We start from the raw sequence: 70,931 nt of genomic DNA, 5'->3' as shown, positions 1-70,931 counted from the left end.
AATTTTTTTTTACAACAGCCTCTTTGAGATGTAATTCACATGCATACCATTCACCCACCATCTGAAGTGTAAAGTTCACTAGTTGTAGTGTATACCACAACCAATGTGAGACTATTTCATCACCTCCCGGAGAAGCCCGAAAGCTTTCACCTCTCACCTTCCTGCCCCCACATTCCTCTGCCCTGAGCAACTGCTTATCCCTTTGGTCTCCAGATTCCCCTATTCTGGACTTTCACATAAAGAGAATCATACACTATGTGTTATTAGCAAATGTTTTTGAAGTCCCCCCACATTGTAGCCGGTGTCGGACTTCCTTCATTGCCGTTGCATGAAGAGACCACATTCTGTTCGTGCGGGTTTTTGCGGGGACGTCGTTTCTCACTCCTCCTGGCACACGCCTGGCCCCGGAATCGGGGGACCGTAAAGCGGCGCCAGGTTTAACTGTCCCAGGAGCTACCAGATGGCCTCCCGCGGTGGCCGCACCATTTCCCACCCCCATCAGCAGCGGTGTCACAGGCATCCGGTACTCATCCCACTGCCAGTATCTGCATCGAGGTCCTCCAGCCTCGTATTCGGACGGTTGCTGGAGCCACGTTGCTGTCCCGGACTCCACATCGTGTCCCCCAGGCCACATCACCTGCTTTGACTCCTACCTGGGGGGGTCCCACCCCTGGGACAAGGAAGTCCCAGCATCTGGGAAACTCCTTTGTTCCTTCCGCCTCTTTCAACACCTGCCCTGCCCCAAAGGAATCAATCCCCTTACCTCTAACACTGGCTGCTGTCGACTGCATGAAGTTCACGGTCTTTACACTGTGTCTTCTGCTGCCCTCTGTCCTTGGCCGCTAACCTGAGCTGATGGGTGCGTCACCCACTTCTCTGCCTGTCAAAGGCCGGTTCCCTCCCTGTTCCAGCTCACACCGCCCTCGTCCGTGAGACTTCGTCGTGACCCTGCTCTCCCTCTAAGTTTCTACTTCTCTTATTTCTACCCCACCGTTGCACTCTTATTCCATGCCTCTAATATCACTGCACAAAATCTTATGGTGCTAAACTAGTTTTCAGTCTCCTGTATACAATGGGGAGGGACCCCCTTGCAGGTAAATGCTGCATTTTACAGCTACTTTCCTCCTGTCATGGTGGCAAAAGTGGATATAGTAAGTCTGCAATGAATACGTACTGAGTTGAGTTTCACTGTAAGAAACTAAATGTCCTATGTCAGAGCCCTGGATAGAGCGCATCAGAAGCTAATACAATGGCTGGAAACTGATTTGGGAGAAACTCTAGCGTGGGTTGGTGTGGGAAAGGGGCTCAGATCTGAGTTTAACCTTCTTGTGTTTCAGGTGGGCTGAGCCCCAGCTTGGCGTTGGGCTTAGCCCAGGTTACCCAGCCGGGGATCACAGCCCCTCCCTGCCTTCTCCCTCAGGAACTCGGGACGCCGTGCAGCCCCTCGGCCTGGGAGCCTGGATACTCTGCATCCACGCATCCTGCTCACCTCTGTACCCACAGCCCCATCAGCACCTGCAGCGCACGGCGGGGTCAAGTACATGCTTGTGGGACAAATAAACGATTCCATGGAGAAAGTCAACCACAACACTGTAGCCAATACTGCGTGGATTTGACTGGTTGGCAGGAAGAGGAAGAAGCAGAAAGCGCAGAGAAGGGCCCTGAGGCTCCCCAGGGTCTCAGCTCACATTCGGCAGGTGCACACCATGTGCCAAGTACTGCGAGGCGCTTTCCCTGAATTAACTTCTTGAGCAGGCGCGGTAACCCCAGGCAGTGCTGACCTGGCGTCCTTTTACAAGTGAGGGCACCGAGTTACAGAGAAGTGTAGACACCTGCGCAGATCACACAGCAAACAGACGGCGAAGCCAGACCCCAAGCCAGGCAGTCCGCCATGGCATATGCCCTGCTCCCCGCTTTACCTCTGCCCCCCGCCTCCTTGTTTGCAGACCCCACTGCAGCGGAGGAAACAGAAGGGACTCACTAAGCAGCCGGAGTCTGCATTTCGGTCCCAGTCAGCATTAGGCAGTCGTACATCCAGAGCTCGGGTCGGTGTCCTGCCCTGCATTCACAATGCATTTTTGCAGAATCATTGGTTAGAGATAGACATTCTGCAGTTGGGTGAAGAGGAAGTCGAGGCTGGCAGACCCATCTCTTGTCTGACGCTCTTGCCTGGCCATCCTGGGGGTGGGGGTGGGGCGATGCTTTTGTATCTACTGGTTCCCTGTCATGGTGACTGAAGGCAATATGGCCCCAGGGGTGGCGCGTGAGATGTGAAACAGGCTGCTTTTCTAAATGCCCAGATCAGCGTCCGGGCTGTCTATCTGATGCTCTGTGCTGCTGAGATCCAGGAGGCTTTGGATCATTCGTGGCTCCTCTGAGTGGGGGTGGGGGGTTTGCAGAGGCTCCGTGGCCCGTGGGGACAAGATTTCAGTTGCCCTGATGCCTCTTAGGGCATGGTCACATGCTGTGAGCAGAGGCCACGGGGGTTAATGAGGAAGGAAGCTGGTGGGCCACTGCCCAGCGTGGTGGTTTCTGTACACTCCCCGTGTCCCCACAACAGCAGGAGGTACAAATTGTGGGGAGGAGCCCAGGACCAGGAGTCAGGACCAGAGACCCCAGTCCAGCCACTGGCTGGCAAGTCCTTGCCCTGCCTGAGCCCTGTTTTCTCCATCTGCACAATGGCCGGTGTTGGTGGCACATGTTGGAGCCCCTTTGGGAGCCCTTAAAACATACGTCACCCCAGAGAGCCTTCCTTGATGGGCCTGGACAATGTTTGGAAATAAAGGCTGCCCTGTGCAGCCGGGGTCGAGAACCACAGGCCAGATGAGTCCGAGGGCTTTTCCGACTCCACCACTAGACACTGTTTCATCTGGAAAGATAAACAGGCTCCCCAAAGAGCTGCTCTTGTCTGGCAAGGGAGACCCAGCAACACGCTTATTTATTCAACAAGTATTTGTCAGCCGTGTCCTGTGTGTGGAGCCCTGGGCTGGGTGCTGGTGGTGGGAAGCCAAAGGTGACAGCTCATGTTTACCCAGGGCTTTCTGAGTGCTGAGTCTTCCGCTAAGCCCATCAGGGTATCAGTTTATCTCTGCTCCGCGGCGCTGGCAGAGGAGCCCTAGTCTTCACACACACCCTCCCTAGGGAGCGTGTCCCGGCCGGAAAGTGGGAAATCGCAGAGTTATAGGACCGCTTCTGCGTGGGCACATGGGTGTAATGACTGTGTCAGCAGCCTCGGGCTACCTGAGCATCTATCTGCTCCTTCCCCACCAAGCATTTACTGTTTAGTATAAAGAAAAATGTCATTCCGTGATAGTTACCAAAAATCTGCAGGGAGTGGGGCTTTCATCTTCCTAAGGCCTGAACCCTCCAACTTCCTCTGTGATCCCGCAAGAAGGACAGTGTGGGGGGATTAAGCGCCTGGAGGGGGCCAGTGACCCTTCCCTCCTTCCACCTTTTGTTTTATTCAGGCCCTCAAAGAATGGGGTGATGCCCTTCCACTTTGGGAAAGGCAATCTACTTACTACAAATTCTACAGATTCAAATATTCTTCTCTTCCGGAAAGGCAGCAATAGGCACATCTAGAAATAATAGTCAAGCAGGTATCTGGGCATCCCATGATGTAGTTAAGTTGACCACAAAATTAACGGTCACACCAACCATCCAATTATCCATCTATCCATCCATCCATCCATCCATCCATCCCATCCCATCCCATCCCATCCCATCCCATCCAACAACTTTGCACTGAGCACCTGCAACGTGCCTGACATTATGCCACCTACTTGATAATAAGCAGTGGACATCACAGACCAGGGTACAACCTTCGTGACCCTTAGAGAAAATGTTAGAAACTAACAGAGGTGAAGGATTATTATTCTTACTCCTTCCTGTTCATGTGATGTGTACAACGAAGCCTAGAAAGGGGATGTGACCTTCAAGAAGTAGGAGATGGATGCAAGTATTCTGACTCCATGCTTGGTGCCCTCAGAGGTTACTGTGAACCCACTCTGCAGATCCTAACTAAGCCACATTTCTTCAGAAGCCATGAAACAAAGAAATTGCTGATGCTCCGTATTAGTCAGAGTTCTCCAGAGAAATAGATCCAGTTGGGTGTGGATGAATAGATAGATTGATGGATGGATTTATCATAAGTAATTGACTCACCTGATTACAGAGACAGGCAAGCCCAAGGTCTGCAGGGGGAGTCAGCCAGCTGGAGACTTAGAAGAACTAACATTTCCGTTTGAGTGATAGCCTATGTCCTAGTCCTCAGGCCCTCAAGCAGGAAAAATTCTCTCTTACTTGAGACGGTCATCTGTGCAGCCCTTATGTTCTAGTCAGGCCTTCAACTGATTGAACGAGGCCCACCACAACAGGGATGGCGATCTGCTTTACGCCGTGTACGGACTGAAATGTCAGTCCCACGCACATGCCCTCATAGACACAGCCAGGGTAATGTCTGACCAGATGGTTGAGCAGCCCACTGCCCACCCAAGTTGACAGTTAAAATTAGCCATCATCTGCTCTCAGGAGCTGCACACCTGTCCCACCAGAGCAAGTCCTAGGGGTTAAGAGACATTGTTGAAGATGGGACAGTACTGACAGCAGAGCTCGAGAGAAGAAGGTAAGCAGGTACCAGGAAAGCAGAGCACAGCCTCCTTCCCTTTCCGGCAGATGCTCCTGCAAGAGTCTGGGGAGGGGAGGAACCTGGTTTTCTTTTACATACAGAAGGGAGAAACGTTTCGGAGACCTGTCAAGTACGCGTGGGCTATTTTGTTTTGTTCATAAGCGAATTTCTGTGAGGACCCGTGTATTTCTCTCCAGAGGAAGATAAATGATACACATTAATGTCGGGGAAAGAGCAGCTCACATTCGCAAATTTCTTTTATTTATAAAATGTTTATTTATTTATTTTGAGAGAGAGAGAGCAAGCAAACATGTGAGAGTAGGGGAGGGGCAGAGAGACAGGGAGAGAGAGAGAATTCCAAACAGGCTCTGTGATGTCAGCACAAAGCCCGATGAGATGCTCCATCTCACGAACTGGGACATCATGACCTGAGCCGAAACCAAGAGCCAGATGCTTAACCGACTGAACCACCCGGGGTGCCCTCACATTCACAAATTTCTAACAAGTATCTGTTCTGCCCAGAGATTTGACCTGTTAGCATTGTTTTTTTTTGTTGTTGTTTGTTTTTTTTTTAAATAAAGGACAGGTGAAAACTTTGCCCCCGGTGAGCCCAGCCCTAGTTGGGAAGGCTGAAGATCACCGAAAAGAGTGGCATGCCCATGGACCAGGGACTGCCACCTGGTGATGCCAGCAGAGGCTTGCGACAGCTGGGGCCCTCGCTTCCCATTTGCACCCCCAGACTGAGAGGCAGAGCTGGACAGAGGCCCTGGGCAGCATGGGCCCTCTCTGCACTCTTGGGCACAGAGCCTGCTTGAGACTCTCTCTCTCTCTCTCTCTCTCTGCCCCTTCTCTGCTCACTCTCTCAAAATAAATACACTTCAAAAGAATAATAAAAATAATATATTTTATTTAAAACTTTTCCAATGTTTATTTAGTTTTGAGAGAGAGAGAGAGAGAGAGACAGAGACAGAGACAGAGACAGAGACATAGTTAAGCAGAAGAGGAACAGAGAGGAGGGAGACACAGAATCCAAAGCAGGTTCCAGGCCCTGAGCTGCCAGCACAGAGCCTGACGCGGGGCTCGAACTCACAAACTCTGAGATCATGACCTGCGCCAAAGTCAGACACTTAACCAACTTAGCCACCAGACACCTCTAATATATTTTATTTAATCAAATGTATCTAAAATACAGTTTCAACACATAATCAATATAAAATTATTAAAGAAATGTGTCACATTCCTCATGGCTTTCCATGCTCAGTCTTTGACATCTGGTGCATGTGATGGACTCTAACCACGTCTCAGTTTGGAAAGGCCACCCGTGACTGACGGCTACCATATTGGACCGTGCAGCTTAGACCAAGCTTGTGTGTGTTAATTGGGTCGGTGGTGGACGAGGTAGATGCAGGGGTTGCTTAGATCCTCAGAGCCCGACGGGATCCCTCCCTGGGAGAGGCCCCCTGGACTCCCTCCTAAGCCCTCCTGGTCTGGTCGCCCATACCCGTCCTGCGTCCTTGAACTCACATAGCAGGTGCTCCGATCTCTCCCTATTTCAGGCACCTGTTTCCTCGGAGTTTGGGTAACTAAGGTTTCCCCTATGCTTGGTGCAGGCTCCCCGTGTTTGTGCTACCAGCGTAGAAAGCGGATCTCTGTTGGTTCCTTATGCCCAAGGAGGACTGTGTGACTTCGGGACCCCAGACTGAGGGCCTGACTTTTGCTTGCAAGCTTGCTTGGATGCCCTGGTCCAAACCTTTCCAGAGAAGGTGTGATGTGGTCCTTACTCAAAACTCCGAGGCGGCATCAACGGAAGCACCGGGAAGCCGCGTGCCTACAACCAGCCTGTTCATCCATCTCTACCCCTCAGGGGCCAAGTTCACCTCTTCTGTCCATGCCGGGTCCCCGTCAGGCCACCCGGGCACATCAGTCCCGCCTGCTGCTGGTCGGCCCGGCCCCCGACCCTGCAGGGTAAGCCCTGGCCCCTTCCCTGATGCTCACTGTGGAGTTTGACAAGTGCGGCCCACAGTGTTTACTCCATCGCCCCCTCCTGGCAGGGGGCCCGTCCTGCAGGTCACAGGAGGTCCCGCAGCAAGGAACCTGTCTGCCGTTTTACTGGCCATCCGCGGGTGATGTGACTAGGGACTGGGACCTGGGGACAGCCCTCGGGCCCTGGCACCTGCCCAACCACCGCTGCGCCCCAAACCCTATCTTTGTCATGGCCACGTGCGTGCAGACCCCTCTTGCCACATTTAAGAGAAGGATGTATAACTGAGGCCCTGGGAGCACAAGATCCAAAAAAAACATCTTCTGGTCTGTGGAAATCACCCCCTCCGCCCCTGGGAGCGCTCTGGGACCTCACGCATTTTGAAGTCTCCAGAATGGGGTCCCCAGCATTGTTGGGTCAGGGCTTCTGGGGGAAGGAAATCTCTCTTCAACTCCAGATACGCTTGGTTGGTTGGATGGTTGTCATGATATAAAAATCATCTTTTTCTCCTTTTCCAGTTTCCTGTCATTGGGATGTGACCAGGATATGCGGTGAACTTGGCAGAGGGTACTGTTCCGTCTCTGAGTGTTTGAGTCCAAGTAAGCAGTTCAGTGGACCACCGCCTGCATCTCCCGGAGTGGCCCGGCTGCCGGCCCCAGCCCACGCCCCCCCCCGGGCCGTCCCCAGCTCGGCCCCTGCTCCCTCCCCCAGCACAGAGGCCGGGCTGGCGACAGAAATGGCAGCGCTGTTCGGGCGTGTTCTCTTCTTACAACCTCCGTCGCAGCGAGTCAGTGGGCCGCTGTCGTCATTGCTTAATACCACGCCTGAGCGGCAGCTGCAGAACAATGAAGACAGATCAGAACTTGTTAGTAGACGTGCATTTTAGTGGGGAAAAAGTCCCTTCCAATATTGCGAAAGGAAGATAAACAGGACGGGCACCAGCAGACACCCACACCGAGCGCCGTCTGCACCTGGCCGCTAAGCCGTACGGAGTCCTGGGTGAACCATGTTCCCGGCGGAAGTCAAGATGCTTCAGGTGGGGCGAGGGCTCTACCTGGTGGCCTCTGCCAGGAGCTGATGGGGCCTCAAGGCTCATTGCCCTCTGTGGTGCTTGAAGTCTCTGGCAAGGATGTGGGGTGCCGCGGAAAGCCTCCAGTCCACCCACCTACAGATGGGTGTCTGGCCAGGGTGTTCCGGAGAAACATAACCAGCAGGATGCAGGAGTTGATGTTGCAGTTCCGGGTGTGAGTCCCGCAGGGCAGCCAGCAGCAACGTCACGCGCGTGTTCTCCGGTGCGGTCTTGAGGCCGAATTGCTTCTCCTTTGGAAAACCTCAGTCTTTGTTCTTCAGGCCTTCAAGTGATGGGGCGAGGTCCCCCTGCATCATGCTTTCCTCAAAGTCAACTGATTTAAATGGTTATCACATCTGAAAAAACACCTTCAGAGCAACACCTAGCTTGATGTTTGGCCAAACAGCTGGGCACCGTGGCCTAGGCAAGTTGACCCCTAAAGGGAGAGCCTGTATCTCTGGACCATGGTCTGGTCGGCAGGGTTTGTGATTTCATGTCTTCTAGTAGGCCTTGGGCAAGTCTCTTGGCACGGCCACCCCCCACTTTCCCGTCCCAAATGGGGTAATAATTATACCTTGGGGGATTGTTCTCAGGGCTGGTGGGGGGAGGCTGGACAGCGCCGGCCTGTGGCTTCCTTACACGGTCACAGGGGAATCTTCCTTTCCGTGTTTGGGGGAAAGCTGAGGCCTAGGGTGCTCAGAGGAGTCAGCCTCGAAGACAGAGGGCCTGGGTGCAGGGACTTGGGGTCCCTGGGGACATGGCTGGGTAGAGGGGATGGCCCCAGGCCCTCGGGGCTCCTGGGGTCCCCATCCGGAGATAGCAAGGTGGTGGGAAAATCTGAAGGGCCCATGGCTGCGCGAGGACCCCCGGTGTCCATGGCCTTGTGTGCCCTGAATGGAGCCTCTGTCCTTACGAGGCTATGTGGCCCCAGGGTGGCTTCCTGGGAGAGCACCCCCCCCCATTAAGACCAAACCAAGTGAGGAGCCTCCCCATGGAGAGAGCTGGACTCCCCCCTGCTCAGGCCCAGCCGGCTGAGCGCCTGCAGCTGCATGTCCTGACGGGCAAGCCAAACAGGGACAGAGCTGTCACCTTTGGAGGAGGGATGGTGGACGCTGAGGGGGGAGGCTCCCCGCCTCCCTGCCTCCCGAGGCCCTGCTTGCCTGCGCTCTGCGGGGAGCCTGACCCGCCGCTCTGGCCTCCTGTCCCGCGTGTCTGAGTCCCAGGCTCCCCGCGTGAGCTCCCTCTCTCTCCCCCGCCAGCCGCTCCCTCTTGTTGCAGTGGCCGTGAAGCCGTGCTTGCCGTCTGCACCTGCTGTGGTGCTGAGTCCGAAGGCCTGTCTTGTGGCTGCTGGACGTGGAGGAGACAGGGGCCCCCGCATCCCTCCCACCTTCTCATTCAGAGACCTCTTTGACACCCTCCCTCCTTCATGGTCTTCCAGCCATTGAATACTCCCCACGACGGGGTGCTCACTACTTCCTGAGGGCGATTTCTTCCTGTGCATCCGACAGCTCCTTTCCTTAGAAAGTTCTTCCTCAGGTCGGCCTGGGGTTGCAGTTTGCCTCTGTTCTGACGCCCAAGGGGCCAACCCCTCACATAATGAAGACATTTGGGAGGAGGTCTCTGGGTGGTGGCCCGGCTGCTGACTCGTGCCCACTGCAGAGGGCAGGAGCCCCCAGCTGCGGGGTGAGGAGCGGGGTGTCCCAGGGCCAGAGCTTGCTGAGCCGTGTGCTGGTGGCTCAGTGGTTAGAGACCCCCTCGACTTCTGTCTCTGCCCAGGCACGTGACGGAGCGGGCAGAGAGCTACGTCTGGACACGCATTGCTGTCCGCAGGGCAAGGGCAGGGAGCCGGCCCGGGTGTGACCCCTTCGTGTGCTCCGCACGGAGAGGCAGAGGAACCAAACGTGGCCGTCCAGACAGTGGGACGCTGTTCGGCCTTAAGCAGGCAGGACGTGGGGACACGCATCCAGCATGGGTGGGTCTGGAGGTCCTTGTGCCAGTGAGCTGGGCCGGTCACCAAAGGACACACGCTGCACCTTCCACTCCCATGAGGTCCCTCGAGTGGTCAGGATCAGAGGCAGAGAGTAGCTGCTGGCTGCTGGGCGCCGGGGGACGGAGGTGGGATTTAATGGGGACAGACTTCCAGTCCAGGAAGAGGAAACGGTTCTGGAGACGGATGGGGGGTTGGCCCCCCCACAGCCTGGCTGTGCTCCGTGCTGTCAAACGGCTGACAGGTCAGCGTGTACATATTTCACTACAATCAAATTGAAATTGAATCGGACGTTAAGAGACAAAACAGAAGAAAACCCACCAGAAGGGCACTTCCAAAGCGGGGTAGGAATGCTTCGTGCGGGTCCCGCGGGAGGCGGGTGAAGGCGTGCGCCATGAGGTCCCGAGGACACACGGAATGGGCTTCCCCCGGGCAGTGCTGGGGCCCGGGCACCGGGGTAAGGGCGTGGGGGCGCCTGCCCCGCTGGCCAGCGTGAGGGTCAGAGCCTCACATGGGATACACACAGCACACCTTTGTTGCCCTGCCCTTCTGGGTTCAGCAATCCTGGAGTCAGATGGGGCACGACTGTTCCTTCTAGAGGCTCTAGGGGGAGCCCATTTCTTGCCTTTCTGGGTGCTGGAGGTCACCTGCCCTTCTCGGCCGTGGCCCCTTCCTGTGTCACTCCTGCGTCTGCCCCGTCATCACATCTCCTCTGACAGTGACGCTCCCGCCCGTGCTTATAAAACTACACTCTGATCACACCGCCGCACCCGGGTAAGCCGGGATGCTGTCTCTTTCTGCAGCTCCTTCACTTGCTCACACACGAAAACTCACAGGGTACCGGCTTGCGGGGCCCGGACGCCCACTAGCGCGCCTACGGGGCCGCGGGCCTGCAGACACACGCGCTCGGGCCTGGCTGCACGACTCCACCCCGGAGCCCCAGCACAGTCTGGAAGCCGTCTCCTGACTCGCTTCGTCGTCACTTAGGATGCTCTCCTGGGCCAGGTGACACACGGCTGCTCGTGTGGCCTCAGTCCCCGGCTGGCCGGGCCGTCTGGCTGTTAACGCCACACCTGTGCGAGGCAGGGGCTCTCCTGGATGAGCGGGGGTCTCCCATCCTCACTCCCCTCTATGCCTGGAAGAACCCCTGCGCCTTAACCACTGAGCGTCTTCCCTCCCACACCCCTCGCTCTTGGTGTCCTGACCACGTAGCTTCCTGTCTGTCTCCTCCCTCACCTTTTTTTCTTTTAGTGAAAAAATTACGGGAGTTAAATGGCTTTTCTCCCTACTGAAATGGAAAAAAAAAATAACCTAAAAAAGAACCCATATGAATAGAACATGAGGAAGTTCGGGGGGCACCTGGGGCCCGTCCCGTGGGCGCTGCAGGCCCGCACAGCCTCTCCCCTGCCAGGGCTCGTGTTCCGCCGGCCCCGCTGGGCCAGCGCGAGCTGGAGGCCGCAGCCGGTCACCCCCAGCAAGGACGGGAAGCTGTTTGCGGTGCTTCTCCTGCCCAACGTTCAGAATCCGGGGGAAGGAAAGGAAGCTTTTGAAAGAAAGAAAATCCAGTTCTCCGCACGAGAGAGCACGGAATTACAGGGCAGGCTCCAGACGGGTATTTCTGCCCAAGTTCTGCTTCTGTGGCTGGTTCGTGTCCAGTCTGTGGTCAGGAAATGCCGCTCTCCTGCGTCAGGCTTGGAATGGAAAGGCGGTGCCCTCCCATGGGCCGGTCTCACCAGCAGACGCCGCTGGGCCATGAGGCCTTTGGGCCAAGTGCAGGCCTCCCCTGGGGTCCCCCGAGGACCATCGCTCCAGGGGCTCCAACGTGGGAGGCGCTGTGTTCCCTCCTCGTCTGGGAGAGAGTGTGACCGGTCCACAGTCTGCTGTGTCACATGTTACTCAGTGTTTCATTGCGCCCCGGCCTGGATCAGCTTTGGGAAGACGAGTAATTAACATCGCCTAGAACCACCCACACGTTTGCACATGCCGTTCGGAAGCCGCCAGCCACAGGGGCGGTGTGTGTGTGTGTGTGTGCGCGCGTGTGTGTGTGCGCGCGCCCGCTGAGCCTCTCTCTTTGCCTGGTCCCTCTTCCTGACCTCCCTCTAATTATACAGTGTCCTCTCTCCCACCGCCGGAACCCTTCCCCAGGCCTCACACCTGGACCGTGCACAAGGCAGGCCCCGCGGGAGACGACGGACCACAGCTGTCAGGACAACGGACATGGGCTGTTTAGTGTCGGGACACATCCCGTGTGGGTTCATCCTGGGATAAGGCTGAGCTTTCTGCTGGTGGAGAGAAGCAAGTATGGAAGGTGACAGGGAGAGCGCGAGGTGGGGAGGGGGCTTTCTCTCCGGGTTTGAGGCAGTGCTGCCCGTTGGGGTCCCTGGGCCTTCAGGCCCAGGCGGCGGGTGGGCTTGCAATGAGTTCGAGGGGCTTTCGGGCAAATCGGCTTCTCCGAGCGCAGCAGCGCTTCCTAGCAGTTGTCGGTGGTGAATTTATAGAACCAGCGGTTTTTCTTCCTGGAGGAGATTTCCCTTTTTATAGCAAATTTAATCTCCTGTTTCTCTTTCTCCTGGAGCTGTAATGTCCCCGAGATGTTGTCTGTTCACAGCCAGGTGCGTGGTAAGCAGCGGGTCCGAGAAGCCGGGCTGGTGGAATGGGTGCTGTCGGCGGGTGATTCAGGAACACCTCCCTGCGGGTCTGCATGACTCAGAGCAGTTTGATTTGGTGGAGAAGCCAGTTGACGGACAGGCGCACTGGGACAGCTGGTGACTCACTCTCACTCTCCCAAAGGAGTCAGTGTGGGGTTTCCTAGTGACATGAGCTGACCTCGAATTGCCTTTGGCGGATGCTTAGACCACACGGAACCACGTCATCTTCCCTCCTTCTCTCTCCCCAAAGTCTCCATTGCAGGGGCTGTGGGTCCACATGTCCTTCCTGTGGCAGGGCTGTGGGTGGACTGGCATGCTAAACGGGGTAAGTCACGGTCAGGTCTGCACCCCAGCCCCCAGCAGCGCCCGGATGCCGTGAGCACGGACCCAAGCTTGAGCCTCCACGGCTGAGGTGTGATGCATCTGGGGACAAGGTGCAGATGGCACTCTCTGGGGAAGGCGATCTACAGACCACAGAGTGGGGAGGGCCTGTCCCCGGAGCCAAAGGCCAGGGTATCAGTGTGAGTGCAAATTTTCACGCTGACAGTGACATCTGGAGGGGGTTGAATGGTGCTCCCTCCCAAAGATATGTGCATGGCCTACCCCCTCAGACCTGGGAATGTGACCTTATTCAGAAGTGTAATTTGCAGGTGTAAGTAAGGATCTTGGGACGAGGACATTATCTCGGATTATCAAGGTGAGCCCTACATCCAATGCCAAGTGCACTTGTCAGAAAAGGCAGGGAAGGCTTGACACAGAGCGAGGCAGGGATTCAAGGCTGCAGCTATAAGCCGCGGCACGCCAGGAGCCCCTGGAAGCTGGAGGAGGCAGGAGAGACCTTCCCTAGGGCCCTCAGAGGGAGCCTGGCCCCGACAGCATCGTGACCTTGGGCTTGTGGCCTCGAGAACATGAAGGGTTAAACTTCCGCAGTTTCCGTCCACTGGTTTGTGGTGATCTGTTGGCACAGCTCCAGGAAACAAATGCAATGGCCAAGTGCCCCAAAGAACCCACAACTACGCATCTGGGCAAGGCCCACCCTCCTCTACCAGAACCTTCTCTTCACCACGGAGCTCCACGTCTCTGGGTGGGGCGGAGCCGCTGACTGGCATATTCGTTTTTTCTTGCCGTGTAACTTGCAGCAGCTGAAGCAAAGGCACACGTGCTGGCCCTCGATTCCCAGGCTCTGAGCCCTGGGTCCCCAGCTCAGGGTCTCACCAGTTTGCAATCAAGATGTCAGCTGTGCTGCCTTCCTTTCTGGAGCCGGGGGTCAGGAAGTTACTGGCAGAACCTAGTCCCTTGCACCTGTAGGCCTGGCCCCTGTTTCTTGTGGGGGTTGGCTGGGGGCCCCTCTCGGCCCCCAGAGACCCTATGTCAACCCACGTGGCCCCCATGACTTGGCAGCTTAGCTCTTTAAGACCAAAGGGAGAATCTCTCTTTTCAGGGAAGGTCTAGATTCATCTCTTCATTCTTGCCATATAACATGTCATAATCAGAGGCCATGGCCCATTATCGTTCCATATTCGATTGGCCTGCCCCATCATGGAAAGGGGATTGTACAAGAGTGTGACTCATTCAGGGGTCACTTCCAGGTGTGGCTCACTCCCCTGGGGCACCTTTATTCCTGGGGCTGCTCTCTGTAAGCCTCCCATTGTTTCCAGTTCTCTTCCTTCCGCTCCCGGAGCCCACTATGACACCATTGTGACCTTCGCTCCTTACTTAAGAAAGTATCAATGTCGGGCGCCTGAGTGGCTCAGTGGGTTAAGTGTCTGACTCTTGACCTCTGCCCAAGTCTTTATCTCAGGGTTGTGAGTTCAGGCCCCGTGTTGGGCTCTGTACTGGGTGTGAAGCCTACTTAAAAAAATAGGGGCACCTGGGTGGCTCAGTCGGTTATGTATCTGACTCTGTGAAGTCACGATCTCACAGCTTCGTGGGTTTCAATCCCTGCATTGGGCACTGCGGAGCCTACTTGGGATTCTCTCTCTCTTCCCTCTGCCCCTTCCCCACTCACACTGTGTCTCTCAAAATAAATAAATAAACTTAAAAAAAAGAAAGTGCCAATGTCGCTGAAATCTTGGTGTTTAAACATTTTTGGAGATTTAAAGAGAGAAGTTCAAAGGGATAGCGTGTGTTGGGGGGAAGTGGCCATCAAATAATCTGCCAACCCAGAAGTCCCAAGTCAGGCAAACTTCCTTCTGGAGGCTCTGAAGGGACAGTCCATCATATGCCTCCCTCCTCGGCTCTGGTGCTCCTCATCCAACCGTGGTGCTCCCTGGCACAGACTCATCCCTCCAGTCTCTGCCTCCCTATTCGCATCACCTTCACTGTATCTCTGCGTTTCAAATCTCCTTGTGCCTTTCTCCTGTAAGGACACCTGTCATTGGATTTGGGGCCCACGCTGACTCCAGAATCATCTCATCTTGGGATCCTGGCCTTAATGACATCTACAAAGACTTTGTTTTTCAAATAATGTCGAATTCACAGGTTCTGGGGTTTAGGACTTGGACAGACTTTTGGGGGACCACTATTCAACCCACTACCATACATGTCTTATTTTTTCCTTTACATTCTCAGATGGTCCTAGATATTGGATGCATTACTTGCTTGTGCAAATGCAGGTATATTTGACACTAAGACAACATGACTAGAAGTAAGAAGGCCCCCGTTTCTGGTCCCAGCTTTACAAGATATTGGATGACGGCCCTGGGGTCTGAATGTAACTTCCGGCACTTTAAAACACCTTCTGAAAAAGGCCTCTGGGTTATAACGAATCTTTTCACTATTAGAAGTCATCGGAATGGCCTCGTTTGAAACCCTCTGTATGCTGGGAAGTGTTTGAACAGGCTCCGAGCTGAGCACCCAGCCTGGGGCAGACGCAACCAAAGTAAATGACAGAGTTCTTTCCAGGGATCTCTGAGGCCCTTTCCAGTTCATGTATTAAATAAATCTTTGGCATGAACATTGGGAGTGGGGCCTTGGGTTTTATTGCCAGCACTTTCTTGAGTCAATTTAGCAAACTCCAAGCTTCGTTTCCTAAAAACAGCTTTGATTCCCACCATTTGAATTCGGTGGGAAGGTCTGACCCCGGATGCCGTGGAGTCCAGGGCTCTGGGGACAAGGGACTGAGGACACAAGGTTCCCAATAGGGAACAACAGGGACCCCCAAGGAGACTCTATTCACTGAAGAGAGAGGGAGGCGGCTTTGCCTGGAACTGTATCTTGTTTCGGTAGTTACTATGTTTTATGGAAAAGCAACACCATAAAATGCAGAAACCACAGTAAAGTGGAAAGCAAACCCTGCAGCAATGGGAATAAGATCGCATGAATCAGGCGTGTGTGTGTGTGTGTGTGTGCGCGCGCGCGCACGTGTGTGGGTGAATTCAGTCGAAATTAAGAAGGACTGTCTAGTTAAGAGTGATCTGTATTACTTAAAAGGGGTCAACTTTGGCAAGTTGCAGCTAGAACTAGTCCCTGGAGGTAGAGATTTAAAAGTTGTTTTAGGATTGACTTAATGTAACGTTTTAGTGACACAAGAAACTAATTGACCATGTTTAAGTGAAATCAGATTAGAAAAATCAATTACACTTTTCACGCCTGTTTCCTGTCTCTACGCCTGGCACAGAACTGCCTGTTAAGCCTGCCTCATAGTGCTGCCCATGGAGAGGATGTGAGAACATAGTTCTAAAAGGTCTTTGAGAAATTAAAAGCTTTGCAAATGAAATAGAAAAAAAAAAATGGTTTCCTACAGGGAAGTTTATTCTTGTTGTTTAGAATTATTTAATTGGATTTAAGTTTTAAAATTATTTATTAGGAAACCTTTCATGAACCTCCCCCAAATCTTTAAAAGTGTTCTGGGATAAATTGAAACAAACAAACAAAAAATTATACTGTATCTTGACCTGGTTGCCTCTGCTGGCCAAAGCCTTCATGGTTGTGCAGGATCCCTATACTTGTAAGCTGAGCAGCCTAAGCTCCATCGGTGTGGCAGACAGACTGTGTGTACATCTATCTCATTGGCTCAATCATTTCCCTGTGTCTAAGGATAAATAACTTGTTTCCATTAACGTGTTGTGTTTATTCTGGCAGAAGAGAGAGCTCTTTAAGACAAACACATAAGGGACAAACAAAGCAGAGGTCAATCACATGCATCTTGTGCATTTTGGCCAAGCCCCTACCTACTGACTCAGAGACCACACCTTAAATTCTTAGCGTCAGCGTCCAGGTGTGATCCTGTTGGGTCTTCTACTCATGCCTTAAGAAAACGATGTCCCGGAATGTAGACTACCCACTCTGTTGCAATCTAGTCTCCTACCCCCCTGGGGCTGAGTACGGTGCAGCGACAACATGCGATCTGTCCAACACTCATCTCCATTGCCCAGGAGATATTCAGAGCCATCGCCCTGTGGAGGGTGGATCGTCTGTGCCTTCGCCCAAAGGGATGAAACTAACAACCTAAAGTAGCTTCTAACCCTCAACTCAAACAGTGCCAGATCATCTCACTTTCTAAAATAACACACTGAGTATCAGTTCCAGGCCAGGCATGGGCTTCGCACTTCCCACGTCAGTGCCTGCCTTGTCACAGCCACCCTCAACAGCACATAGTAACGTCCTAAGTTTAGTTAACAAAGTGGAGACGGAGTGTCTGGGAGGCTAAGTTGCTTGTCTGCATGCGAGAAGAGGCAGAGGGTGGATTTAAGGCTCTGATTCCAGAGCCCTCACCTACTACCTCCTCAATACTAATATAGTAACATTTTCAGAGTTTAATAAAAAAATGTGCTCTTGATTGAAAAATGATTTCAAATATTGACGCAAACGCTAGGAAAGTCCTCTGATAAACAGCTGAAAACAAAAACTAAAAGCCAATTTGTGTACTATTGTGAAACATTAGCTATAGTACCTTTTAAATAGATTGAACTTAGAGTGTGTGAAAATTGTCACTTTCTAGAATTGCTACTCTCTAACAGTTTTCCACAGACACAGCTTAGCTTAGTCTACAGTGTTGTGCTAAGTACACAATTTCAACTTTAATGGGACTCTTCGGCAAACATGTTCAACAATGTTCATAACGCAAATGGAAAAGCTGAAGGAGAAATTTAAACCACAGTGAGGCTTAATTAGATTTGGCTCAGTTACATTTCATTGATTTTTATAGAGAGTGCTCGTGACATGCTTCAAAGTTTTGATTTAGCAAACCACAAAGGATCAGAGCTACCACATGACAGGAAATTATCTGCAATGGACCACATTGGATAAGGCGTATGGAAACCCAGAGAAATTGCAACAAATACTGAACATAGGGAGACTATGCCAGGGCTCTTTCCATGGAAAGACATTTATTGGTTTTAGGGTCTTGCATTTCTGAGCCATTGTCTTTCCCATTAGAACAGCGCCTCGAGGTTATTTGACTCGGATATTCACCCTTTTACGAAAGTCAACATTTCTTCCCCATTTCCTATCTCCTCTCCCTCCTTTTGAGGACCACAGAACTGGACACCTTTACAAAGAGTATTCACCAATGGCTCTGTGTGAATTGTGAGGACAGTCTGAAAGTTGGCGGGAGCCCAGGATGTGTAGATTGGAATCCTCCCATGGCCACAATGAAGACAATGCGCAGGAAACAAAGTCGGCTTGGTAGAACAGGCAAGCGGGGGTAAACCAAGCACATTCAGCTGCCGTGGTTCTATTTTTGCTCATTTATCGACATCACCAGGGATCGCCCAAGATCTAGAGACACAAAGTGGTTGTATGTCTGCAAACCAGACCATCACTTAATTTAGCTCCAGTACAAGAAATGAGGATGCACTCTCCCTTATTATTGTTATTTATTATTATTAATTATTATTATTATTTTAACTCTAGGAGAAACAGGCTCAGTCTGCGGTGGGAAGCAGGACAAGTATTTATTCCCTTGATGCAGAACTGCCCTACTGACCCACAGGATGACCTTGGAACCCGACTCCCCCCATGAACTCTGCTATTTGTCTAGCCCTGTCATGACCTTGAAATCAAACCTTCCTTCCCTTCATATCTACACTCTATTCAATTATTCTGCCTTGCTTTTGTCTCTTTGGGCAGCACACTTCACTCCTGTGTTTTTTCCGGAACCAAGGTAACATTGCTTATTGCCTTCCTGGATGTCAACAATGTTTGTTTGGTCTTTCCAGCTTGTTGGCCACATCCTGTAGGTCAGATGGGCCCTGTGGTTGAGTAATACTCAATACTATGTAAACTGGAGGCTGTAAAAATCAGAAAGATCAGGTAGAACTTGGCATAAAGCTAAGGAATGGAGCTGTATATTATATTAATGTCTTCTGAGACAAAAAGCATTGATTATGATCACACAGGCTGGGCCAGAGCTCAGAGCTCCCCAGAGCACTCATGAGTGCAAACTGCCTTCTCATTGTGTAATGGATCATTCTGGGTGGTTCCAAGCCAACCTGGAAGGCCTGGGGCTCTATTGAGCCAAAAGAGAACTAAAAAGTGTGGCTTGAATCCGGGCCATGCAAACTGCCTCATGGTCCATGGGAGGTATCATGGAGGATCAGAAAGCACCAGAAATATGGTGCCCTTGGCTTCAGCCCTCCAGTTGACTTGGGAAGAGCCACACCATCTCTCTGGGCCTGTTTTCTCCGCTGCAGAGTGTCTGAAGGGAGACTTGCTGGCATCCCGGGTTCAGTGGCTCAGCCCTCACTGCAGTGGGAAGTTGGTGGTGCCCCTCTCGAAACAAAGTCCATTAAAATTGTGCATGCTACTAGGACGTTCAGATAAAACACTGAATTAATGCCTAGGGCGCCTGGGTGGCTCAGTTGGTTAAGTGTCCGACTCACGATTCCTGAGTTCAAGCCCTGCATCGGGCTCTGTGTGGACTGTGCAATGCCTGCTTGGGATTCTCTCTCCCTCTCTCTCTGCCCCTCCTGTGTCTCTTTCTCTCTTAAAATCAATAAACTTAAACAAACAAAAAAAAAAAACACCACTGAAATGTCATTCTTAGGGAAGGGGCCAGCCTCACATGTCATATTAGGCCATAAGTTTAGTCTGCATTGTGCTTCCTGAAATCAGATCTATAGAGAGGACTCCCACAGGTGAGAGTGGCAAGGAGCTGTCCCCTCCAGGGCCAGTGTGGATGAACATCAGGTCCTTTACGAGGACATCCTCAGCCCTCCCCCACCCCTATACTTGACCTTCTTCCCTCTTGCCCACTCTTCTTTGCTCACCCTTGACTTCTCTGTGGAGTCTTCCCTGGAAACCCCTGGACCCATCTACGACGTCTGCAGGGAAATGTAGCATTTAGCTGCCTCTGGTCTCGACTCATCTGTCAGTAGCTTCCACATGCTTTTCTTGTCTTACGAGTTCCTCTAGGGAAGGAGACATGGCTAAAACCTGTCCCTTGCCTACATCTGAGTGAGGGGAGAGATGGCCAGTAAGCTTGGCCGATTGACTTCCAGTAGGGGACTGGGGACAGAAAACCAGTATATGGTTACAAGGTAATTCTATTTGAACCATTGTAACTGTTCAACTGAGCTTTCATCTAAGTATGTTCTAATTAAAGTCTGTTGCCGAACATCCATTTTCCTGCACTATCCAAGCGACACACAAAGTGCAGGTGACAGTTTCCAGTTTTCCCAAAAGCTTACTCTCATGGCTTAGGTCAGTTCTTACACTAACCCCATTGGAGTTTCCAGCTCAGGAAACTGAGGCTCGAGCAGGTGGAGTTACTTGCCAGTGTCATTCACACAGACACGAGGGTGTCTGCCTTTCTATCCTGGGTCCTCAGATTTCCCTCTCAAAAAATTAGATTGAATTTTGGTAGACAGAGTGAACAAACAGACAGAGCTACAAAATTGGGGCCTAAACCCTGTTTTTCCTTGAGCGAGAGATTTTAGAGACTGTGAGTCTCCTGGGGGCATAGATGCACGCGTTTGCACACGTGCACACGTGTGTGTGTGTGTGTACCCAAGGCAATTACCTTGCTACTCACGTGGAGCTTCCTGAGGCATAAGTGATTCTAGATCTTCCAAACAGCCAGTAAGCCATGTGCAGGTCTAATCCACAGCCTGTGGACTGTGGCAGAGGGGACCCCCAAGACCAAGGGCAGTCAGCCCGGAAAACCGATGGCTGGGCACGAGGGGACGTATGTGAGAGTTCGTACTTTTTCCTTCTCTGGCTCTGTGGCCTCTGGTGGACATGAATGTCTGCACATCTCTCCAATTATCTCCCTGCTGTCTGTCTGAAGAGGGACGGATTTCTTGGCCTGTGTGGAAGGGTGACCCCGGCCAGCCGCTTGCTGAGTCTTGAGTGAACCTCTCTCCCACCCCGGGCCCTGGAGACGGATATCAAGGTCAGAGGGGAGGTGGCAGCCTGAGTGGCGGCAGGCAGGACCCTCAGGCGGGGTCAGCGGGGCACGGCCTGGCTCCCCGTCCATCTACGATGCCTCCGGACACTGAAAAGGGAGTTCTTCCAACTAAGAGTCGAAGCAATAGTCATGTTTTCAATTACTTGCCACTGCTTTTCAAACCAGAAAGTCTTACCAATTTAGGTGAAAAATGGCATTTCTCTCACTAAAGAGTATTTTTTCTAGAACTTCCAGTTTCTAAGAAACCTAAAGGAAATAACATGCAAAGGAAATCAAATTCAGGGTGCGTAGCGTGCTTGAGATTGGGTCAAGTGTCTCCCCACCGTCGCTGTCGGCAGTGACCGAGGCCACCCGCGGTGGGAAGGAGCCTCCTGGCTGCGCTCGGGTGTGGGATACCAAACACTGGGGCCGCCTTCTCCAGTCAGTTAGCAAACAGCACAGAAGTGACGGGCTCTGTGTATATGTAACATGCTGCATATATACACAGTATATACACTATGTGTAGGTACACATTATACTCTGTGTATCTCCAAATATACAAAGTCTCTTAAAAAAGAGACGTCACATGTTACATCAGGAGAGGAAAACGTCTGGACAGGAAGAAGTGCGGGCGCTCTCCCCAGCAAGCTGCTTCTGTCCTGCACCTTTGGCATCCACAGCGCGATCCCATTACACAGGAGCCCAGGGGCCCAAGGCTGTGCGCTAAATGTCTCTGTCTCCGGGACAGAGAATTCCCTGGAGAGGATCAGGTGAACGAGTGGCTTCGGATCATTGCCATTGAATTTTGTGACTATTGTTACTCAGAGGGAACAGGGGGCACCAGGCACTCATGCTCAATACACTGCCTTCTTGGCCGGACAGAGAGAGCTGAGTGTGAACTAAGGCCACAGGAGGAAGTGGTTTAAAAAAAAAAAAAAAGGCAGCACAAAGGGACAGATCTGGTGAATGGCCGGTCATGCCAGAAGCTGATCCCTGTCCTCTGAGGCCAGGTCTTTCAGACCCCTGACAACCCTGGGCAAATGGACACGTCCCCGAGTTAGCCAAAACCACCCCCAGAATGTTATCCTAATCAGCAAAGATTTCTTGTCCTTTGTTGGGGCGCCTGGGTGGCTTAGTCGGTTAAGCGTCCGACTTTCACTTAGGTCATGATCTCACAGTTCGTGGGTTCGAGCCCCGCGTCGGGCTCTGTGCTGACTGCCAGCTCGGAGCCTGGAGCCTGTTTCAGTCTGTGACTCCCTCTCTCTCTGACCTTCCCCTGCTCACACTGTGTCTCTCTCTCTCTCTCTCCTAGAAATAAATAAAAAAACATTAAAAAAAAAAAAAAGATTTCTTGTCCTTTGCGCTGGTCAACTATAATTGGCAACATTCGAGTGTGGCCAAATCAACCCTTAATGCTTCCTGTTAGCTTCTAACTGCTTTGCTTTTTGCAAAGACCGTGGGTCCGCCCCTAAGACTCGTTTTTTGTACCTCTCTGTCGACTGCCCTCATGGTATTTGAGATGCTAACTTTTAAAAACAGATCAAATATTTTAAATGGAAGGATAGCCCCCAATGATTGGATTCCTGAGGCAGGGTGTCAGGTATGCATGATTTTATTTAAAATGTGTCCAATAAGATTTTTCCATGTGGAATGAACATCTTAACCTCTTCCCACGAATTGTTATAAACAGTATTTCCTCATTTCATGGAGCTTCTTAGAAAGTTCTAAGGAACTTAACAGAAGAGAAAAATGAACCGTGGGAGATTAAATAACAGGAAGTTGATATCACAGCGAGGGTGCTCACGCATCACGCAGCCCGGCCCCCCTCCCCCGGGGACACACAAGTGACTTGAAGGGTGAGGAAACAGACCCAGCCATGCAAGTCTTCGTATGGTCACTTGGTACCCTTGGCAGTTCTCGAATTCCCTGTCACTAGCACGGATAATAAAATGAGTCAGATGACTTCAGTGAATGGGAAATTGTCTTTTGCTTTTGGTGGTGGATTGACAAGCTGAGAGAAGACAGGAGCATGATGCAGCGTTGGAGGAACGTTCCAGAATACTGAAGAGGCTGTCCCAACGTCGGAGCCCTGGGGTGCGTGCGCAGGACATCTGCACCGTTGCGTGCTCACGGTGGCCACAGCACCCCTGCTTCTCATCTCGGGGCGCTGGTTACCCGTGGACAGGTGCACACCCCCACGGAGGCAAAGAGAGCACATTCTCCCCAAAGGGCAGCTGTCCTTTTCCATCTCTAGAACCTGGCAATATTAAGTTCGAGTTTTCAGGAGCCGAAGGTCATAGCACAAATGAGGTCTACATGTCGTCACACGGGGCCACAGAAAGACACGTCTCCAAGTTATGCTGACCTGCCAGGGAGAGAAACAGACGCAGGGCACAGCGATGCGGGGCGTTCCTAGGAAGCGAGAACAGAACCACGTACATGGAAGTGGGCGAGCGGCAGGCACTGGCTCCCCCGCCTGTTCTTCGGGGCTGCTGTCTGGGAAGAAGCTAAGGGCAGTGCGAGGGGCGGGCGCAGGGGCAGGTGGGCTGGGGGATGGCTCCATCTCAACTTGTGTTCTAAAGTGACTTCGAGATGGCCGCTCATTTACAATCGAAACCTAATCCCGAACGGAGTTTGCTCCCTCGTTCTCCCTGTAAACACATCTGTTCATAAATAACTTAAACGTCTCCTTGGCATTCAGGATTCAGTTCCGGCTGCAAGTAGAAAAGGATGGGGGATGCTCGGCGTTGAGGAGGAGATGTCGGGAATTCGTGTGTGTGTGTGGACAGGTGGCTGAAGCGTCTACCGCACGTGGCCGGGGACATCAGCCATCAGACACGGGCGGGGTGACCCAGCCATACTTTTCATGAGTCTTCACCAAACTCTTAAAGGTAGCTTCCGCTTCCTTGCGGCTGAAGGACTTTTTTGATTTTCCGGCCTTTCTACAGATCCGCCCCTGCGGGAGAGGGAAAGGGAAAGCAGGTTAGAACCCCTGCTCTGATCCCTTGGGGGTTAAACTTCCGTCCCCCGAATCTGTGGGACCCCCAGACCAGTGCCAAGCAACTGGGGTGCCGGGTTTGTAGGGAGGGAGGGGTGTGGTCTGGCATCCCCTGACGCCTCATTCCCAGGCCAAGAAAGCACCTGTTCTCTCGGCTCTGCCCTGGCTCCTCATGGCCCAGGAGCTACCCCCTGCCCCCCACCCAGCCCTGCACCAGCATGTGCAGAAGCCGCGGCTTGTCCCTGGGGCAAAGGGCAGCTCCCATGGCCTCTCCCTCCCGCTGAGGACGTGTTCCCTGCGACTTCCAGCCTCTTCCATAACAGATTTGTATCTGGATGTGTACACTTATGTATTCACACACACACATTGTAAAACTCTGACTTTTAGGGGCGCCTGGGTGGCTCCGTCAATTAAGCATCCAACTTTGGCTCAGGTCATGATCGTGCAGATCGTGAGTTCAAGCCCCACATCTGGCTCTGTGCTGATGGCCTAGAGCCTGGAGCCTGCTTGGGACTCTGTGTGTGTGTGTGTCTCTCTCTGTGAACCTCCCCTGCTCACTCTCTCTCTCCCTCTCTCTCTCTCAAAAATAAATAAACATTAACAAATTTTAAAAAATAAAATAAAATAAACAAATAAAATTCGGAGCTTTAAAAGTCAAGCCCAGGAACAATGAGTGAATCTCTGGTAATTCACATCACTTGGGAGCCATTTTCCAGAAAGAGGGCTGTCCTGGAGTCTTGAGAGGAGGAAAGATGAGAGACAGGTGCCCCCTTACAGGGAGAGGCTGGCCCCTCACCGGGACCAGATGCACTCTGGCCAGAAACATGGGCGTTGGTGTCTGCAGTGGTCAAGAGGGTCTAATCCATCTGACAATGGGCACAGAAGGCTCTAGATCACAAGGGGGAAGGGACCCAAAGGCACTACTGATGTGACTACATCTCAGGCCACCCCCTCCTTTCCAGGGCACCCTGGGAGTGAGGTCTGTTTGGCATCAAAGGGAACGAGTAGACTGAGGGCAAAGAGGAGCCTGGGCAGTGGTGCCGTGGTCAGCAAGGGCTGCTGGGGCTCATCCAGCCGCGCTGTCCTTCCTTACGCCTCGGGATCAGCGGGAACCCCCTTAACCCCTCCTGGAAGATCTGCGTTTCTTCCTGAGCATCGTGGGGTGGAAGAGATACCCCGGAAAGACCTAGCTGAGTTTCGCCCACCAGCAAGTGCGTGCACACTGTTCCCAACTGTTTTCTGATGTGTATAAACCTTTACTAACAAGTCCCTCTGAGCGGACCCTCTGCATTCCCAACATGTAATGGTTTTGTCATGGCCCATCTGTGGGGATGCGCCGTCTGTGTCATAAGGTGGCCTGAACCGGAACCAGGCCTCCACCAGCACCCTGGCCGGTGCTCCCTGGACAGGCATCCAGGGCGGCAGACACCCCGGCCTGTGTGGCCACAGGCAAGCAAGGTCCACCGGTCCTCGCTGTCTTAACCCACTGATCCTTCCGGTGGGAAGACGGCTATACCGGTCTCGTACTTCACAGGGAAAATGGCACCCGAGCACTAGACACTGGGAATGGAAGACTTCTGCACACTGGAATCCAGAGCATATGGTTCAACATCTGTCTGCCCAACAGTGGAGATGGAGATGAACGCCCAGGGAAGGAGCTAGAAATCCAGGTGCAGCTGTGCTCTGCCCCCTCTGGACACCTCTCTGGCCAAACTTATCTATGTTCTGGCCAATGGCAAGGCCATCTCATTGAATCTGCTGCTCGGCTCCCATCACACGAGCTGCTGAAGGGCAGAGGGAGACAGGAAGAGAAGATAGGAAATTGCCTTTGACTGACTTCCCGAAACTTCCCCATGCCTCTCCGGGATGCAGCTCCTGGTTTCAATTTTGGAGCTTCCTCCTTTTCTTACATGGCATAGTTATACCTGATAGAAAGGGACTGTGAAAAGCTACTATATTTATACTCGTCATCATGATGGGCTGAGATCAAAGCCCAAGGTTGTTTCATTAAACACGATCAAATGCCTCTTTGTAGGGGTGTCAGCATCAATTTCTACATCACATGGGAGCAAACATCAGGCTGTATTCTTTTGCATAACATACAGATTCTAGAAGTATCATTCTTGTCTCTAACACCAGAAGTCTGCAGTACGGTTTGAGAATTCTGAACCCAACGCGGCCAAATACAGGCTCTCGATAATCTCGGAATATTCTGTCGCTCTTGGCACGAACATAGACTTTGCCTATTCCCTGTGAAAAGTCCCAACTGTTACAAAAAACAACAGACAAAACCCCAAATGAACAGACCACTCTTTGTTTCCTTTTCTTCCCAGGAAATATTATGAACATAGAGCCCCAGCACTCAGTCAATTCAGCAACCGGGAGACAGAGCCTGTTGTCCGCCAGCCAGAGGTTTCCGGACCATCTCTGCCCTCAATGAAGACCTCTCCCCTCGTCCACTGTTTCTCACATCTTAGTTTACAGTTAACAGATCTCTTTTCATAGACTGCCTGCCCCCTTCTGATTGGCTATTTAAATGTCACCCAGTGAAATACTGAACTTGAGAAACACCACTGAGCCCTGCCGGCGTGACTGAGCTGTTTTTGCTGAGATGCCCCTGTGGTACCCACTGGACCAAGAAGTGGGGACGCTCCATCTCCCCGGGGCCCCCGACGTTCAAGGCCATGCTGATGTAGAGCCAGCTTCCATTTTCCACTCCCCTCACCCCAGGTCCTGGAGGGTGGACTGTGGGAAAACTGTTGGCCCCACCGCTCTGACCCTCTGTATTTTCCTCGACAAAGTGGAGACAATATTTGCTACACAGCATCATTATGAATGTCAGAGAAGATATTGCATTTGGAAGCACTTTGAAAAATGTAAATTGCGTATGACAATTAATTAAGAACTGTTTGTCTATTGTTATAGTGTTCCCATTTCTCCTTGTCTGTGTCCATTTAACTAGTAACCAGAGAGTCCCTTCTGGAGAGTTTCCCTGAATAATGCTTGTTTCTCCTAAAATACCACTACATGTGTTGAATGCAAAAAGACCTCGATGTGAGTTTTGTCAACCCACTGCGATAGCTTTGTCTATTGTTAAGAGCTTAGATAAGTAACCGCCCTTTCTCTCCTGAGCCACAGACTCAGTAAATGCATAGTTATGAGCAACCGTAGAATTTTCCCTAACATCCATAACATGGATGTAGAACAGTGTTAATGAGAATACAGTTCTCTGGGGTGGAGTGTGTCAAACAAAACTATGAGTTGATACTTTGGTTTGACTTTTTTTTTCTTATCTTTTTTCTTTATTTGGCCACATAGATTTTGGGCTATCACAATTACAATATATTCAACATGAAAAATTCTATATAGCTACACATTTCTGAGCATTTCTCTCTTGCTAATAAGCAACCCAAGCTTGGGTCCTCTGTTCAATCCTCTGATCTTATATGGTTTCTGTTACCCCAATGAGTACATTGAATTTTGGTGTGGCTTTGTTGCTTCTGTTTTTAAATTTTATTTATTTCATTTGTTTAAAAAATTTTTTGTTTTGTTTATGTTTGGGTGGGGGGAGGGGCAGAGAGAGAGGGAGATACAGAACCTGAAACAGGCTCCAGGCTCTGAGCTGTCAGCGCAGAGCCCGATGCGGGGCTCGAATCCACGAACCGTGAGATCATGACCTGAGCTGAAGTCGGACGCTTAACCGACCGAGCCACCCAGGCGTCCCTGTCACTTCTGCATTTATTCATTCATTCAGTATGGCGGGTGCAGGATCTAAAAAGAAAAAGTGGTAGGGCCCCTGCCCGTAGGGGCTCAGAGCCCATTATGGGGAGGGAGCTGGGGTGTCTTGTAGCTGCTGAGACAGAAGGCACATCAGGGCTCCCAGCCTCAGTGCCGTCGGCATCAGGAACCAGGTTGTCTTCAGTCGGGGGCGGTCCCGTGCACGGTGGGGTGTTCAGTGGAGCCGCGTTGCCGGCTAGGGGTAGTCGTGCCCTCCGCGCATATGACTGCCGAATGTCTCCTCCGAGGTAGAATCACACCCCTCGAGCACGGCTGGAGCACAGAATAAAGGTGGCCCAGCCCAAGGAGGAGGCTGTTCGTTTTCTGTCTGGTTAGCCAGGGGTTGCTACAAGTCTTCCCCAAGTTAGGAACTGCTGGTCACTGGGACGCACGGCTTTCGAAGGGGGAAACGATCCTGGTGCTCGTACAGCTCACTGGTGGGGGGAGGGGGAGGCGGAGGGGAGAGAGGGGCAGCACCGCTTGTCTGAGCCTCCAGAAAGGCTTCTGTGTTCGACGACACTTGAGCTAACATATGGGTGGCAGGTGTTTTCCAGGCCATGGTGGCGAGGACAAGGAGTCCCACGGCAGAAGCTGAAACAGCCTGCTGTGTTCAGAGAACAATGGAAAGACACTTGGTGAATCTGGGGCATGGAGTGTGTGTGTGTGTGTGTGTGTGTGTGTGTGTGTGTGTTTGTGTTGGAGCGAGGGTGCAGAATTCAACAGACCTGGCTTCAAATCCTGCTCCAACACTTCCTGGCTGTGTGGCTTTGGGCGAGTTACCTAATCTCTCTGAATATCACTTTCCTCATCCGTAAAATAAGCACACGAATAGTGTTACAGGACACTGGGCTTTTATAGGGGTTTAACATGTCGAAACATAGTGCCAGTCATGATAAACGATAAACGGGGCTTTTGGCTTTTGGAACTATCACAGAGGATCTTACCCTTTGATGACTGGTTTCATTCTGGCCTCTTGGAAAAAGAACACACACTCAGGGGTGCCTGGGTGGCTCAGTCGGTTAAGCGTCTGGCCCTTGATTTGGGCTCAGGTCATGCTCTCACCGTCTGTGAGTTGGAGCCCTGCATCAGGCTCCGTGCTGATGGTGCGGGGCCTGCTTGGGCTTCTCTCTCCCCCGCCCTCTCCCTCTGCCCTTCCCCTGCTCGTGTGTGTGCTCTCTCTCTCTCTCAAAATAAGTAAATTAAGAAGATTTTTTTAAAAAAAGAACACACAACAATTTCTGTCCTCTGTATGGACATTATGACTTGGTTTCTTCTGACACGGAACGTCTGCAGGCCAATCTACTATTTCGCATTTATGTGGTTGATTTCCCAGCTTTTTCAATATTGTCCATTGTCCAACATGGTTGTCTCCTAACAGTGCATGACATAAATACACTCGTTCTGTATTTCCCCCTTGATTAGATTTCTCTTCTTACTGCTTTGGTTTTCCTTACGAACCTACTTTTGTGGCATCTCTGTGTTTCATCTGCCCGTGAATTATAGGCTTCTGCTCTTTTAAAAATAGAGTTTCCAGACTCTTCATGTGAAGTTTTGAGGTTCTTTCACTCATTTCCTGGGCTGAATTACAGAGCAGCTACTTGTTGTCAAAGCCTTTGAACGTGTAATTGTTAGTCTGAAAGCGCTCACGATCCGTAACCCCCCACCCCCAGCACGGGTTTCTAACTCGTGTGTGTGGTGTAGCCTCCTTCCCTGACTCAGCTCTCGGCAGGAAAGACTGAGCAAACCAGGCGCTGGGCGTGGGGGAGACACACGCGGCAGATCTTCGAAAGGAGGGCCACCTAGGCAGGCAGCCGTGAGTTCGCCTCCCTTTAAGGTCTAACGTGCAAAGCAGACCAACTTACAAGGTTCTAGAGCACAGGTAAGACCCTTCAACAGACGAGGCAGCTTTGAAGAAATGTTTCCAAATCAAAACAGTTCCGCGGAGCTGCTGACCCTCGAGGGAGGGGCTTGAGCTGGACCCGGTCCAGTGAGGCATCAGACAGCAGCTGAGAGTGGGCACGCGCTGATCCGATTGTGCAGCACTTACAACCGGTCTGAGAATGGGTGTGTGTGCGTGTCAACGTGCAGGCGTGCACACGTGGATACCTGAGTGCTGTGCACGTGTGTGCCCATGCCCAATACACACGTGTGCACGAGCATGCACACGGATGCTGCCCTGTGCAGTGTCTCCTGTGTGCACATGCATTTGTGTGTGCATGTATGTGCGGCGGCGAGCTGCAGGAAGGGATGTGAGGGTCCCTGCAGTGAAATGGCCACCAAGGGGCCCCAGTGGTAACCCCGAAGGAAGCCTCTTGGCTGAGCTGGGGAAGCCCCGGGCCACATGAGCCAGTCTGCAGGGTGCTCAGTTTATAGTGGGGGACCCCCACCTGTTCACCCAGCACCAGCGAAGGCAGGGAGGGGAGCACCGAGGGGTTGGGAGAGCAGAAGTGGGGGGCAAAGCGGTGCAGTGCTACTGACATCTGGGGCCGGACCATCCTTCGCTGGGGCTGCCCCTTGCATTGAGGGTAACTTCCCCTTAACGTCACACCTGCAAAGATCCCTCATCCAAAGAGTCATAGGCTCTGGTGGGGTGTTCAGTGCTTGACTATGTGTTTGGGGGACACGACTCTCCTCACTCCACAGGTAAGGGGATGGGTCCTTCACTTCCTGCAGCGCCTGGACCGCTCCCATGGGGCAACCCATCGGGCCAGGTTTTCTTCCGGGATGGGTCACTCGGGACCAGGTGGCTGGTCAGGGGGGAGCTACTGGCCTGTTAGAGCCTGATGGTCCGGAGAAGACGGTGAAGGTCTGGCCTGGGGCAGAGGCAGTGTGGGCGGGGGAAGGTGGTGGAGTCCAGCAGAGGACAGGGCCGCAGGGCTTGGGGACGGGTCCTTACGGAGGTGAAGGAGGCCCAGGGCGTTCCCGGTTTCTGACCCAGGAGGAAACAGGTGGATGGTGCTTCCTTGATTTTCCATGAAATTGGAACTTTAAAAAGCCTTTTTGGCCTCATACTTCAGCTGTCTCTGCCCATTAAAACCAAAGCCTGGTTGTTAAGTACAGCTTAGGTATAAACAAGTCCCAAGAAAGCAACCTGTATTTCCGTACAATTTATTGAGTGCTGCCCACCCAACAGCTTTCACACGTGTTGCTGGAGGTAACAGGTGAGATCAGGTGAGCAAGGGGTCCAGGAGCCAGGTGGGCCGAGCCAGGGCCACTGACCAGCTTTCTAGAGGCATTGACTCTCACCAGGGCCAAGTGTGAGAATATCGCCAGGGTACAAAGCCACTCCAGTCAAGGATTGTTTACTTACTGGAACATACTAGAATTTTCCATTGGGAAATCTCAGGTAACCCATTTTCTATTACAGTTTGTAAAATATGTTCCCAATTGCTAGGTCATAAATGAACTCAGATATTTTCTCTTGAATTTGTGAACACCTCAGGATATCAAAGCCAGCATGGGTTTTATATAAACTTGGGTAACATTCAGTAGGAATTGAACCAAAGCTACCTTATTTAATATTATCATAAAATATCGTCAAGCCACCAGCAGCACCAAAGGCACAGTTCATGGATATTTTTGATGCTTGCAAAACACAAGCATCTCTTTCCTCTATGCTTTAAAGAAAATTCTAGCAATTATTGAATCATTCTTTTTTTGAGACAGATGGTATTTTCCTGGAAGAAGCAAGCAGAGAAGAATTCTTTTGCTAAAAATTTAAATTATTTCAGATAATCATTTCAAAAAAATGTTTTTTGGCAACTCCACTAATACTTACACTTCTGTTTAAGCATCTGGGTCCCCGTGGGTCTCATTAGAGGCACTGGAACACAGAAAGTGACAGCTTGATGTACTTATTAAAGGCAGGTGCAAGGCACCTTCTCTGGATGGGGTTTGAACACACGCGGCAAACCCTCCCCAAAAGCCCGCCCATTAGGCTTTGCTATAATCAACCCTGATTTATAGATGAATGAGCAGGCACAGAGAGGGCACATAATGTGTTCAGAGTCACACAGCATTCCAGGGCAGTGCAGTGATCTGATGCTCTGAAGCCCAAGGCCAGGCCAGCCCCCAGACACACACAGAAGGGCTGCAGATGCAGGGGAGAGAAAACGAGATGCTGACCATTTACTCTACACTGCACTCAGGACGCGCCCAGGTCACCCTGACACACGCCACCCTTCCACACCCTCTCTATGACACGGGGCTCCACGCCCGCTATCCCACAGTTACCAGATTCAAGCCCTGAGCTGGTCAGTGGACGGGACCCGTCTGGTCTCCCAGCCTCAGCGCCGAGGACCTCGGTGCCGTCCTCAGCTCTGGTCGGTGTGTGATCCGAGCAGGTGGGTCCTCAGTGAGACAGCCGTTTACTCACGGCTCCTGCTCCTCGAGACGACTGGCCATCGTAGTGTCCGTCGTCGCTGGACACAGAACGCAGTGGGGCTCGTGGACAGGCCACGCCAAGCGCCGCGCCAAGCACCGTGTTCCGTTCCCAAGGCTCGCCGGTTTGTTCAGCACAAGAGAGCCGCTCCGTCAGTTCTTCTCCCGAGGAGCTAAATCCTGCTGCCTGCTGTGGGGCTCCGGGCCAGTCCCCCGGGCACATCTCTGTCTCTGGTATGGGGGGGCTCACTGGATCCCCGCACGCTGGCACAGCCCCGTTCACGGAAGCCTCCCTCCCTGGGACCAACAGGTGCTGCTTCCTTCATTAGCCTCGGCCACCCGGCCTCCTTGCTGTGCCTCTGCTCCGCGCTGAGTGAGTGAGTGAGCGACTGGCAGGAAACGTGGCATTTTCCTGCCCGACTTGCCCCTCAGGTCAGGACCGGGCACCCTCACCCCTACGCACTGGGCCTCCCTTAGGTTACCACGTGGGCCCTTCTTGGAGACACATTTTGAAGAGGATGAGGGTAAGGTTCTTGCCCACAGTGCCCATTGGTGCTTTCATTACCCGCTCATTCTTGGTGGCTCGTCCTCACTGCAGCCCTCCTTTCCGGGGCTGGGATCCCACTCGCTCCGACTTGGGGCCACTCAACCGGGGCACGTGCCGCGATGCTGGAAGCTGCTTCCGCCGGCCCCAGGGCCCTGCTTTAAGGGCCAAGCGCCAGGCACACAAAGCTTCTGTCCAACCTGGGTGGCAGAGGCGGGGTCATCCTCTCCTTCGGGGAGGCTTTCAGGGAGCAGCTGACGGCTGCCAGCGAGGCAGATGCCCTCTCTGCACACCTCGTGCCCTCTGACCACAGAAGGCAGGCCTGCTGGCACGGGCCACTCACGCCCACGACAGCGAGAGGTGACCCGCCTCCCGCGAGGGGTCAGCTCTATGTTACGACCCTCCGTAAGCACTGCAGCCTCCACCCACCCCTGCGGTTCAGCGTCGCGTCAAGAGTTCTGTGTTAGCACAGACAGGCGCCACAGCAACGCCACTGACAGGGACCCCAGTGATACGAAGGAAACCAAGGATGTCACTGGAAGACGGGACAGGAGCCATCACTGGGTCGGTCCAGACAGGGCGGCTGTGCTCCCCTCTCAGCGCCTGCTGGTGGGGGCTCCCAGAGTCTGACAAACTCATGCCAAACTGGGTTGTTCTACAACCCACAAACTACATCAAGAGGTAGCACAAGATTTTCACAGGCAACCGAGGTAACTCTCGAGATGGGTTCCGGCTCCAGGAGGCCTGTACGTGTCTCTGCGGGTCACGGTGGCACGTCACAGCTTTGCCGCCTCCCCAGGCAGGTGACCAGTGACGGCAGAGGATGCTCCTGCCTCGTAACGCAGGCGGCGCCAGAACTTCCAAGCTCGGAAGGAGATTCCGCAACGCTGAATCAATCAACTAATGAGATTTTGAAATCACTGGGAATCTTGACATACAGTTTCTGGGAAAATTAAAATGTGAAGACGTCATGATTTGGGATCCAAATCTCGAGGCCGTCGGTGAGGACGCGTGGGGGTGGCGGGCACTGCAGAGTCCCTGGAGCTGGGGTCGCTGGACTCCCGGGAAGGGACATGGCTACTTGTCCCCACAGGGGCCACTCCTGCCCTGTGGGCCGCACGCCATCATCGGGGCGACCAGCACGCAGTGAAGACAGCCGTGGTTTGCCTTTACAAATCCGAAGTATGTTTCCCTGTCAAGCAAGGAATGGCAAACGGGCATTGCTGACGTGGGAGCGGGTTTGGTCCACGCGCCGATTGCTGCCGGCCCCCAGCGCCCCCATCTCATGGGATCACTGTGACGAGGCAGTGCATCGAGGCCCTGCACGCAGCTCCCTCCAACAGCAATGCCAGCCGGCTGTTTCGGAGACCCAGAAGGATCCCCAATGTCGTCTGAAGATGGGCTGTTTCCCCCTTGGGAATGCTGGCCCCCTGAGGGCTGAAGACCTTTTTTCAAAAAAAAAATATTTATCTTTGGGAGAGCACAAGCGGGGTGGGGCAGAGAGAAGGGGACAGAGAATCCGAAGCGGGCTCTGCTCGGACAGGCTGATAGCAGTGAGCTTGATGCAGGGCTCGAATTCATGAACCTTGAGACATGACCTGAGTGGAAGTCAGATGCTCAACCGACTGAGCCACCCAAGTGATAAAGAACTTTTAACATCCACACGCCTTAGAGCAGGCTTGAAGCAGACTTGCTACATTTGCCCTGAGAACACGATTTTGATGGTTTTGTGTGCTGGCTGCTAATGAGGCTCTAATGAGGTGGCAGAGGAAGGAGCCTGGTCTCCCCCCTGCCCCCTGCTGTTATTAGACAAGAAGAGAAGGGTGAGGGACACCAGTCCCCCTGCGATCTCCAGACACTTGCCCCACACCTGAGCAGCACCTGAGGCCGTTTGCCAGCTGGACTCCAGGCCCCTGGAATGTTCTGCACCCTGTCAGTCAATGGCGGGTGATGAACTCATCCCCTAACGCAAGCAGTCCTCACGCACTTACTTAACAAACGAAGAGTATTTTCATCAACCACACCTGCGAGGGCTCGAGGTGAAACCCAGCACCCAGAACACAGGCAGGCTCTGGAAAGCCTGTGCATTTCCGCGCCGTGGACAGGAACCGGCCACACGTCAGCATTCTGCCCCTAAGGCTGGACTCTATCGTTCCCCGTATTGCAGTCTCTCCCCCACCTCTGGCCTCCTGAGGTCCCGGCAGCTCCCACCCCTCCATTACCCCGACTCTGCCTTCCTACCCCCCACCTTCCGCTGATCACTAGTCTATCATTCAGTTAAGCACTCTGAGCATTTAGAGTCAGTGTGCAACGCAGAATGGATAGAACGATTCAAACCATTTCAGGGCTACACACCATTGTCCCACCTTCCCTGATTTGCTGGTCTTATGCAGGTGATGGGCCCAGTGTAGACGAAACCCAACACACACTTTTTCTGTTTAGATGAAACCCAACACACGTTTTCTATTTGCAAGAAAACACAGGGCAAAGATATGGCATCAAATGGCTTAGCATCGAGAAAGCAAGCAGTAGGGATCTTTCTGGAAAATGCACTGTTCTGTTATCACAAAATAGTCTCAAGCCTGCAATCAAGGACTGAAGTTGGTTCTAAATTCCAATTTCTAGGCTCTGATTCTCCTTGTAGAAAACCGAGGGACTGATTTTGGCTGACCTAATAAAAATTAAGAAGTGATTTTCTATAAGCAACTGGGATGGCTATTATTACTTTTAGGTCATTACTTTGGGGATGTTCTGATTTCCACTCTTTTATTTGTACAGTGGTGTTGCCACAGGATCTTTTCTTTTTGATAAAGTGAATGTTATGATGAGTAAAGAATTTAATCAGTGATTTTTATATATTGTACATCACTGGGGATCTTCAAACAGTACATAGTTTGTTTTGTTTAATGTTTATTTTTGGGAGAGAGAGAGCGTGCACATGAGCAGAGGAGGGGCTGGAGAGGGGGACAGAGGATCTGAAGCGGACTCTGCACTGAGCGCAGACAGCCTGATGTGGGACTCAAACCCACAAACCACTCGATCGTGACCTCAGCAGAAACCAAGAGCCAGACACTTAACTGACTAAGCCACAAGGTGCTCCTACACACCTTATAATACAATATAGGTAAAGCTTGTGCCAGTCACTGTTCTGACGGCTTCACGTGTATAAACTCACTCCATCCTCGCTAGGGAGAAACTGCTAGGGCTTCCCTTAGGATGGGGAAACCAAGGCAGAGTTCAACTGTCAAGGGCACAGGGCAAGTAGGTGGTGAAAGAGGGACTTGAACTCACCCGGTTGGCCCCCAGCGTCCATGCCCCTGGCCGCTCTGCTCTGCCAGAGTCAGCAACAACAGGTGATGGAAATAAAAACGGGGGTGCCCCTGAAGCAGCTCACACCCCAAACGTGCCAGAGCATGCGTACATTTGCATGAGATTGGTGCAATTGGTGCAACTGAGCATTTCCCGATCGTATTTAAACACTAAATAGATTTTTAGGCAATATATCCATTTTCCTTTTTGGAAAAACAAAGGTCACTTTATTTATTTATATCAGACTATCAAGTCCTTTCCTAGATCCACCCCACGTGTCACCCAATCGGGATTACATTGGACTCATTTCCTCTTTTACCCAAACAAAGTTTCTTCCTCTGTACAAGGGCACTGAGCTTTGGGGCCAGAGGAAGAGAAAGACCCTTCCATGATGACATTAACTCGTCGCACGGGGGTGGGGGGGTGCGCCTGAATGCTCAGACCAGCAGCCACAGAGGACTTAACGCATCCTTGCTGTGGAAGGAGCATGTTAAAGCACCGGCAGCAGAGGCTGTAATGGAGGTGGAATTGCCAGACTCGCTTGGGCAGTACCCGGCGGTTACGTCTATTTACAGTGCTGGGAAAGGCAGTTGCTCAGCACCAATCACAGTCCTTGCAAAGCCTGCAACAGTCTCTACATCACTTTCAAATGACCTTTCTACTCCTTTGCGTCTGGCCCCATGGTGAGGGAGGCAGAGCAACGTTGCCTTCCCTGACACAGGAGCGGAAACGGGTGCTGGATGGTGGGGAGTGTGGTCACCCCCCAGTAAGTGCTGGAACACAGCCTGGTTCCTACACATCCCTTCCGTATTATCCGACACCCTAAGCAGCAGCTCCCCAAATTCAACCAAACCCCACCAATTTGGGGAATTTTAGGAATGGGACCAAAACAAACCTTTAATTTATACATGTCTGAATTTAGGGCATAAAGTTGAGCTGAACAAACCACCTGTGACTACGGGTCATGACAAAGACTTGAGGCTGTGGCACCTCCGTTCATCATGTTGGGTGCCTGCGTCTGCATCAGCAGGGTCGCCCAGCTATGCACCCAGCACCCAATGGGTACTCAAGCATGCTTCCGGAGGAACGAATGACAAATCTTGAAGGATTACCGACATTGACCTCAAAGCTGCCTTACATTCCAGCTAGAATTCCAAAGCAAAGGTAGTACACACGAGTCGTCATTTCCCAAAACGTGTCCCACTCAGTACTTTACACACATTAGTTCATCTACGCCTCACCCAGGACGTGACCGTGTTCCAATTTTGCAAATGACTGGGTGGAGAATGAAGGGGCAAATGACTTCTCATGGCAGTAGCAGTATTAAATGACAGTGTTCCCCCCAAACCCCAGTCTCTGTCTGGAATTAGAGTTAGAACCCCATGATGCAACATTTTGGGCAATGGTGCACTCTATAAACTATGACTAGATATTCATAAGACATACCAGCAGCCTGTTGACTCCAAGAATTGTAATAACTCTGCATAAGCCAGGACACCCCAACCCTACCTGACGTGGAAAACCCCATGCCCACCACACCACCCCCGCCCACACTAGTCGTTAGGAACAGCCTGAGAACCAGTGCCCTGTGCTGGACAGGTGACCTCCACGAAGTCACAGAGTGTGGTGGTGGGCAATGCCTGTTAGATCCCACATGCATAGGCCAATGTCAGTCTCGCCCCACAAGCTAGAAATGTCAGCAAGCACTCAACTTCTTTTTTTTTTTTTAAATATTTTTTTAATGTTTTATTTATTTCTAGGAGAGAGAAAGAAAGACAGCGTGAGCAGGGGAGGGTCAGAGAGAGAGGGAGTCACAGACTGAAACAGGCTCCAGGCTCTGAGCTGGCAGTCAGCACAGAGCCCGACGCGGGGCTCGAACCCACGAACCGCGAGATCATGACCTAAGCGAAAGTCGGATGCTTAACCGACTAAGCCACCCAGGCGCCCCAGCAAGCACTCAACTTCTATGACAGCTTTCCAATAAGTGTCTTTTATAAGGCAAACGGGTTCAGAAAACTGGAATTTCAAAGTAAAATCTCTCATGTTCACTGAAAACACCCCATGCGATGTGTTGTCCTGTTTGCAGACACAACTTTCCTGGGGGCCTGTCACAGAGCACACCAGCTAGATGTCAGGGGAGTTCAGAGCAAACCATCAAAATGCCCTTTCCCTGCGACACAACGTTGAGCCCTGGCATATTCTGCAGGGATGTTCCAAATGGTAGAACGACAGTGTTTTGAAATGAATTTTTCTGGCTTGGTTATTTGGTATTACACGGATTCGTGTCAAGATCTAAATATACAAATATCAAGCCTGTCCATAATCGAAGTGGTAAAAATAATAGTTTTGCTCTGGTTTTGTTTGTCCACCTCTCGTGATATTGTAAGTTATTCTGTGCCACCAGGATGCGATATTCTGCTGACCTCATTATTTGTGGGTGATACACCAGCCTACATAGAAATTCCTAAAGGCTTAGCTATCTTTTAAACCACTTTATTGACGTATGATTGACATACAAAAAGGTATACATACTTAATGTGCACAACTTGGTGAGTTTTAGAGGTGGCTGTTTTTTGATGAGCCTGACATGATAGACAGGTCAGTGCTTTACCAATAGCCATGTGTGAGCTTCCCAGCTTCCGCCATCAGCCTGTGTCCCCGTGGCCAGTGCCGGCCAGTGGACAGGGAAAAGAAGTAAAGCATGCCCTTCCAGATGGGGGCAGTTAGGAGCAGATGTGCTGGCCCTTCCTCGTCCCCTGTCCCTGTGACCTCCAGTGTCATGTGCTCTAGTTGGACACACTACAAGAAAAGGGGCACCAAGCCACATGAGATCACTGGCAAAGAACGTGCGTTCACTGTGTCATGCTGAGAGTTCAGAGGATGCTCTGTTGCAGGAAGTAAGTCACCATGATGACAAGAACTCTTGACAAATAACTGAAAAGACTTACATGGGACATTAATGATTCACAAAAAGTGGAAAGCAAAGAGGGGGTCTCATCCAATCTGATGTTAGACTAGGGGGTGGCTCCTAAAGGTAGTGCCGTATCCGCACAGGAGCAGATACATGAGTCAGATCCACACGGGGACTTGTTGCAGGATAAAAAAAAAATAATTAAGGACAGCAGAAGAGGGGCAGGCGGGTCAGTAGATGGGGCTGAGGAAATGTGTTCATGACGCAGAGGGGACCAAAGTTGGACTTCTACCTAACCCAGCAAGCATGAAGACAATGAGCTCAATTTAAAGGCAAAAGGAAAGGTTACAAAGCCGATGGGAGAAAACAGAAGGCTTAGCTGGTGATGCAATGGTGAGGAAATGGTTCTCACAAAGCTTCTACCATGAAAAGATGGAGGCAGGAACAACTTCAAAATTAGAGGGTTTTCCTCAATAGAAGATGAGAGAGAGCAAGAGAGAGAAAATGCATATATTGGGAGAACATATTTACAATGGCTACAACCCACACAAGAAACGAGATCTGAAAGACAGAAAAAATTCCTGTAAATTGATTTAAAAAAAAGTCAGATAACCAGAAAACCCAAAGAAGAGTAGAGAAAAACATATGAAGAGGTTATTCAAAGAAAGAATCTGAACGGCCGACTAGTCCAAATATACTAGTTATCGGAGAACTGTACTTTATCATTATTTTTTTAAATGTTTACTTGTTTTTTAGAGAGAGAGAGAGCGAGCGAGCGAGCAGGGGAAGGGCAGAGAGGAGACATAGAATCCAAAGCAGGCTGCAGTCTTCAAGCTGTCAGCATAGAGCCCAATGTAGGGCTTGAAGTCACGAATTGTGAGATCATGACCTGAGCCGAAGTTGGAGGCTTAACTGACCACTCAGGGGCCCCCAAGAACCGTACTTTATTTTTATTTTTTTTAAATATTTTTATTTATTTCTAGGAGAGAGAGAGAGAGAGAGAGACAGCGTGAGCAGGGGAGGGTCAGAGAGAGAGGGAGTCACAGACTCTGAAACAGGCTCCAGGCTCTGGGCTGGCAGTCAGCACAGAGCCCGATGCAGGGCTCGAACCCACGAACCACGAGATCATGACCTAAGCGAAAGTCGGATGCCTAACCAACTAAGCCACCCAGGTGCCCCAAGAACCGTACTTTAAAACAGAGATAAGATACCATGCAAAACTCAGGATGGAGGATAATGCTGAGGTTTTTTGAGGAGGTGCATGGACTGGTGGAAACATTCTGGAAGATTCTGGCAATAACTAGAAAAAGTCAGAATGTATATGCTTTATGCCAACAAGACACACCTGGGCACAGCTCCCAGGAAAATCCACACCCGTGGTCCTAAGAAGGCCAGTGTGAGGAGGTGAGCTGCAGCATTTATGTGGTAAGAGCCAGAAAAGGCTGGGGTCTCCCCCAGAGAGCGGATGAGTAAAGATGGTCAATTACACTGTCTACACAAGTGTGCGCAGCAGCAAATACAGGTGTGAGAGCGATGAGGAAGAACATAAAAGGTTACATCGACGACTCACTAAACCACTGACAACACATACATGCCTAGAACATTACACGCTTCACAAGGATCCAAGCACCTGAAAGAACACCTACTAAAAGCCAAGCGGGTTTCCAGGGACTGGCAGGCTGTGGTGAACACACCTCTCTCTGAATCTGAGGCAAAAGGAAAGTCAATAAAAATGAGGTGTGAGTTCGTGTACCTCTGTAAATACACTATGTACGTACAAAAGTGTGATCATTTTCCCATCTATCGATAGAAACGGGTTAGAAAACGTGAGGAAAACAATGCTCGTTGACACTCTCAGCAAACATTCCGTGATCCCGGGGCGGGCAGCCTCTCACAGTGCTACACGGATCCCCATCCCCGGTGTCCCCGTCATTCCTTCCCTTCAGGGTGGGTGGCACCTGTGACTTATGTCTAAGGAACAGCAAATGGCGAAGTGCTGGGATGCGTCTTCTGTTTGGGACCCTCTCCTTCTCCTACAAGCCGCCATATTGTGAGCTGACCCGGGGGAGTGGCCTCTAGTCAACTGCCATCAAGGAACCCAGCGCTGGCAGCACCACCCTTGGGACCCTGGAAGCTGAGCTCCGCCACGGTGTGGCTGCCGCTTGAGGGGGGACCAGAGCCAGACGCGCCCCAACCACAGAAACAGTGAGGCAGTACATGCTTGTTGTCTCCGGCCACCAAGTCTTGGGATGATTTGTTACACACCAGTAGACAGCTGACACGGACTGCTAGGAGTCAGTTAGACAGCAAAGTTCCTGAAGAACATAAGACGGATTGCAATCAAAGTACAAATGGGCAAAGGATAAAATAAACGATTCAAGTGGCAAAAAAAAGACCATGTGAAAGACGTGTTATGAACTGAATTTCATTCCCCTCAAATCCGTACATTGAAGCCCTCATCTCTGCTGTGACTGTATTTGGAGACGGGTCTGTAAGGGGGCAAGGAAGCTTTGAGGAGGTCACTAGGGTGGGTCCCTCAGCCGGGAGGACTCATGTCCTCCTAGGAAGGGACTCCAGAGGTGACGTGCGCATGCAGGAAAGGTCATGTAAGGACACGGCAAGAAGATGACCATCTGTTGCCAAGAAGACAGGTCTCAGCACAAATGCCAGAATCCTGCCACAGTCTTCATCTCGCACTTCCAGTCTCCAGAGCTGTGAGAAAATGCATTGTTTAAATACTTTTTTTAACGTTTATTTATTTTTGAGAGACACAGCATGAGTGAGGGAGGGGCAGAGAGAGAGGGAGACACAGAATCTGAAGCAGCTCCAGGCTCTGAGCTGTCAGCACAGAGCCCAACGTGGGGCTTGAACTCATGGACTGCAAGACCATAACCTGAGTTGAAGTTAGGCGATCAACCAAGCTTCAGCTGCCCGAGCCGAGGAATACAGACGCTGGACCTCAGTCAATACGACACAAGGCAAGTTGAAGAGGAAGATGCACTTGCCAGTGAGATCGGGAAGTAGGGTCCTCTTCAGGGTTGGGTGCCGGGGGGGGTGGGGGGGGGCTCCGTCTCCTGCTGTTGATGAGAGCGTAACCCCGCAGAGACTTCACAAAGGACGTGTGTCTGATCAGGGTGTGAGGTGTCCACGCTGCCTCCGGAAGCTTCCTGCACCTTGCACACAGCACCAGTGGGAAACAAGATGCGACTTCAGACCCAGACAAAGAACATGACCCTGTGGTCCATGGAAGCCCTTGTGCGTGTGTAGAACAGTGCTTGTCCCCACTTGCAGAAGCTTCCGGTCTTCGCTGCCTACCCTCTGTGACTGCACACATTTTGCCCGGTAATCGTGTCTATGATCAGAGAAAACTCCTAAGAGTTCTAAAAGCTAGACAGAATCACATACGACCTTAAAGTTTTGTGCCCTGTCACTAAATCAATGCTTTTTCTCTGGCCCCTTCATGAAATACACAAGCACTAATACTAACAGCAAGAATCCCAGATCATAATGACGATGTCGACGATAAAGGCTGTTGTGTCGTAGAACCCGCTCATCGCAGGCCCTGACTTCAGTGGGCCATGTGGACGTGACACAGGCCTGTTCCCAGAACTGCCTTCTGGGAAGGTCGGTCTTCTGAGGGGGCCCGTCCGGGTCATCACGCCCTCCCCCCGAGCTCGTAAGGACCTCAGTGGCTGGGCTCAGCGCTGGTGCACAGAGGCAGACCTGAAACTCAGTCCCCGACCAGGACAGCTTGCTCCTCACTGGGCTACCTCCTTACAATGGCCACTGACCGATGCAGGGCTCGCTGGAGTGTCCACGTAAGATGTCTCTCTGTTCACTTTCATTGCCAAAGAGCGTTAGATTCCTACTCAATAAATGCTGCTCAAATGAACCACATTAGAGCAATCTACTTCCCTAAGAAATCATTACAATCAAGAAGGCAGATCAAAGTCGACAGAAACAGGGGACATCAGTTTCTTTTTCATTTAATTGTTTTTTTTTTTTCATTAAATGCACGTAGTAGAAGACAAAACCCTACAGACCATTTTAATGACAATATTACGGAAGTCAGGGATGGCCTCCTGAAATTAAAATGCGAACATCTAAGTGTACACTGTTTGAATTAGAAAGTTATATAAACACTTTGAATAGGCCTTTTTATTTTATATAAAGCCTTGTATTACATATAATAAGGATCTAGTCTTTTGGTATTTCCTGATGTCTCTGAAGTTTATGGAAGAGCCCTCTTATCGTGGGGTGTCTGGGGTCGGCGGGCATCTGGGATCGGGCGTGGGCAAGATGCCCAATGTCATGGGCCAGCTCGGAGCATGGACACACGGACACAACACACTCATGACGGGAGCTGCGGGCAGGCCCGGATGGCGCCGTTGCCCTCTGTCAGTGCTGCTGGCGGAGCCGGGCTCGTGCTCCAAGCCCACCGTCTGGGAAGACAAGACAGGAGGGCGTGTTCAGGGTGGACTGTAGCTGCACAAGAGGAGGCCGTGTCCCTACATGTCAATCTGCCATCTCTGCCAGGAGCCTTCCTGCAGGGGGTCCCTGGCTGTGCCGGGGTCCTGGAAGCGGACACTGGAGACGCGTAGGCATATTTTAGTGGATTCCTCTCCTCTGAATAAAATGGGAAAGGACGCGAAGGGCCAACGGCCCTCCCCACGAACTCCATGATGGACCAGCAAGCCCACTGCTCATTTCCACCAGCGATCAGTGAAATTCACAGCTAAGGATTGATTTCTGACGGGACTATACACTCATTGAGTCAAACTACCATACAAGTGAAATCGAGGGTTTTGGGAAAGCATCCCACATCTAAATTTGATGAGGACATCTAAAATGACAAAATGACCTAAAATTTTTTTGATGTTTGTTTGTTTATTTATTTATTTTTGAGAGAGAGAGAGAAAGAGAAAGAGAGAGAGAGATAAAGTATGAGCAAAGGAGGGGCAGAAAGAGACAGGGAGACACAGACTGGGAAGGAGGCTCCAGGCTCTGAGCTGTCAGCACAGAGCCTGAAGCGGGGCTCGAACTCACAAACAGTGAGATCATGACCTGAGCCAAAGTCAGGTGCTTAACCCACTGAGCCACCCAGGCGTCCCCATAACTTATATATAGTTTTTTGGTTTTTTAAATTTATTTTTATTTATTTCTGAGAGAGACAGAGACAGAGACAGAGAGAGAGAGAAAGACAGAGAGAGAGAGAGAGAGACAGCATGAGCAGGGGGGGTCAGGGAGAGAGGGAGACACAGAATCGGAAGCAGCTCCAGGCTCTGAGCTGTCAGCACAGAGCCCGACGCGGGGCTCGAACCCACAAACCATGAGATCATGACCTGAGCCGAAGTTGGACACTTAACCGACTGAGCCACCCAGGCGCCCCCCCATAACTTATATTTTTAAGTTTATTTATTTATTTTCAGAGAAAGAGAGAGCACACGACCAGAGGAGGGGCAGGGACAGAGAGAGGGAGAGAGGGAGAGAAGGAGAGAGAGAGAGAGAGAGAATCCCACACTGTCAGTGAAGAGGCCAATGTGGGGCTTGAACTCACGAACTGTGAGACCATGACCTAAGCCAAAACCAGGAGTTGACGCCTAACTGTCTGAGCCGCCCAGGCGCCCCAAAAGTAACCTTTGACTAAAAAATACATCCACTTGGGTGTTTCAGCATAAAAGCCAATTGGATGAAACAGATTCACTCTCCTTTGGCTGCCCAGTACTGCTGAGCCGTAGGACTGCCGAGCCTCAGGCAGGCGTCTGAACTAGCCAGTGGCTGTGTGGCCCTCCTGGATCAGCCACAGCACGGCCGACGCTGGCCCCCCGCACACCGGCGTCCTCTCTCTGTGGCCCCAGGCTGCACTGCGACTTGATGTTCACCGTCCAGTCTCCACGAACTTGTGCTTTGAAAGAAAGTCTCTGTTTGGGGCTCGACTGTGTCCTCGATGTGCATACTGATGTTCTAACCCCCAGAACCTCAGAATCTAGCTGTATTTGGAGACAGAGTCTTTCCAGAAGTGATTAAGGCCAAGTGAAGCCATCGGGGTGGGCTCTCGTCCGGTCTGACAGGTGTCCTTGTGAGAAGACATCAGGACACAGACCGCACGGAGGGACGCCCGTGTGAGGACACGGGGAGAAGAGGGCTTTGTCAGCCGAGGAGAGAGGCCTCAGGGGATCGGAACCGCCCACACCTTGAGCTCCGACGTCCAGCCCCCCGAACTGTGAGGAGATCAAGGTCTGTGGCTTAAACCACTTGTCTGCGGAGCCCTGTGACCCCAGCAGCCTCTGAATAATAATGCGGCCAAATACAGGCTCCAGCAGAAAAGTAACAGCTGAATGGAAGGAGGTGGGGAGAGGAGAGGAGAGAGGAGGGGGGACGGAATTTACACAGTGGCTCGGAAACTTCCAGCAGGGACAAGGGCATCAAGAAATGATGGAACGGATGTTCGCGGACAAGTTCTTCAAATCACACCCTTCGCACTAAATCCGTGTAAAACTGAACGCAGAACTGGACACAACCGAGCAGCTGGGACGCGGAGCAGGGTCCTTCGCCCCGTCCCTCGCGCACAGACACGGCCCCCATCAGGCGTCCGCCCCGTGCTTTCCGGCAAGTAGGAAGATGACGTTTCAAGGGCACATGATTGAAAACAAAAACAATAAAACCAATTCTCATTTACTAAAATGCCATGACCAGTAGATTTCGCATTGAGAGAGAAAAGGAGAATGCCAGGTCTTATGGGATCCACATGGTGCCGGGGCGAAATTATCTGGGTGCTTATCTGGGTGCAAAAAGGCGCAAATGCCTTTTTGGTCGAGTGTCGCTTTGTTGCTAAAAACGTCCACTTTCCTGACAAACAGAGCGCCCAACGGCCGAGACCCCTCTCGGGTGACCCATGATCATGCAGTACCTGAAGGTCATCACTTCCGTCCTTCGGCCACCGTTGTGGTGTGACAGCCAGCTGCAAGGGCAGGGCTGCCTGCGGGGGCCCCACGCGCCCCCACGGACGCCCCCAAAGTGCTCCCCCTGAGGGGAGTGTGGGGGTCACCAGGGTGTGCCCAGCGGGCTGGGAGCGGGAAGCCCTGGCGTTTGCACAGGGGAAGGAGCTGCTGAGCCAGAGTGCAGGGCAGGGGGAGCAGAGGCTGGAGGAGGTGAGGTGGGAGGGGCCTGCACGGATCTGGGATCCCAGGGCAGCACCGGGCCTTGGGGTGCTAAGGGGGAGCCGGTTCCCCCGGGGCAGCTCGCTGAGTCCTCCCAGAGACGCCGAATGCGCTGCCGTCCCGCGTGTGAGGAGCTGAGGGACCCGCAGACCCACCGCAGGGCAGTCAGTAGGTGCTCCCCACCCGCCAGCCTCCCTGCAGTGCTGGGGCCTGAGCAGGCAGGGAGGGGCACGCGGGAGGTCGGGGGGCAGAGAGGAGGATGGGGGAGCGGGGGGGGGGGGCCAGGTCATACTCCTCGGGGTCTGCAGCCATGCCCCGCATCCCATAGCGGTGCGCGTCCTTGGACAAGCGGTTGGCAAACTCCTCCGCTGTCCCCGTCTGGGAGCCGTAGAACACGATGATGTTCCTGCCCTAGGGAAGGCCAGATGCGTGGGCTCAGTGAGCGACCAGGAGCCACGGGCNCGGGGGAGGGGAGGGGAGGTAGGGGGAGGGGAGGGGAGGACGGCGGAGCGGGGGGAGGACGGGGAGGGGAGGACGCAGAGCGGGGGGAGGTCATAATCTAAGTCCTCCTGCAACGCCACCTCGCTCTGAAATTTCAGTGTCCGTGCGAGGAGCCTAAGGAAACTCGGGCGGCTGCCCTTGCTGACGCCGGACTCGGGCATCGCTCCGCACGGGCCTGCAGGAGGCTGACGCCGCCGATGCCTCGGAGAGCCGGCCTCTCCCGGGACACCAGCACGGGCGGCCCTTCCGAGCCCTGAACGCTTCCGCTGCACCGGGGAAAACGTTACCCAGCGCAGTCAACAGCCGCACTCAGGTCCGAGTAACCAACCTTCCAAATGTGGTTGAGGCATTTACAGTCGGAAGTGCGGGCACCTGAGGCCCGCACATGCGGACCTGGGGAGGTGCCGTGCCCGGCCCGCGGCCGCCAGGAGCGCCCGCTCGGGGCTCGGCGGACCCTCGCTGCCCTGGCACCCTCGCTGCCCTGGCACCCGCGCTGCCCTGGCACCCTCGCTGCCCTGGCACCCGCGCTGCCCTGGCACCCGCGCCCTTGCTGCGGCCCGGCTCTCCCCGAGGAGGGCGGCCAGCAGCCGCCGAGCACCTGCGCGTCCACGGTGCAACGGCGAGATCAGCTCCTTCCCAGGAGGACCCTACGCCCGCGAATACGTGCGCTGGAAAGTTCTACGGTCATGGGCCGGAAGCTATTTCTCATTTCTTTTCCATGGATGGGTAACGACTGACCACTCTGACCCTGGACTTTTGGAATTTTGTCTAGTGCAGGGTTTTCAGTCTCCTGCAACTTTGTCGTTCCTCGTGAGGAATTTAAAACCATAATACATGGGAAGAGAATTTGCTTTAGATGGCAAAGAAATGCCAATGTTATCACGGCTCCATGAATGTCACGGACATCTTGGTGAGCTCATTCGTTATGTCTACTTTCCCTAAGCCTGCTTAATTATGTGATTCGACCAACTGAAAAAAATACCTTAGAATATTCTGGAAGAAGAATTCAGTTTAAAATCACAGTGCAAATGTTAAGCTTAAGCTTTGGGAAATCTCTGGACCAAGGCCTAGTTCCTGGTCCCTTGCGGCCTGACTAGAGCCTGAGGCCCACGGAGTGTGGGAGGGGGTAGTGGCCACACCACAAGCCAACAGCCTTTAAGTGCGCACCAGCATGGAGATCCGGACGGGAGTCTGGCCTGGGGCCCCGTGCCAGCCAACCCCACACTCCTCTTCATCCAAGTGGCGCTTTCTTTCCTCTGCATCCATTCCCAAACCCACATTCTTTCCCCAGACTTTCTTCACATTACCGTGTGATAAACTTAACATATGGTACGTGCGTAACGTTTGCAACAAATGGGTTTTAAAGCTTTGACTTATCCAACCTTAGCGATGCCTTCTAGAATATTCTGAAATATTTTCTAAGATGCTCCCTACCCATAAGTGTTGTGACTTAACTGGCTCGGAAGACTGGCCGGTAGTAGTGAGACGCATGTGGCCGGCAGGAGACGGAAGACAAGAAGATTGGATACAAAGTATCGATATTCATTGGGACTATGTGCACAACATAACAGGTCAAGGAAAGGAAGAGAGTGACTGGCAAATGATTGGATGATTCAGAGAGTCCTATGTCTGAAAGGAAAGATCATTTAAGAAAAATTCTCCCTTCCTATCACTCACTCAAACTATACCTACCTCCCCAGACCAGGGGGCATTACTGAATTATTTTTCTTAAGACCAGACACATTACAAAATAATAGCCTCTCTGGGTAGATTTAGGAGCCCGACTTGTCCTCAACTGTTTGCGGCAACTGAATTTAACAGTCCAGTATGGGAGTTTCCACTGAATCTACGGGGCCAGTCCCCCCGGAATCGGGGAGGGAGGAGGCCCGTCGTGCCCTGAGTGCCTGCTAAGTGAGGGCCGAGTCCTTTCTGCCTCTCCTCAGCCAGTCCCTTCGTGCTGGGCCAGCTTCTCTCTAATTAGTGGTCCCTCGCACTCGCATCTTTGACAACTCCTCCTTGATGAGGCTACAAAATGAGGCCACAAAGAGGGGAGAAAATGCGCCTTGGATTTCGGCGTCCCCGGTTCCTGCTTGAGAAGCCGCGGTCGGGTTCGATCCCGCCACGTTCGGGAGCTCCAGAAAGCAGACACTCGTCTCGCCCCTGCTGGCTGCCAGCTGCTTTGTCACGCACGTGGCAGGGCTCCGACGTGGTAAAGCCGCATGCCGACCGCGCTCCGGGCTGGGGGTGTCTGGCTCCCACCTGCCCACCCCGTGCCCTGGCCCCCGGCTGGCACCTGCTGGCAGAACCCTCACGCCCTCCCCCCTGCACTCATGCCTCTTAGAGACGGCTGCACCCTTTGTATACCTCCTCCCGTGCCCCGGTTTGGGGGTCTCTCCTGACCGGGGGCTGACGCACACCCACTTCCGAAGTGGCACCACAGGTCCCTTTTTCCACAGGCCTTAAAAGTTCACATGTCGCCTGTCCTTGTGCGGTTTGCAGCCTCGTCAAGGGCAATGACGTCAAGGGCTGCCTGACAGCCTGCTGGGCTCGACCTTCCCAGCGAAGCCTGCAGAGCCCAAAGTGTATCTAAACAGGAGACCAGCACGCCTTGGAGGCCACGGCTGTGCGGTCAGGGTCAAGGTGCCGACTGAGGTCCTTTAATATTTTTCTTAGGCTAGGACGACTGAACTGATCTCAACCAAAAGATGTGATGACAGCTAAATAGACTGCAGGAAGAGAAAAAGAGACTCAAATGTGAAAACTCAGTCTGAGCAACTGTGGGTAGAACTGTTTCTTTTCTTTCCTTAAATATTTTTGAGAGCGAGAGAGACAGAGTGCAAGCAGGGGAGGGGCAGAGAGAGAGGGAGACACAGAATCCCAAGCGGGGCTCCAGGCTCTGCGTTGTCAGCACGGAGCCTGACACAGGGCTCGAACCTGCAGACGGTGAGATCATGACCTGAGCCAAAGTCAGACTCTTAACCACCTGAGCCACCCAGGCGCCCCAAAACTGTTTCTATTTGCCATCTGTGATGCTGAAAACATCGCCTACGAGAAGTGGCAGTTATGGCCCCAGCCATGGAAGGCTGGTCAACCGATTTAGATGTTACAGACTCCAATCTCATACACAAGGGAACACCTCTTCCCAGGCTGCTGTGCCCAGCAGGCTGAGAAATACGAGGGCAGAGAACGCTCAGGCCTCTCATGACCTCAGAGGTTGGGTCTCAGATTTCAGTAGGGCTCAGCGTGGGAAAACCACCCAATAGCGTATACATCCCAGAGGGTCAGTGGACTCCAGCCATCCCTTCTCCTCATGGGAACGTGGCCCCTACCCACCGAGGCTTAGGATTTGCACGGATCCTGGAGACACTCAGGCACTCTCACTCACAGACAGAAGACCCGCCCTAGCTTTGGGGGCTGAGCTCAGAGTCCTAATGGAATGTGAGGCAGGCACTGGGGTTCACCCTGGATTAGCCTCCAGTTGTCATGACGTCACAGATCAGCTCCCGGATGCTCCTGAGAAAATGCAGTAAGCCCTCCAGTTTGGCCATTTCAAGCAGATCTCCCTTGAATTCCACTGAAGGAAAGGACTTTCCTGGAGGCATTAGAAAGGCAAGACCTGACCACAATGATATTCTCCTGACACTGGACTGAGGCAATCGGGGTGATGTGTGAATTCTAAGCTAGGTCTTCATTGTAAGTCACATTCCATAATGAAGCAAAACATCTCAGCCATGGTTGGTGGCTAATAAAACCATCTGGTGTGCGCTGAGACAGGATAAAAGTAAATGTATTAAGTAACGATATTCTCATATGTAATTTTCTGACTTCGCAGGAGCAAAGAAAATGAAGCTAATGCCGGGGCGCCTGGGTGGCTCAGTCGGTTAAGCGTCCAACTTTCGCTCAGGTCATGATCTCGCGGTTGGTGGGTTCGAGCCCCGCGTCGGGCTCTGTGCTGACAGCCAGCTCAGAGCCTGGAGCCTGTTTCAGATTCTGTGTCTCCCTCTCTCTGACCAACCCCGCCCCCCACTCACGCTGTCTCTCTCTCGCTCTCAGAAATATATAAAAAAACATTAAAAAAAAAAAGAAAATGAAGCTAATGTAAAGATACGCTAACAAACAGGAATCTTAAGAGAGCAAAGTTGTAGAGATGAAGAATAGCCTCTGATCTGTCGGTGGACAATGAACAGTCACAGTTGCTATCAGGATCCAGCTCCTGGTAAAGTGCAGTGACTCGAGGATGGAAAGCCACAGAGGCGGTGAGAAGATCCCAGGGTAAGAGGCAGTGGTCCCCAGAGGGGAAAAACAGGCTATCCTGACATTTTTGTGTATATTTGTAAAATCGTGGCCAAATATGAAAACATTTGAGCCAACTGAATGTCAACACTGCCCTGAAATGCTAGCAGCTATGAAAGCTGATCCCTTCGTGTAAAGGATTTGAATGTGAGTCCAGTCCTGGGTCTTTGTTGATACTTTTCTTGTGTGCTTATTCCACTGCATACTCTACTTCTTTGAAAGAAGGAACATCTACTGATCGCCTCCTCTGTGCATGGCACTTGCGTACATCATTTCCTTTGGGCGTCATGATTCACCTGTGGGATGGGATTACACTTCCCATCTTTAGGGGAGGGCCCCGAGGCTTGAGGAGGAAGCAAGGAAGCAGGTTCTGGAAGACGGATGGTATCAGAGCCCTGCCCTCACCTTCACGTCCATGGCTGTATCCCCATTCTACCCAACAGGATGATGGCAGAACTGACTATATTTTGGGGCCTCCAAACCTCATTTCCAGTGCTTGTGGCCATGAGCAACATGATAAGCTTGTAGAGCTTTCTGAAAACAGCCGTCAACCTTGATAGCCATGCACTACCTGGAGTTCTTAACCAGGGCCACGTATCCCCGAGGGCACAAGGGTACAGAAGCTTGGATGGAACACATGCCTTTATTTTCACTACCTCCTCACTGCACCTCAGGACTTCATTTAATTATGATGAGAGATAACAAACCACAGCAGCATTTGCAATTCCTTGACTCCATCACCAGAAATTCAGATAAAAAAAATCACATTTAAATATATTTAATATTTAAATATAATTGATTTCTTTTGGAAGTCTATGAATTTTATTTCGTGCATTAAAAAAATTGTCCTGAGGAGGGGCCCACGGGCCTCCCCAGATGCCAAGGGACCACGCAATCCTCAAGGTGCCCTTGTCAGGGTTAGAGGCGGCAGAGAGGGGTCCTGGGGGCTCTAGTTCATCTCCGCCTGGTCTGGGAAAATAACCAATCTCTCCCAACCATGAAAAGGCAGATGCCAGGAACCCCCTTTAAATAAAATTACCTAAAAAAACTCATCCTCATTCAATCCAGCAGAGCTCAAACTCACTTTTTATTAGATTAGTTTGATTTATGAATCATAGTACCTTCCTTTAAGATTAAATAATTTTAGTGGTTGATCGTACCATTAGAAAAATTGTCTTCAAAGAGCTCAGATTATGATGTTTCCTAGTATACACTGTACACGTGACCCGAGAATAACTGAGCAGATCGGTGCGGGGGTGGGATCTTTGTGGCCACTCTGGGCGCCTCCTCTGCCTTCCTTCCAGGCTGGGGGAGGGCACTTCCCTGGGACCCTAACCTGTGTGATCTGCTCTCCCCAGGCGGGACTGGAGAGGGCTCCCCGCCCAGGGCAGTGCTCTCTGCACTCGAGGAAGCTTCCCTGAGAAACAGCCCCCTTGCACAAAGTAAGAGTAAAGGAATTATTTAGTAGTTTCATGACTTTTAAAAGTTACATTTTAAAGGCCTATCATATTCAACTAGTTACAATTAATTTAAGCTTGTAACAAATTCAACTTCAATTTTCCTCCATGATATTTCTCCTTTTCCCTATATGGGAAGTAGAGTGAAGTAGTCTGTGTCATTATCGTGAAAGACCTCAACACAGATTAATCCCTGCAACGAGTAATATTTATTTTGTACAAATTACATCCAATTCCTGACTGCGGTCTCCTGGGGAGCAAAATGGGCACCAAGCCTGACACTCAAAATTCACCCTAATTCATGCATGTCAACAAGGTAAAGAAAATTGTTTTAATAATTACGTGCATAAAATATCCCAAATAATAAACTAGTAACCATTTATTGTTATAGCCGATAAATAAGCAATTCTGTCACTCCATATTCTGATGTTTGGAAATGTCTGATCTTTACGATCGAAAGATAGAAAGCACCACCTTACTATTTTTCTGGAAATGTTCCCTTCGATTTCCAAGTAAGTTGAATACATTTCAAATCAAAGTGTAGTCTAATCCATTAAAAGAGAGTATTTCCTTAACTCTCTCATCAAAAAATTTTAATTAAAAAAAAAACCATCTTGGGACTGCTTGCCAAATATTGTGACGGAGAATTCGTATTTACAGAAATAATTTTTAAAGTAGTAAATTTTTTAAAATCTGAGTCGTTTCCCCAACGTAGCAATTATGTTCCCAAAGCCTTTCTTTCTCAAGTTTTTCAGAAATTTTAAAATGCCTTTCCTTTGTGTAGAAGAAATAAGGCAAGGATAATGGTTCTTTCTCCTACCGTTTTGAAAGGTTTAAAACATTCTTCTATTTCAAACAATTCATACAATGAGCTTCTTTGGACCAACTCTGCTGGTAATTCAGTGGATTTGATGGATACGTTATCCTTCCCCTCATGGGTCAGTTCTTAGTGTTGTAGCCAAACCAAGCACGGTCATTGCAAAGGCGGCTCTAAAAGGTGCACAGGGACCCACGGGGGATGAGCAAACTGCACGTGTCACATGGGGGCTGGCTTCCACTCGCCAACTCAGCAGCTCACTGAGGGCTGGTGGCACTGGACTGCCTGATGGCACGTCCGCTTTGCTCTTTATCTTTACTCGTCATCTGCCTTGGACACAGATCCAACCTCAGCGAGCCTCAGTCTCCTCCTCTGTAAAATGGGAGTAACCTGACTCATAGGCCTCTGCAGGGATTTAATCAAATGGCCAACATCAGGCATTGTGCGTGGCGGCTTGTCCCTGGTAACCACCCAATATGCCTTCACCTCTCGTTGTGTTGCAAGCAGGGGGCAAAGCGAAGGGAATGTGGTATCTGCTCAGAGAAGCAAACCGCATGAAGAACAATTTATTTGGCGCACACGATGTGTCTGGGATTGTGCGATGGGAAGGGAAACAGAGCTGTGATGCGTAAATGCAGTCTAGCAGGATGAGAACAGAAATGAGTGCCTTCCAGAAAATGCGAGGTGGTTCAGAAGAGGGTGTTTTGCAGAGGCGTTGGGGCATCACGGGTGGCTGGACCTCACCTGGTGAATGTCGGGGAGGGGCTGGCCGGGGGGCCAAACAAGGATGGAAAGGACCAGCCACTGGGGCTGGGAGAGGCTGGTGGAGGACGGACCTCCGTGGGGCCACAGCAGGTGGGGAGGGTGTGAGGGGTATTCCAAAGGGGCATAATTAAGGGTGCGGGAGCCAGGCCTGTGTCTTGGAGGAGCCAGGGAGGAAGGACGGGGACAGAGAGGCTGGATGGGGCATTGCAGGGGTCCACGCAGGAGATAACAAGCATCTAATGAGGCAGGAGTGCGGGGTGGGGAAGAAAAGGCAGGAAAACAAGAAAGGCAGAGTCCTGGCTCCGTGCTCCCTGGCCACGCCCAGGCCTGCTGGCGGGGAAGGGGCTCCCACAGCCACGCCCTGCCCTCGGCTTCCAATCCTCTGCCACCTGTTAGGTCCCAAATCCGCTTCCTCCCCCGACTTTCTCAATCTGGGGTCCGGGGTCCACCCACACTGCTTGCTCCCTCCTAGACTCACCAAAGTGGCCGGTCAGGAGGGGGACCGGGGGCAACACGCCGAATGGGGAAGGGGAGCCGTTGGTATACCCAGGGCGACGTGGCTGCTGGGCCAAGTCAAGGTAGACCCTCAGGAAACGGGTGCTGAGCGAACGAATGAATGAATGAAGTATGATGCTGAAGAATCAGCAAACAATTAATCTTTATCATAGCTTGCTGACTCGCTGGGTAGGGAAGCTACACGTTACTGGAAACAATTTCTGCCATTACAATGACCCTTTGTGTGTTTCGGGAATGCCTGATGGTCCCGTGTATGGGCCGTGAAACAGCATTCAGGGGGAAGCAGCTAGCCCTCAGTGTCAGAGTCCTGACCACCTGTGGGGGACAAGCTCCCTCTGCGAACATCACACAGAAGGTTCCAAGATCCCGCTGACCCCAGGACCCCACCTCTCCCACGTTCCTAGTGCACGTGTGGGCCAGATGTCAGGGCCACGGATACCCAACGAAGGGGCACTTATCCAAACAGCAAGCAAGGCCTGACTGTGGGGCTGTCTGACATGCCAGAGGCCAACGTGAAGGGGCTTCTCGTCCCCACTGGGTACTTGTCCGTGGCAGGCACTGGATGCGGATCGTAGGCAGCCGTGTGCACCCAGTAAGCATCTAGCATGTAGTAGGCCCTCAACACCTGTGTCATGGGAACTATTTAACTCCTGCTAGTTACTTCTGGGCAGTCGGAGCGCCCGAGCCCTCACGGTGGTGTTTAATGGGTCACTGAACTGTCTTGAGCATACTTCCTTTTCCAGGGGCCACGCTCCCCCTGGGTTCAGGGAGGAAGAACCTGGTTTTGTGATGGCTTCCTCTACAACAGGGCGGTCGGCCAGGGAGGACCCGGCATGGCAAATCCATCAAGGTGGGAGGGAAGGAGGTAAGGCAGGTAGATGCACGGCCACGTGACGCTCTTGCTGTGGCCTCTGGTGGGGAAACGCACAGGGGAAAGGTGAGGAACTCCTGGCCAGGGTAGCTTTTTCAGCCCTGGCCACACGTTAGAATCATGCTGGAGTTTTTCCAAGACTTCCCCCAGGCCTGATCCTACAGGGGAGGGCTCCCAGGGCACCTAATTTACCGAGGGGGCTGAGAACACGGGCAGAGAAGAATGCCACCCTCTCTCCTTCTCGCCGCCTTCTCGCCACCCCCTCGCCTTGCCAACCCAGCAAAGATCTCACGTTCACGGGAACGGAAAGGTGGCTCAAAGAGCCCACCCTTTCTGGCTGCTTTAAAAAACAAAACAAAACGTGAAATCCATCTCGGACGGCCCCTTAGCTGTCCCCAAAGTGCCACTACTGAGTCTGCCTTGCCTCTAAATGTGGACTGACACACGCCTGTTCTTAGGGATGAAAAAGGGCAGAACCCTGGGTTGTGGGCTTTAAAATGAACTTGGAATTATTGTTACTTGTTGGCATTTTCCATTAACAAATGACCCCCCCACACACAAAACTATCCTGTCCCTTAACGAGAAAAACAGACATCTCGCATCCGTTAACGTAAACCAGAAGCGTGAACAGAAATGCATTTACATTCTCCTCCTGCAAGTCCGGATTCTCAGAAGTCCGCCGCTCAGGGTAAAGTAAGTTGCTACTATTATTAACTGCACCGTCAGCCACGGCTGAGCGCGCTTGCCAGGGATAGCGCTATGGGAGCCCGCCAACTTGGCATGGGACTATTTTTAGGATACAGAGTCCCGTCTGTGTCCTCCGGCCCGTCCTACTTGGTATCAGAAGAAGCTATTTTTTCTTCAAACGGCCAAGCACATGGCCGCCCTCAAGCTGCAGCCTCATCCCTGGTGAGCAATTATCTCCATCACCTACACCCGGCACAGGACAGAACGACAGAGTGACTCACTGGAACGCCCCACCAATCCACTCTGCTCGGCAAACGCGTGGCTTTGCCCGCCCCCTCGTTATCACTGTGTAAGCTCTACATCCCCCCCCCCCCAGCCCCCACTACTTCCCCCTACAAGGGCTACTGAGTCTATTTCAAGGTGGCCTTCCTGGGCCTTCCTCAGTGTGGCTCTGCATTCACAGGAATTGGCTTCGCCTACATTACTCTGCAAACCAGTAAGAGCTTCTAGAGACACGAGGTTGAATTGGTTCTAAAATTCCCTTTTGGGCTCATGCCGGGCTGATACCATGGCCCTACATGATTCCTATACCGAGTCCTAATCCCCAGCACCTCGGAATGTGGCTGTGTTTGGAGACAGGGTCTTTACAGAGGTAATCAAATTAATCTGATGTCGTTAGGGTGGGCCCTAATCCTGTGACTGGTGTCTTTGTGAAATTAGGACACAGATGTGCACGGAGGAATGAAGATGTAGGGAGAAGTCCATGAGCCGCGAGGGCAGTCTAGAAATTCTCCCACGTGGCCTCGGAGGACCCCCACCCTGCCAACACCTGATTTCAGACATCTGCCTTCCAGAACTGTGAACGTCTGTTGCTCGGCGCCCGCAGTCTCTGGCGCTTTGTGACAGCCGTCCTGGCCGACTCATACAGGGCTTCAAAATACGGATGTCGATTATAGCAGCTTAGAAGCCAATGCACTTTAGGACCCAAAGAAAGGGCTGTTGATCTTCCTCACTCTTTCTGAGAAGGCCTGGGGGTTTTGTGGCCGTAAGTCAAATGCTATTCCAAGGCTTTGCACTTCAGAAGAAGTTCTGAAGAAGGCTGTATTTGGGGGTGTGTGTGTGTGTGTGCACGCGCGTGCACATAATTCTCAGAGACACGACGCAGAGAGCTTTAAGTCCTGAGGTCGAGCTCAGAGACGCCCTGGATCATCAAACAGCTGAACTGCAGAGTGCTTTACTTTTTTCGCCACATTCTGACAAGTGGAGACACCTGCCAGCTTCCTTTATTCCAAGAGCCCAGGAACTAACTCTGTTCGGCAAACATCACCGTCCTGAAATCTCTTCCCAGCCTGTGGTTCAACCACTGAGATCTGAGGATGCTTCAATCCTGCTCTTCTCATTCTTCTGTGGACGCCTGCCTGGGTATCTGTTCTCTGCGGACACAGATGATTATCACGCGGGTCCCAGTCAGCAGACGGCTGCCTGGAGGAGACAGCCGGGTGCTCAGACCATCCCCGGTCAGACTCTGGCCTTTCTGACGGCCTTCACTACCGTGGGTTGGTTTCCAGAGCCTTGCTAGTCATTGCGAGAATTAAAACACGAGGTATTGATGTCACTTGAGGGTGCCAAGCTACGGTTTCCTCACCTGTACAGAGGCCATCAAAATACTAGCGCCAAGGGAGGTGACGCAGCCTCAGTGCTGAGCTGGCCCGGGGCCCAGGGCTCGGCACCGAGCACACCGTGAAGTTAGCTGCTGCTATTATCGTCAGCATCGCCTGCGCGCAGCCTAGCGCGTTGTGTGGCTGGCTCTGAGCAAGAGAGGAGGAGTAAGAAGCAGTCTTTCCAGTGCCATCTGGTTCCCTGCCCCTGGCAACGTCTAACTGATTGAAAAGGGGACACGGGAGGCGAAGCGATGTGCAAGCAGAACCCTGAGTTACCTCCTCAAATGGCTTTTGGGGACCCTCTGCGCAAACGACTGCAAGGAGAGGGTCTCTGTCGATCATTTGGTGACTCGAGGCTCCAAACCTGTTGTGTGAGCCAGTGAACTGCGAGGCCCTCCCCAGCCACAGTCCTCCAACGTGAGTGCTAGTGAGCCTAGGTCTCCCGTGCCTGTAGTTGGCAAATGGAGTCTCACGCGTGAGGCCACCTGCTACGCGCTCCCGCTGCAATGGATTTCCAGACCTGCTTACAGCTTCCGAAGGTCGCAAATCCTACCATGAAGCTAGGAGGCATCCCCTTTTGGTTCAGTAAATGATAAAGCATATAAATTATGATCTAACCTTTTCATCCGTTCTTTTTAAAAGTTTGGGAATTTTCCCCTCCAGTGCAGAAAACCAAAAGAGTTACCGAAAATGTCTCCATGTAGTCAAAAGAAGGCTAGTAATAGACAATAAGCAAGCCGGGCATGTGTCTCACTGTCCCTACACAGGACACATCCTACAAGAAATGCATATTGATTTCATTTAAAACCACCACGATCCCTAAAGCAGCACGCGAGACCTGATGACACGGGCCAGTTAGGTCGAGGTCTCGTGTCGTGACTGAACTCATCATATCCTGTGATAACCCCGAGCTTTTCATTTTATGCACCAAACTGTTAAGCAAACCTCTTCTTCACACTCCCGATGGAACCTTTAAATGTGGTTTACGGTTTCTCTGAAGGTGTAGAAACAAAGTCAACTTAGTATACGCTCGGTTCGGAAAGTTAAGCTGAGCAGTTATGCAAGAGGGAAAAAACCGCTTCCTTAACTTTGTCTCTTAAGACAAATGAATCCAAAAAAAGAAATGGCAACAGATGGAGGAATTTAACTAGAATAGACCGGTTCTTTCTTCTAAACTAATGATTAGTTTAGTAGCTGTCCTGGTTGTGTTCGAATACCTACCTCATCAGGTATTTTGATGGCTTTGCCAAGCCTATTGGAAAGAGTGGGGGTAACTATAGTATTTGCACCGAGCAGTCTGTAGGCAGGGACTTCATAAAGGGAAAGGCACACTTAACGCTCAGGTCCCTGAAATACTATTAGAATCCTTCTGCGCACAGAACCTTGAAACACTATGGCTTCATTTCTCCTATTCAAACGTTGCATTCTGAACAGTTTATGTAAATCCCACTTCCGTGTCTTATTGGGTGTTGAAGCCCGCACAGACAAGGCAAAGATGTTTTACTGGGGTCTTGAAAAGTTGCTGTGTTCTTGCCTTTGAGTTCGGGTATCTTACACACTAGAAGTTAGAATGGATAATAATACGGTACGTTCGGTGGAGGGCCCTGAGTTCAATTAAGTGAGACTTGAAATACATACATTAAAATGTTGGTAATGATTTTCAACAGTGAAAGTCATTATCTTGCAACCTGCAAACTGAGTGCAAGATTCTCAACTTCAGTCACGAAGGGAAGGAACGTATACCCAAGGAACTTTCCTTTTAAGAGAAGTGCACGGGCATCAATGCAATCATCATGCACAGCATTAATCTAAATGTTGAAACCACTTAATTTACAAAATGGAGCTCTTTTTTGAGAAATGTCCTCATTTCCCATTTGAAATCTTTATTTTCCTGCATCTTTCAAAATGCAGGCTGTGGTCCCAGGGACCTTTATGATCTCTTCCAAACCTAAAATGTCATGATTCTGTGGCTCTGTAAGGCAAGACGGCCTTCCTCGTCCCCTGGTCCCCAAAGTCATCTCACCGTGGAGAATGAAAGTAGGGACTGTTCCAGAAAGCTCTGATTCGCAATGATTTAAGAAACAGATAACAAAGACCTTTTTTTTTTTTCCCCAAAATATTCTTCCACATCACGTGTATAAATCCTGTTGGGAAAGTAAACTCAGGTGCCCCCTTTCCCGCCTGCCCGACCACTGTGGCTTGTATTTAAATCTCAGGCACCTTGCATCAGAGCCAGCACTGAATGGAAAGGAGTCAGTGTGAATGTCTGACACGAAAGCATTAAACCTCTCTCAGTTAAAGACATCTCTCCAGAGCTGTCATCCTTTTTTCTATAACTCAAGATATAAGTGGAACCTAATACACCCCCAGAAAGGACAGACTGGCAGGTTGGCTCCTTGGTGACAGCAGACTAGGGGCAAGCGTGACTCCCTTCTCCCCTGGAGTCAGGATGCCATTTGAGTAGGATCCCAGGGGCTCCCTCTCTAGTGAACTTCGCAGGACCAGCGTTATTTGATTGGCATGAAAGATCCTGCAGCGAAAGGGACACAGGCAGGTGACGGGCAACTGACGGTTTCTGATGCGCTGGCTGCAGAACGATCACATCGAGGTCATTCAGGGTCTTCTAAACAAAACAACGATTCTCCATAAATCTACCACTGCCCATTGCAAAATTACGGCTTTATTCACCGTCTCGTATCGCTTCGGGAAAATACCAATCAAGTGAGCGTGACGGAGAGCACACAGTTTGGCAAGAGAACACCATCACGCCCCTGTCTGGAGCCAGGTGGGCACATAGTTTAGAAGATCCATTCATTCTTTGCTGTCAGGTTCTCTGGGGTTTTTTGGTCTTTTTTTGTTTGTTTGTTTTTTGTTGTTTTGTTTATGTTTGTTTGTTTTTCCGGTAAAGTTGCCATCTGGTGCAACAGGCAGGAAGACTCAGGCATGGAGCTCCCTCCACCCCCAGCCCCACTCCCGGGTGTGTGTGGGGGGTCACTACTTAGTTAAAATCTTTAGCCCCGATGAAGGAGTTAACTTGCACAGGCACGAGAAAACCCAGGGAAGAAACAGGTCTAAGAGAGACCCGGACCTTGAATACCTACCCCAGAGCTGATAGCTCTGGAAAGGGGCAGGCAGGTGCCCGGGATTTCCTTGAGAGAGTCTGGCTTGTCACTTAAGGAGCCACTCAAACCACACCTCTGCTGCTCCAGTGAAATTTCTCAAGAGCAATAGTTTCACCTTTGCCCTAGATGCCGCTCCGAAGGAGCCGCAGAGCCGGGGACAGGTTCACCAGCAGGCCAGCCCTCTGCAGGGCACCCACCTGAGATGTTGGGGAGGGGACCCGTGTGTGTGTGTGTGTGTGTGTGTGTGTGTGTGTGTGTTGGGGGCGCAGCAGGGCATTCAGGTCGTGAGGTACCCGTAAAGTTCACCTTCAGGAGATTATGGGGTCCAAGATGCGGAGAAGCAGATGGGGGGAGGGTATGAGCGGAGTCAGGAGAGGGGGAGACAAGGGGGGGCTGGGAAAAGGAAAGGGGGAGAAGAAGCAGGAGGTGCGGGTGAGGCACCAGGGCGCGGGGGGGGGGGGGGGGGGGTGTGTGTGTGTGTGTGTGTGTGTGTGTGTGTTGGGGGCGCAGCAGGGCATTCAGGTCGTGAGGTACCCGTAAAGTTCACCTTCAGGAGATTATGGGGTCCAAGATGCGGAGAAGCAGATGGGGGGAGGGTATGAGCGGAGTCAGGAGAGGGGGAGACAAGGGGGGGCTGGGAAAAGGAAAGGGGGAGAAGAAGCAGGAGGTGCGGGTGAGGCACCAGGGCGCGGGGGGGGGGGAAGGGAGAGGCGGATGGGGCGCGAAGAAGGCCACCAGGGGCGGGGGAGGGATGGGGCGCGAGGGGAGACGGGCCGGGGGAGGGGAAAGACGCAGAAGGAGCGGGGCGGGGGAGAAGGGGAGCGGGGCCCCAGGGCAGAGGTGGGGGGGGCGGGGAGACGCGGGACACGCGGCGAACGGCGGTGGCCAGACGCGCAGAGCGAGCGCGCGCGCCTGCGGAGACCAGAGACCCGCAGGGACGGCAGGGGGAGCCGCGCGGCGCTCGGCCCCGCAGCGTCGCCCGGCGCAGGCGGCGGTGGAAGCGGCCGCCCGGCGCCCCGCGCCCCCCGCCCTCCCCGCCGGCCCGCCTTACCTGGCCCTTGACCAGGCTGGCGGCGAACTGGCGCATGACGGCCTCCACGGTGTAGGCGCTGGACCAGCCGCGCGGCGTGAGCAGCTCCATGCAGATGGCGCCGCCGTCCAGCACGTAGCCGTTCTCCAGGCGCGGGCTGAGCACCCGCATGAAGGGCGGCGAGAAGGGGAAGTTGTCGGGGAAGGTGAGGTTGAGCAGGATGAACTCGGTGTTGGTCTCCTTCATGTCCTGCCACAGCACCGAGTCCTTGTCCACCTGGTGCAGCTTCACGTTCCAGTCGAAGAGGCTCTCGTCCACCAGCTCCACCGAGATGAAGCGGTCGCTGAGGCGCGCGATGTCCTGCAGCTCCTTCATGAGCCGCCGGCTGCGCACCTGCGTGCAGTGCTGCTGGCGCGCCGCGGGCACCAGGCTGCCGCCCGCCGCCGCCGCCGCCGCCGCCGCCGCCGCCGCGGGGCCCGGCCCCGCCCTGGCGCCCGCCGCCCGCTCCCGGGGGCCCCCGGCGCCCGCCGCCCCCGCCGCGCCCGCGGCCGGCTGCGGCGGCTTGTCGCGCGGGGCCGGCTCCGCCGCGCGCTGGCCCTTGCCCTTGCCGGGCCCGGGGCTCGCGTCGCCCGCGCCCCCGGGGTGCTGCTGCTGCTGCTGCTGCGGCTGCTGCTGCTTGTGGCCGCCGCTCTTGGCGCCGCCCTTGCCGCGCAGCGACGCGCTCTGCTGGCCGCCGCCGCCGCCGCGGTGGTTGTGGTGGTGCTTGGGGTCCTCGGTGTCCCGGTTGTGCAGGCGGATGAGCCCGATTTTGCGGAGCAGCGTGGCCATTTTAGGCTCGGCGCCGGCGGGGGGCTCCCCTCGGCTCCTGCCCCCGGGGCCCGAGAGCCGGGGCGCGGGGGGCGCGGGGCGGCGGCGGCGGCGGCGACCGACGAGCGCTCAGCGGGGCGCGGCGCGAGCCACCCCCGGCGCCGGCGGCCGTGGCGCAGCCGAGTGGGCAGCACGCGCGCTCGCCGGCCGCTGTGTCGCCGCTGTCATATGACGGGGCCCGCTCCGGCTCGGGCTCCGGCCGCCTCGGCGAGGGGAGGCGTGGAGGGGACGCGGCGGCGCTCGGCCGTGCCCCCCGGCCGGTCCCTGGGCGCAGCCCCCGGAACCCGGCGTCCGCGGTCCTTTGTGCGCGGCCGCGGCCGGGCTGGCCTGGAGTCCGAGCGCCGCGCCGGGGCGCGCAGAGCCGCCCGCAGCGCCCCGGAGGCAGCGAGGTGGCCGCGGGCTCGCGCCGTGCGCGCCCGCCGAGCCGTGCGGCGCTGGCGGCTACCGCGGGGCCCCAGCCGCTGCCGCTCGCGTCGCCGCCGCTGCGGCTGCTGACATTGCAGAGGCGGCTGCTCCGTCTGAGCCGAGCGCGGCGCGGAGGGGGCGGCCCTGCCGGCCGGGGAGGGGGGCGGGGGTGCGCGCGGGGCGGAGCCGCGGGCTTGCCTGCGCCGAGCCGCCCCCGCCGCCCGCCCGCCGCCCGGCTCCCGCGGCGACGCGCCACGGCCGCTGGGGGGAGACAGCGGCGCGCGGCGGGCTGGCCGGGCCGCGGGAGAAGGGGCGCGCGCGCTAGCGGGGGTCGGGGGGGGGGGGGGGGGCTCAGGGGCCTTCGGGCCGGGATCCCGGCCCGCCGCGGCCCCCGGCCCGGGCCTCCGACCTCGCTTCCCCTGGTTTGCACACGCCGGAGGGGAAAGGGTGCCGGGGGAGGGTGGAAAGTAACCTGTTTACGGATTCCCTCGGACTAGATGGAGCCCAGCGTTCCGCGCTGCAGTCCTGGGCCGGCAGAGGCCGGAGGCCGGGGGACAAGCGGCGGGGATGCTTTCAGGAACACTGACCGAATGCTCCGCGCCTGGCGGGGCCCATGTGCCCGCCGCAAGCCCCCTAAAGAATAGCCCCCTCGAGTCACGACTTCTTACGGGGTGAGCGTTACGCAAATTCACCCCCCACCGGCCGGCCTGGCTTCCCCGCTTTCAGCCACTCCAGAGGGTTCTGCGTTCGGAACCGAGGAGGAGCGGACTGCCGAGCACTGCCTTTCGAGTCATTCCCAAAACAGTTGGGGTGCGGGGAGGCACCCAGCTCTGGTGTGGGGAGGGGAGAGGCACCCAGCGCTGGGGTGGGGAGGGGAGAGGCACCCAGCTCTGGTGTGGGGAGGGGAGAGGCACCCAGCGCTGGGGTGGGGAGGGGGGAGGCACCCAGCGCTGGGGTGGGGAGGGGGGAGGCACCCAGCTCTGGTGTGGGGAGGGGAGAGGCACCCAGCGCTGGGGTGGGGAGGGGGGAGGCACCCAGCGCTGGGGGGGGAGGGGGGAGGCACCCAGCGCTGGCGCTCCATGGGCAAGGCGGGCCCCTCTGTGCCCCCCGCCCTGGAGTCCCGCGTACCCGCCACGGACCTCGAGTCCGCCCGCCCGCGGAAGAGAAGGGGACCCTCCTTCAACCTGGACGCCTCCATCCCTCTTTTCCCTTTCTGCCTTTAACCAACCGATTGACACTTATCATTTTTATCGAGTGGAACTCCAAACCTCACCTCCAAACCTCACCTCTCTTCCTGACGTGGCTTTCCACTTGGGGAGTCTCCAAGTTCATCAGCAGAGCGAGTTCATTCTCGTGCCACAGTGTTGTCGTGTTTTTTTTTTTTTAAGCATCTTTATCATTTTCACTCTTTCCAAATTATTAAATATTTTCATGGCGATAAAAACCTCTTCAGGCCACTGTGGAGACTAGTTGAGACTGAATGGGTCTGGGGTTCGGCTTTCTTGGGTTGTCTCTGGGGAAAGGGAGGTGTTAGCAGAATCCTCACCAGCTTGCGTAGTGAGCGGGAGACACCTGCTTCCTTGGGGGCACAGACCAGGCAGAGAGGGCTACAGGAAAGTGCGTTTCCTGGAGGCTGTGTTCAGGTGGGTGGAAGGGGGGAGGGCAGTGTAGTCGCGCAGGCAAGACCAGTGATTGCCGGGAAATGTCAGCCAGAACTGATGCAAGGTCTTTTGGTCCGGGTCTCATGGGGCTTTTCTGCTGACCTCGTTTTGTCCAGCTCTGTTTTGTAAGGACAGGCTGAGAAGCAGGATGATGATGTCTGTTCGTAAAGTACACGTTCATTTAATCTACAAGAAGAGGGGTATACACTGGAGGCTAGCGTTGGTGGGGTGGGCAGGCATTACATGTTTTATCATTCTGTGGCTTCTGCGCCCTCCCAGGTTTCATCTGATCCGTTGTACGGGTGAAGGAACGGACTTCCCAAGAGGCTCAGCCCTATGCTACCTACATCCTGGTCCCATGCCTCCCAGCCTCATGCTCTGGCTTGACTAGCTGCCCCTGATGGCACGGTGCACGGTCAAGACCCTGGGTGTGGTATCGGTTCCAGCCCCCACCAGCGTGGGTGTGACTGTCAGTGCCATAGCCACCTGGCCTCGGATGAGGCCTCAGAGAAACATTCGCGGCAGCAATAGTGACCAGTTCTACCTGAAGCAAGGAGGTCATCCAGTGTGATTTGGGAATGGCGTAGCTGAAATCCCAGGTACCTATCCTAAAACCTTTATTTTCAGATGAAATTATTACTAGGGTGGTCACATAATTTATTGTCTGATTGCAGATAATTTTCGACAGTGTGTTGCTGAGAGAAGAGGCCAATGAAGAACCCACCAGCACACAAGACGGAAGTCACCTTCACTTATGATCTTGCCATCAGACTTACATCTCTGATCCACTTTAAAAGGGCTAAAGCCAAATGTTAGTTAAAAAATGGAAATAACTGGGGCGCCCGGGTGGCTTAGTCGGTTAGGCGTCCGACTTTTGCTCAGGTCATGATCTCGCGGTTCGTGGGTTCGAGCCCCGCGTCGGGCTCTGCGCTGACTGCCGGCTCGGAGCCTGGAGCCTGTTTCAGTCTGTGACTCCCTCTCTCTCTGACCCTCCCCTGCTCACGCTGTGTCTCTCTCTCTCTCTCTCTCTCTCCTAGAAATAAATAAAAAACATTAAAAAAAATTTTTTTTAATGGAAATAACAGATTTACAATAAGGGGGAAGTGATAAGTAAATTATGCCTAATCCACTTGAGGGTGTATCAGGCAGTGATGGCATTTGTTATAAGGATTACATAGAAAAATGAAAATATTTATGATCTACGTAATAATTGTAAGTGAGAAAGCAGAGTCCAAAATTATATTCACACCGTAGCTACAACTACATAAAACTACGCATTAAAAAAAGACAAGATGGAGAAAAATTTTAATGGTAACAATTATGATGTTAGCACAGGTCAGTATCCTCAACTTCTTCTCTCCTGGGTCCTCCAGTCCATGGAATCAAACATCCACTTCAGTGACAGGATGGTAGGCGCGGAAGTGAGAAGAAAGCCCCGTATGGTTTGTAAACCTCCCTCATTCTTTTATCCCAGAAGATTCTAGAACGTTCTACATCCCCGGAGAAACGAATGGATACCTACCAAGCCCAGCAATATACAGAGGTTACCTTTCATTGATATAGTTTTCCTTTTTTTAAACTTGATTTTCAAATATTCTGAAAAGGAATATATTGCAGCTATAGTGAAAATAAGTTGTTAGCAAAGTTAAAAATTAACTCGTTAAAGATTAGTTTACTTTGAGACAGTCGAGAGTATGTGGTTAAATAAAATAATCTCTAAGGACAGGAGTGCCTGAGTGGCTCAGTCTGTTGAGCATCGGACTCTTGATTTTGGCTCAGGTCAGGATCCCAGTTTCATGGGATTGAGCCCCGTGTCCGGCTCCACACTGAGCATGGAGCTTGCATAAGATTCTCTCTCCCCCACCCCCGCCCCGCCCGCCACCCTGCCCTTCTCCCCTGCTCTCTCTAAAAATAAAATTAAAAAAATAAACTAAGGAAAACTGTGGGTGTCTTGCTCCTTTGTTCTCAAGTATTGATGGTGTGGGGAAGCAGCTGGTAGGGAATGTCTGCAGAGAGGACCTTGCCAATCCACCATGAAAGGAAGGGAAGCTGGTTACCATAGTCAGCAATCATCTGGGACCTACATGTACCTGCCATTGACTCTCCCATGAGCATTTGAATGAGTGGTCCTAGGGGCCAGGGTGGTCTCCAGGTACCGTTTTTATAAAGAGATGCAGAAATGGGGTTTGTCCACTCATTCTTTGCCTCGGAAGACTGCATCCCTATTTTTCTAGTTGGTCCAATTTCCTCATGAGGGCCAATTTTGCAGTCACCAAGGTTTCAACCAGACCACCTAAAAGTACCTACCCCCAACTCATCCACATTCCTTGTTCTCTCGAGTGAAGCTCTTAAGATTACTATCAAAATTCAAAAATATTTCCTGCCAGAAGAATTCACTCCAAGTCAGCTTAGAGTGAATCTCTGATGTCACCAGGTCACACGGCAATTTATGCCATTCATGTACAGAGCATCAAAGCTAATGCTTTGATTGCACTTGCCACATCTCAGGTGCCACCCAAGTACTATGTATATTCACTTAATTTTCATTAAGTTGGTACCTACTTAACAGATGCTATAATTATGTCCACTACAGATGAGTAAGCTGAGGCACAGAGAAATGAAGATGTCAGCCCATCTGATGTAAGAGCAGAGCTTGGGGGTAGAGGATGGAGACCATTGAAGGTTCGTCCTGGGGAGGGGTGGGGTGCCTTCCAACCTTCAGAGACAGCAGCAGCCACTCCCGGGGGGCTTTGGAACTCAGGGTTGATGGCTCTGTCTTCATAGTTGTACCCTGGGTGGAGCAGGAGGGGCCCCCTCGGGATGGTTCAGTGATATAAGCTGGGTGTCCTTCAGGCTCTGTAGCCTCCAGAACAAATTCCTGACCATCCTGGAGATTCTTCGAGTTACATCTACACATTCCTTTCTGGGTGATGAACTCTGTTGTCGGTAAGCAAGGACTTTGACTTGCACAGCTTGTACCCCACGGGGACTGCCCTGGCTTGGGGGTGTGTCCCCACAGAGCACGTGTTATATGAGCTTCTGTATGATTTCCTGTCCTAAACTGATGGGGCTTCTCTTCAATGACCAACCCAGTTTGCTGTTTTCCATCCAGACCTAACTCAGGATGACAAGTGGGTTTTATGTCTTTGCCAACTTAGATCAATTAGTAGAAGCCGCCAGCAGTGGTGTGGTGAGGTCTAGCTTTGGGCCTGGGGAACACGGTCATCAATTAAGGTTGTCTGCGGTAAGTGCTGGGCGGGCACCATTCCAAGTACCCGGCTGTCAGACTGAACTACCAGGGCCTGGGAGAAAACAGCTTGGTTCAACTAATTCGTGTGAAATTTTAAGTCATGTATGGCTCCCTAAGAATATTTATATCTTCAAAGAATATGTCTTGTATTAGAACACTGGTTTAAGTTGCTCTAACAAAAAGTAATCCAGAGACTCAAATAAGAGGCTTATTTCTCTTGTATGTAGTGGGACAGGGCAGTCAGCACACGGCTCCCTTGGTGGCTTCAGTTGCTACCTTTTCCTGGTTCTGGAAGTGACTGTCCTTAAATGCCCTGGAGGTTAGATACACCACCTTCACTCATATCCCACCTTACACCCCTCCAAGGGAGCCTGGGAAGTGCGTTCTTGCACTGGATGCCCGGGGCCGGCATCCATGGGCTAGAAGGAAATGGGGAGGCCTGGACTCTGGGAGTCACTCAGAAGTCTGTAACCACATGTACTTTCCTAGTTCGATTTTTAAAAGCTCAACGTAGGAGTGTGAAACTGTAGAATGGAGGATTTCAGATCGCGCATGCGCGCCATCTCCAGTTGGCGTTTCCTCTGACCTGCACCTGAGCGATTCCCCACTCTGCCCTTCAGATTGGGACACAGTACAAATTAACACCATCTTGCAGTTCCTTTGGAATATACGATGTCTCCTCTTGGATCCAACATGGCCTGTGTCCCCTTGGCGTGAGCCGGGGTCCAGTTTGGTGGCATGGAAAGTGGTGGGTGAACGTTGAGGACAAGAGACCCCCTCTCACAAGGCAGCCTCCTTGGGCAAGATCATTGTGGATCTTCGGGCAAAGGGAAGCTCGTGTCCTCAACCGAGTGAGGGGGAACTACTTCTCTGGCAAGGCCCCCTCATGAGCTGTATGTTCTCGAAGCTTTCTGAGTCAACCCCACGGGCACATTTCAGTGGTCGGGGTACTGGTCCCTCCCAGCGATGCCCTGACTCTCACATCAGAGGACTGGCAAGGCTGTGAATTCAAAGTCCTATGTAACTCTGCAGCTCCACGAATCAAACTTGGGGACTGAGTTTTGGCTGTATCCGTCTCTCGGCTGTAAGACGTCCGCTAGCCTTTGAGGGCCATCGTGGAGTGTCCTGCCTGCTTCTGACTCTTCCCGACCTCAGAGTCCTGATTCCCGAGCTGGCTGTTTTCCCTGTGTGGTCTCTCCCAGGCACTCAGGCGCAACCGTCCCCTGCCTCCCCACTGGCGTCGCCATCCCTGCCCCGATGGCCAAGTGCACACCTGCTTGCTGGAGTGTGCCTCCATCTCAGGCCACTGGGCGTGATCCCACTGCTCTGCAGAGCGACCAGTTTTCCAGCTGCCACAGCATCAAGCCCACACCTGTGCTCAAGCCCACAGCCGGTAGGTAGTCTGCACCTGCTCCCTGTCCTCGGCCGTATATTAATTGGGGTTCGATCAGGAACATAGAGACATACTGTGTGTTTCCACGCAAGAGACTCATCCTAGACAATCAGTGACAGGGGTGCTGAAGTGTTTGAGAAACAAAGGAAGAAAGGGGGGTTCCGACGAAGCCGAAAGAGACAGGGGTATTTCCCCAAGTGTTAGGCGCTCGCCTCCCGGAGCAGGAATGCAGAGCCACAGGTGACGCAGCTGTTGGTGCTGGGATGCTGCAGAGGTCTGCCCCCGGCCCAGGGCTCTCGGTCCACAGCCCCTTGGCCGCTGCTGTCACTGCGGGGGTCGGGCGGCTAGTACAACACCCCAACCCCTGGGTTAATTCGGGCTCTCGCAGCGTCAGGTGGTCTGGCCCAAAGGCAGTCAGTGGGGGGGTCACCTGGAGCACTGTGGCCCAGCAGCAGCAGCACCGTGGCGATCTCTGCGGGACCCCTCCTGGGCTGTGCTCGGCTTTTTGGGCAGAGAAGGGAGGGTCCGAGGTAGCTTTCGTAATTACCGAATGTAGAATTTTCCCTGGCAGTTGAAGGAATGCTTGAGTGGTGACATGAGCCACGCGTTCTTTCTGAAGAAGCGGCTTGGTCATGAAGAGACTCCCAGAGATAATAATCTCATTTCTCCCGTCCTTTTCATCTTCGCTTGAGGCAAAGGCAGTTACTTTTCCGGTTGTGTGCACGCGTGAGATGGCAGCTGGCATTGTCAAGGTGGCGTCTCTATTCAGTGTTACCTTAAATATTAGGGCTAAATATAGGTCCGAATATAGTATTCTGAGCAAGGAAAGTCAGTGCTGCTTCCTGGCACAGCTGAGGGGTGGTGAGTGAAGTATTATAATTAGCTGAAACTGAGAACATGTATTATATTTATCTTATGCATTTTCAGAGCAATAGGATGTAATGGGATCTTTTGAACCTCTTTACTGTTTATCTCACCAGCAGCATAAGACAGCAAGTAAATGTCTCCTTGCCTCATGTCAGCTTTAGAGAATACAATTAAAAATAAACCTTGCATATTTCCTGCTCAAAAATAGCATCTTATTTTAAAAATTATTTTAAATAGAGGGTTGATTTACATACAATGAAGGGCATGGATCTTAACTGCACACCTCTGCGGGTTTTGAAAAGTGTATGCACCTGTGTAACTTATACCCCAGTCAAGACTTGGAATCATTCTGTCCTTCCAGAAAGTTCCTTTCTGGTCAAGCCCACCTCACCCCCTCCACCAGAGGCCCCTCTGTTGTGTTGTTGTTGTTGTTGTTGTTTTAATCACCATAATGCAGGCTTGCTTGTTTTTGAACTTCACATAAATGGAGTCATACAGTATTCATCCTTTATATCTGGCTTCTGTCAATCAATGCATAATCAATACATGATCTCATGGTGAGATTCGCCTATGTTGTGTGTGTGTGTGTTGGAAGTCTGTTTTTATTATGGGTAGTGATAGTTTGTCTTATTGATGTTCCTTGTGTGGATGTACCACAGTCTGCCTGTCTTCCTCCAGAAGGACATTGGGTTGTTTGCAGTTTTGCATATGGTGCGTGTAGCTTCTAAGTCCACTCACGGACACGACTTTTAGGACATGTGTCTTCACTCCTTTCAGGTCTATGACAAGGAATGGAATGGCTGTGTCAAAGGCGAGGCATGTGCTTAACTTTACAAGAATCTTCTGCATGTTTTCCTGAGATGACTGTACCACTGAACACTCCCACCAGCAAAACTGCAGAAAATAAGAAAAAGGCTCATCTGTGGACATGACATTTGGGGGAGCCCTTGAAAGGCTAGAGTACGTTGGAGCAGATTGTCAGAGAAAGTGGCCCAGAGAATCCACAGCCCAGAAGCTCTTCCACCAAGGCTGGGGTTGTTTTGGAAGG

General features: G+C 52.4%; 1 protein-coding gene across 1 annotated transcript; it reads right to left on the bottom strand.

Annotated features, from left to right (window-relative positions):
- Positions 1–22,237: 22,237 nt before the first annotated feature.
- UBE2QL1 (ubiquitin conjugating enzyme E2 Q family like 1) lies at positions 22,238–62,749 on the bottom strand. Its single transcript, XM_039222716.1, has 2 exons — positions 61,462–62,749; positions 22,238–23,597 (listed from the first exon to the last, which is right to left on the bottom strand). The coding sequence occupies exons 1-2, from the start codon at positions 62,266–62,268 to the stop codon at positions 23,466–23,468; spliced, it is 939 nt and encodes a 312-aa protein (XP_039078647.1). The 5' UTR covers positions 62,269–62,749; the 3' UTR covers positions 22,238–23,465.
- Between the last annotated feature and the right edge of the window lie 8,182 nt (positions 62,750–70,931).

The sequence above is a fragment of the Hyaena hyaena genome, unplaced genomic scaffold (assembly GCF_003009895.1).
Source record: "Hyaena hyaena isolate Hyena2069 unplaced genomic scaffold, ASM300989v1 scaffold_1177, whole genome shotgun sequence".
Lineage (NCBI taxonomy): Eukaryota > Metazoa > Chordata > Mammalia > Carnivora > Hyaenidae > Hyaena > Hyaena hyaena.
This window is presented reverse-complemented; position numbering and strand designations above follow the sequence as displayed.

What these genes read in the sequence shown, in the direction of transcription:
- UBE2QL1 (XM_039222716.1), bottom strand. Translation starts at nt 62,268, where the DNA reads ATGGCCACGCTGCTCCGCAAAATCGGGCTCATCCGCCTGCACAACCGG. An exon ending in CCAGCCTGGTCAAGGGCCAG is followed by an intron (nt 23,598 to 61,461) that starts GTAAGGCGGGCC and finishes CCTCTCCCGCAG; the next exon opens with GGGCGGATCTGTAGAAAGGC.